General features: G+C 40.0%; 1 protein-coding gene across 1 annotated transcript; it reads right to left on the bottom strand.

Annotated features, from left to right (window-relative positions):
- Positions 1-5,108: 5,108 nt before the first annotated feature.
- C1H14orf180 (chromosome 1 C14orf180 homolog) lies at positions 5,109-56,794 on the bottom strand. The gene is made up of 7 exons (XM_007473472.2): positions 56,647-56,794; positions 55,870-55,997; positions 48,398-48,687; positions 27,693-27,815; positions 20,729-20,855; positions 9,703-9,729; positions 5,109-6,569 (listed from the first exon to the last, which is right to left on the bottom strand). Exons 4-7 carry the CDS (start codon positions 27,708-27,710, stop codon positions 6,367-6,369), a joined length of 375 nt encoding a protein of 124 aa, XP_007473534.1. The 5' UTR covers positions 27,711-27,815; positions 48,398-48,687; positions 55,870-55,997; positions 56,647-56,794; the 3' UTR covers positions 5,109-6,366.
- Between the last annotated feature and the right edge of the window lie 15,295 nt (positions 56,795-72,089).

Raw genomic sequence — 72,089 nt, forward strand, 5'->3', positions numbered from 1 at the left:
GTGGCTCCCTATCACCTCCAGGATTAATGACAAAACTCTCTTTTTGGCATTCAAAGTCCATTCAGAACCTATCCCCCTTACATTTCCAGGATTTTTATATTTTACACCCCAGTCTACTTTTTGATTCAATGACATTGTCTTCTTTTCTATTATTTGAAAAAGGCACTTCATCTCTTGGCTCTGAACATTTTCTTTGATTGTCCCCCATGCCTGGAATTCTCTCCCCATCTTCTATTAATTTCCCTAGATTCCTTCTAGTCTCACTTAAAATCTCACCTCCAATGAATCTTAATTCTACTACTCTCCCAGTATTAATAATTTACTAATTTTCTTGTATATAGCTTGTTTGTATGTAGTTGTTTGCTTGTTGTTTCCCCCATTAGATTGTGAGCTTCTTGAGGGCAGGGACTATCTTTTTATCTCCAGAGTTTAGCACAGTGTGTAGCACATAGTAGGCATTTAATAAATAATTACCAACCAATTGACTGACTAAAAGAGCTGATGGAGATCCCAATACACCTTGAATAGAATTTGATATTTCAGAATTGTTTTAATTTGCTATTTTTTGTTCCTCTGATCAATGACCACTTGAAAATTCAATCATACTTTTTTGAGCAATTATTCACGTTATCACCATTTTGTATTTTTTTTTTCATTTCTTGCTTGTTCATTGCCATCAAACTTTTGGGGAATGTACCTAACTTAAAAATTTGTATTAGTTTCTTATAGATTTTGAATGTCGGAATTGATCAGAAAATTACATAGTAAAGAATCTTCCTAATTTGATTCTTTCCCTTTTTATCCTGATCATTAATTTTTCACATACAAAAGGTTTTTGTTTTTACATAATCAAATTTAACCTTTTTTAATATTCTATATTTTTTATTTGTTGAATAGCAAAAAAATGTCCATTTCCTCACAACAGTAGTAGAAATAACACTTCATTGTCATACCAATTTTATTAAATTATTTTCATAATTAGTATTATTATATTATTAATCTAGTAACTTTACCTATTTCTTAATATTATTCCAATCTTAAAATATTCTTTCAAAATCTGTTTGAATGTTTCTCATTCTCACATGGTATATAGTATCAACTCATTAGCACTGTTTTACAAAACTTAGACTTCTCCATTCTTTCCTTATTTGAGATGTGTACATTACCTGAGGATTGTTCTTATGTCTCTCCCATACTCCCTCTTTTCTCATTTCCCCTTTATTATCTCCACCTTGTCCTGAAGTCTCTTTCTATAATTAAGTGGTTAATCAAAATAACATTGTTCTTTTTTCTTTTATGGTGATTATAGTCATAATGAGTCTATTGATTTTTAGTAGTATTCTTGATGTCATAACTTAAGACTGTTCTTTGGCTCTGCCCTTCACAAAAAATATTTAAATTCTTTCAGATTCTTAAATGATTTATTTTTTGTTTTTGAAAATTAAAATTTTTGGGGACACTAAATTTAGGATGAAGTCATGTTTCTTAATTTTGGTTTATAAAAAAAGAAAAATTTTCAGTTTTTCATATTCTATTTTCCTTTCCTTTTTTATTTTCATAGAAGAATCTAGTATAATAAAAATGGATGTTTTTGGATATAGTATTTTTTACTTCTTGGCTGCTTATTGACACTTCGTGTCATTACAATATTGAAGCCTGGCAATCATGTGCCCCTGTGAGTTGAATATGAGATTTACTCTGTTGAGATTTTCTGTGAATTCTGTTCATTTGAAACCTACTCCTCTTTTGTTACTCCTGGAAAAAAAATTTTTTTGGCCAATTTCCTTAAATGTAGTGGTCCAATTATTTTCATCAAAGTTTTTTGGAAACTAAATGACTCAATTTTTTTCTTATTCTGCTTTGACTTTCCCACTTGTGAGTTGTGTGTCTTATGAATGGTGGGCAAGTTACTTAGTGTCCCTGAAGGTCAGTTTCTGTTTCTTGTATATGTAAAATGGGGAGGTTGGAATGGATAACCTCGAAGTTCCTTCCGGCTCTAGAAGTATAATTCTATGGTTTTTATCTATCTAGAAGTTGAATTTTCCTTTCTCTGATGGGCTCACAATTCTGTTTTTCCAACAAATAATTATTTTTCATAGTTTATACTTTTGCTGATGTTGTCTATAGATAGTTCTAAACTGTTGAATTTAATCAACTTGCCCTGAATTTTTATTAAATATTTTCTTTATTTAATCTTGTGATATTTTTGCTAATTTCATTTCTCTTTTAATTTCTCTAGTATTATCTATTTTGTTTCACCATGAAAAAAATTCCAACTTCATTTCTGGTCCTTGTAATGGTATTATTTCAGTATAATTTACTCTGGTGCTTTTGTCTCTCATTTTTAAATTTTCTCTTTTACTTTTTTTTTAAAGCCCTTAACTTCTGCCATAGAATCAATACTATGTGTTGGTTCTAAGACAGAAGTGTGGTAAGTATAGGCAATGGGGGTTAAGTGACTTGCCCAGGATCACACAGCTAAGAGGTGTCTGAGGTCAAATTTGAACCTAGGACCTCCCATCTCTAGGCAGGGCTCTCAATCCACTGAGCTAACCAGCTGCCCCCTTATCTTTTACTTTTAATCCTCTTTTTTCATTTGTCAGAGTTCTTTTTTTATTTATCTCATGGAGAGTTTTCCCCCCAACACAATTTTTATTTAAGAGTTTCTGATAATTTGGCTTCTTTGAGGGGAGGGATAATTTTATTGTTTTCTTATGAGGTATACTGAAGTGGTAGGCTCCTTATGATGTCTCACTACTTCATCTTTTCAAGAATCTCTGAGAAATGACTTTTAAGTGCCCATTATTTTGTAATTGTCTGTGACCCTCTTCATCTGCTTCTTTCCCACTTCCATCTCTATTCATATGGAGAAATAGTAGGGTCACAGGATTTAGATTTGGAGAAGAAATGTCAGTGATTATCTAGTTTGACTCCTCACTTTATAATTGAGAATCAGTCATCAGTGTCTCATGATTGTTGATCCAGGCACCCCCTGAGAGAATAGGAAATAACTCAGGAGTCACCCTCCCCCATAAATTATCTTCTATTTTGCACACATTTATAGCTTCCTGCTTATATGCACTCTTTCACTTTCATCACTGAATTCCCAGGACCTACCACAATGCCATCTAATCAATGCCTGATGCTTGGTTGATATTTACATTTACATGGAAGGACTTTTCTGTGACTTTGGATTTCATTGTCAGGGAAAACAACCATTTGATATGTCCCTTTTGGTCACTGGACAAAGATCTGATGCTTAAAGGAACAAAAGTTAAATTAATGTTTGGGGATTCTATTAAAACCTGTGATTCTCAGTTCCCTCTGCCTCGTTTTCTGCCTTTCTGCATAGTCAAGATTAAGCACTGTTTCACTTTAAAATGTTTTTCATTGGTTTCCATGGCTCAAGAATTCATTACCTCATGGCCAACCTGCTGGGCCTTTCCACTTAGCTAGGTAGGTCACCAGCCAGAGCGTCTGTTGCCTTGACTACACTGGAAGCCTTCCCAGCTTGCTAGAAGCTATGAGAGCTTTCACAGCTGAAATTACCTTTAAGAACTAAGTCAGGTCTGTTAACAATCGTTTATTAAATGCTTACTGTGTGCCAGACTCTGTGCTAAGCATGGGGGATAAAAGGAAAGCCAAATCAGTCTCTGCCCTCGAGGGTGTCATATTTGAACAGAGCAGAGGTAATTACTTCCTTTGAATAACTACTAAAACAATCTTTCTAAAGCATAGCTCTGACTATATTACTCCTTTGTCAAAAAAATCTCTGCTAGCTTTCTGCTAACCATGGGATAAACCAAACACCTGTTAGATAGGCATTTGAAGCTCGAACCCATCTCTCTGGACACTCCTCCAACTCTACCTTCCCGCATTGCACATTTCAGACAAAATGGACTTCGCCTTTCCTTTGAAATGTTAGCAGACATTGTTTGGCTGGCTTCTGCTTCTCTGTGACCCTGAAGGCTACCCTTCCATGACCAAAATTCAAGCCTTCCTCATCTCTGCTTGTTGAGATATTCATCTCTTCTTGAGGTCCGGCTCAGGTTTTGCCTCTTCCTAATTCCCTAAGCTGCAAATTCTCCCCACTTCAAATTTTCTTAGAGCTCTTTCTCTGGGTCTAATCTTTGCCACCATATCTATTTACAATAAAAGAGCCCTTACCTTCTGTTTTAGAATTGATCCTAGGTGTTAGTTCCAAGGCAGAAGAATGGTTGGGGTTAGGGAAGTTGGGGTTAAGTGATTTGCCTCTGGTCATAAAGCTAGCAAGTGTCTGAGGCCAGATTTGAATCCATGATCTCTCATCTCCAGGCTTGGCTAGTTATCTAAAGAAGCACCTAGCTGCCTCTCTCCTTATTTTTTTTTCCAGATTTTCCAAGGCATTTTATTTAAATATGTTTCATTGCATAGATAAAAGGTGCAAACAAGTAGCCTACATTCCTGAATACTGCCTGAGCCATATTAAAGTGTAATTAGGAAATATTTAACAAAATAAATAAAAGTACAACAAAACATAACATCACATTTTAAATTAAGTCAATCTGTGACCTGCAAGAATTATTCTGTTCAGATTAGTGGCCCCATTTCTTTTTGAATTTGACATCATGGTCTAAGATCATAAAAATGAGCCTCTGTTGAATTGTTTCAGAATCACCTCAGTAGTTTCTCTTATACATTGCCTCTCTCCTTATAATTTGTACTTCTACCTCTCTTTCCCTCCATCAATAGAATGTAGCCTTCTTAAGGGCAGGGACCATGCTCACCCAGGACTTAGCACAGTGTGAAACATTTTATTTTGTCCAGATGTGATTCCATAGATTAAATTTCACTGTGGAAAGTCCTTCCACTTACATCTGTAACTTATAGTCTTGAGAAGTCAGAAGGCATGGAAGGCAATGTTACTTGTATGATCACATAGCTAGTATGCATTTAGAGGTACGACTTGAAACCAGGTCTTCCTGCCTCCAAGGCCATCCATCTCTTGGTCTGCTGTTATGCCCTGACTTCCTTTCACCTTGTATGTACATACGTAGTAATCCACTTAATGCATGAGATTGAGTTAAACTGGAGAAAGGTGACGGATTTGGAAAACAGAATGAAATCTATTCATGGACAAACAAGTGAAACTTTCTTTAATGATTGAGAAAATGATTTGCCCAGCATCCAATGTTCTTTGATAAAAGTTATAGTAACATGAGTCCAATGTGTGATTAATGGAACAGCAGTTTAACCTGGCAGTGTTTGGGCTTCCAAGAATCCTAGAGGAATGTGTGTGTGTGTGTGTGTGTGTGTGTGTGTGTGTGTGTACACAAGTGTACGTGTACATGCACAGATATGTGCATTTGTGTGAGTTTAAGTATACATATCTATGAATAAGAGAAACTTGGGATTCTTAATGGACCGAGCATAAGCTCAAGATGAGTCAACAGAATGACATAGCAATCAGAATGAGAATGCAATTATAGGTTGCATTAAAGGAATCTGAGTGTCCAGGATGAAGGAGGCCATAGTCTGGCTGACCTCTGCCATGGTAAACATGTCTAAAATACCGTATTAATTTCTGGATACCATACATTAGCAAGACACTGAAAAGCTGGAGAGGAAGATGACCCAAATGATGAGGACTGAAGACCATCCTATATGAGGATATGTTCACAGATGTGGGGATATTTAGCCTAGAGAAGGGAAAACTCAGCACATACTCAGGTCACTACATTCAATGACCTGAAGGGGTATTGTGGGAGAGAGGTGTGAGACCTATTCTGTTTGGCCCAGAGGGCAGAACTGGGAGCTAAGGGTGAAAGTTACTGGAGAGGCAGATTTTAGCACAATATAATGAAAAAGTCCCTACCAATTAGAATCGACTCAAAGTGGAATGATTTGTCTCTGAAAGTAGTGAGATCCTCATCACTAGAAGTGTTCAAGTGGAGGCTAGATGAGCACTTATTGGCCCTGTTGTAGAAGGGATTCCTCCAGGTAACTCCAAGTTAAACTTGAGATCACTTCCAGCTCTGAACATCTGGGTGTGTGCTTGTGTGCGTGTGCATGCATATGTATTTTAGTAGTGATTGTGAGAAGTTCTCATACCACTTATGGCTGCCCCTGGAGAACCCAGAAGAACAGGGGCTTGGAGCTTTCTCAGCAGACTCACTGTCGTTTCTCCTTGAACTTGAAAATGCTGCTCAGAAGACCCTTGGCTTTCAGGGACTTCGCTTCAGAGCCCTCCATATTCCAGACTCAGATACCATTCATTGCCTTGGAAGATATGGGGCTGTAGAAGTTGCTTTCCAGAACTGCAGCTGAAGAGATTCCTCAAAATGAGGAAGGTGGAAAATCCACATCTGCACAGGCGCCGGGGCTCTGTCACTGCCTCCCAAACCACTTCCAGAAGGTCACAGCCATGTGTCTCACGCGGAGGAGGAAGAGGAGGAGCCAGGCTCGGAATTCTTCCAGGGCTTTTGAGCCCAGCTTGGCCTGACCACAGTAGAGGCTCAGGGCTAGTCCAAGCAGGATACAAAGGCTGAGGCACAGGAACAGAGAACATCCAGGTGACCACCTGCCTGGGGCTGCAGGTACAGCAGGAGGAGACAGCAACAGAACAGGGTTAGTGTTGGCCCCTTGGCGGGACTCCCTCATCATGCTTGGGGTCCAGCAGAATGAAAACAGAATATGGAAACTTAACTCTGGAAATTCTGTGATGCTGAGGACTGTGACAGTGACTCACCCTCAAGAAAACTTATAGTCTAATTTGAAGAGGTAGACATGGACAGAAATAACCATGATACAAGGAATAATGTATAAAGCTGGAGTTGCCCGAGTCAATCACGGCATCCCCACTTAAAGAAACCAACAAAATTCCATGCCCGATAACTTTGTCAGGTGATAGCAATCCATCAATAACTCATAGGCATGAACAAGCCCGAGACATCTCTATTAAATCAATAAATCAAAGTGTAAAAAGTCCTTGATCAATTTAGAAGACCTTGAAAGCCATTAGATGAAAGGGAGTGAGTTGCAACAAGAAGTACATTGGCATTGGCTGAAAAAATTTGGTCATGCTCTGGAGGAAGCTTATAGAACAGGAAGCCAGTTCAGAAATGGGGACACAAAACTCTGTCAGCATCGACAAGGGGAGAATCTCCAGCCAAGTTCCAGAGAAGAACTGGCTTGGAGGGGAGAAGAAGAGCCCCCAGCCTTGGCCTCTTGTGAACTCTGGGAAACACGGCCACTTCAGTTCCTTGGCCTCCAGGCACATAGGCTAGCATGTTATAGGTAGAACTTGAAGGTAGGCCTTTCCTGATTCTAAAGCCATCTTTCTATCCACATTTCCTGGATGCCTTTCACCTTACATTAATGTCCTACCAGTGTCCCTGGAGCAGTAGCTACTAGTCCTGAAAGACAAACTAGACACACTACAGTGAAGTCCTAAGCTTCTTAACAAGGAGCCCAGGAGAAAAGCTATATGCCAGGATGACAGGGAACTTCATGACTGCTCCTGCTAAAGGGAGAAAAGGACTTACAAGAACCAGAAGCTGTTAGTTACTACTTTGCTAGATATGCTCTCTGAACACGGGCCCCCTTTCCCTTGAATTCTCTGTGCATTTGTGGGAGAGTGCCACAGACTCTGAGGGGATGAGGAGCAGTCTGGGGACCTGATTTGATCATCTGAATTGAGATTGGGGAAGAGCCAAAGTGTAATGAGAAACCTTTGTCCTTGCACAGGTTCTATGTATTTGAGGTGGGTCAGGATTGGTGAGAGGGTTGGGAAAACTTTTCAGAGAAAGGGCATCTGAGGTTGACTTCTGAAGGAAGGGAGGGAATTCAACAAATGTGGATGGTAAATGGAGTCTATGGAGTTCTGAACCCAGTCCTGGTGAGGAAGGGGCAAACATACCTAGGAGAAACTGCATGCCCAAGTAGTGGGAGTTCCTGGGCCCAGTCTAACAGAAAAGTGGAGCCCCTGGTTAATGCTAGCCTTTTGGATAGAGAAGATCAAATATGTAGCCCTCACTGTTTGAAGAGTGGCAAGGAACTATATAATCCCTGGCAATAGAAAGTAAGGGAGCCTGGTTCTTTTGGTTTTTAGACACTGTGGTCTCCAGAAACCCCAAGTTCATTTCCCATTTAGGGGAGTCTAAGCCTATATGTTGATGCCTTCCTAAGTCTGCAGCAAAAGTACCATTCAGCAGAATGCTCTGGGACTGTTTCCCTATTTTGTGTTATTTCCAGGCACAGCGGCTAGCACACAGTAGGTGCTCAATAAATGCTTGGTGAATTAAATTTCTTACCAAGTGAAAGCCAAACCACAGGGAGGGACTAAGTGGGAGTGAGGGGTTGGAAGAGTTCCTACAGAGGCTGCGGGGAAAGGTGAGATTCATCAGAGAGAAAAGAGAATTGTATTTGCCATTATAGGCCATGGTGAGTCTTAGTGTTTTTGTATTTTCTCTTAAGGGATAGAAATAAAAGGCTGTTTTGACTGATATGTGCATTGCTGTTTTGAATAGGAGCAAGGTGTCCTTTTACTCACATCCATGGAGAGCTCAACACAGAGATGGAGACCGAGATAGCCTCCAGGAACTCTGGGTGACACAAGCCAAAGAAAGGGATCTTTATGGAACCACCTCCAAGTCTGAACTTGGTCTTGTATCCCTAGCACCTACCTAGTAAAGCAGGTAGCAGTTTGCAGTTGTTTAATAAATGCTTGCAGAATTAAATGAAGAGGTGAATTTTGGTTTGATTTCAGGAAAACTTCCCCCAGATGAGGGCTGTCTGAAAGTGAACTGAACTTCAAGTGGAGTTTGGAGAATGCCTTATTGGGATATTGCAGAGGGGTTGCCTGTGTAGGTTTAGGTCAGAGGCAAAGGCAGCTGGAGTGGTGCATTGGGGTCAAGAATATCAGTATTTAAATCCAGCCTCTTGAAAGGTCTTGAAATCAAGAATACCAAGAATTTAAATCCAACCTCAGATACTTCCTAGCTGTGTGACCCTGGGTAAGTCACTGAACTTCTGTTTGTCTCAGTTTGCTCACCTGTAAAATCAGGGTGCTAATAACACTACCTCACAGGGTTGCTGTGAGGATTGAAGATGATAACTGTAAAGAGCTTGGCACAGTGCTATATAAATGGCCATTCTCTCCCTTCCGTTTATGTCTGAGTTCTCTAACACACCTGAGACTCCAAGATGCCAATCCTGTGAGATTTCTCTTGAGCTACAAATTGCCTTGTCCCAAGAATTATTGTGGGTAAGCCTTGTCTTCTCATTCACACTATAAATATGTGGGCACAGCCTGTGTACTGATGAGTTAAAAAAAATTCAAATATTAGCCCTGTTACTTCTTGTGTGACCTTGACTATATAATTTTCCCACCCCAGCCCTCCTCTAGAAGGCAAAAGGATTGGATGAGATGGTCTCTGAGGTTCCTTCCTTCTTGCTAGAAACACTATAATTTTGCCTGTCTTCCACAGCACCTATCGCAAGTCTGAGTGAGGATGACTTGGCAGAAGGGGTTTTCCCTTTCCCTAACTCTTGGGCTCCTGAGAGTGTGGGAGCAAAAACCAGGTAGAGAGAAGGGGCAAGATTTCCTCCCAACTTTGGTCTGTGTTCACTGTCTCTGGGGAGCAGCGAGTTTTTGTCTAGAACTTGTCCCAGGACAAAGTCAGGCAGGCAGCGAATTGCACCAGGTAGGGACTCAGCACTTACCTCCAACTGTGTCCACATAGGAGATGTCTAGGAATTCAAACAGAAAACAGGAATGTTAGCACATATCGTACAACAGGGCAATGGAGTCAAAAGAAACAGTCAACATTGAGAGAATCTGGATTGGAATCCCAACTCTGTAACTTACATGACTTTAAGGAAGGTCCCCCGTATGATCACCCCTTTCTTTTTATCGGAAATGAGGGCGTTGGGTTAGATGATTTCTTAGGACCCTTTCAGCCTATATCCTTATAATAGCTACTCTTTTTTTTTTTTAATCCTTACCTTCTGTCTTAGAATTGATACTAAGTACTGGTCCTAAGACAGAAGAATGGTAAGGGCTAGATAACTGGGGTTAAGTGACTTGTCCAAGGTCACACAGTTAGGAAGTGTCTGAGGCCAAATTTGAATCCAGGACCTCCTGTCTCCAGGTCTGATTCTATCCACATTGCCTCCTATTCTTCTTAGAGTATTTTCTTTGTTCAAAAATTTATTTTTGTAACCCAAAATTATTTTTACAAAAAAACATACTTTCTTCACATTGACCCTTTGAGGTAGGGATTGCAAATGCAGTAGGGCCCCCTAATTCATGGTTTTATGAAGTTTCAAGGGAGATCCCCAGAGTAGTGGTCTGCCCCAGAGGCAAACTCTTCTGCTTTCACTTTATTTAGATTTTATTTTTTTGGTGGGAGTTTGGGAGGTTTCAAAGCACCCTGAGTGGAGGGGTAGGAGTGGGGAGAGAGAGCACATATATGGTCAGCAGGTGTTCACTTTTATCCAAGGTTTTATCTATCCAATGTAGATCTTGGAATGTATTCCCTGTCTGCCCCCTCCCCCCAACCTCCCTGCTAAGGTTGTAAAAGTGAGAAAACTAAGGATTATAAATCTGATATGACTACCCCAAGGTCACTCAGATGATGTGTCAGAGCTGGTTGGGATTCCAGTCTCAATTGACTCCAGGACCAGAGGTCATTCTATTATACTAAAGAAAATTTTAATAGCAACAATAATAACACAATACGGTAGACATCTATTAAGCACCTGCTCTATACATAAGATAGTGCTTAAGGCTGGGGAGTTTAGGTCAGACATGGTTCTGGTCCTCAGTTTAGAGTCTATCCAGGAGATAACTCACATTTATGTGGCACTTAAAAGTTTGCTTCACAAAAGTGTTTTTCTCACAAAAACCTTGTATGGTGGCTAATGCCAGTAGTATTCTACCCATTTTAGTTTAGCAGGGCATGTGTAAATCCTTCCTGATTCCAGCAGTCACATATAGTAATGCAGTCCTTGGGTAATTTGGGGATCTCAATGCCACTGAGTACTTCTGGACATTCAGTTCTGATTTAGTGCTGAAGGACTGATGGATTTAGAGATGATTTTTGTCAGTCCTGTATGATTCTTCATGACCCCATTTGGAATTTTATTGGTAAAAATACTGAAGTGGTTTGCCATTTCCTTTTCCAGCTTATTTTACAGATGAGAAAACTGAGACCAACAGGGTGAAGTGACTTGCCCAGGGCCACACGACTCATATGTGTCCGGGGCTGGATTCAAACTGAGGTCTTCCTGACCCAAAGCCCAGGGGAGTGCCCTCTACCTGTCTCACAGAAGAATTTTATGATTGCTTTTGCCTACTCTGATCACTTCTCCTGTGAGATTACTCTCATTTGTCCCTTACCAAAAGTCACTTGCCACTGTTATTAACTTAAAAAAAAAGTATTGTACTTTTTTTAGTTAAAAAACTTTACAATCACATTTTAATTTGGTTCAAGCCTTATTCAGGGGTTGGCCAAATGCCTGGGGAGCTACAAGTTTGACCCTTTCAGTTTAGGTCTTTTGAAGGTAATGTCTTACTTGCTTGTTTGCTTTGGGCCTAATAGTGTATTTTCTCTAAAGAATTTGGGATTATGGAACACCTCAGTGGTGTTTGGAAGCTGAAATCTTTGAAAGGCATTTAGGACCATGGGAATTTAACTGCATTGACTGGTAGCAATGAGTTCAACAGCAGCACTCCAGGGTTCTGATTGAATGAGTGTGATCTTGGAAGGGTCATACCCATTCTTGCCTCTCCCACAGTGAAGCCAAGCACAGGACTCTGCATGCTCAATATATGTTTGTTCAGTAATTAAATGAAAGACCTTTGAAAAATTAAAAGACGGGAAGTAGGGAAACCAGTTGAGAGGTTATTATAGAAGTCTGAATAAGAGCTGCTGAGGGCCTGATCTGAGATTGTAGATATGGAAAGGAGAGGAATGAATGTCTGGGACACTGATTGATGTGGCAGGTGGGAGAATAAAGGCTTGCAGAGAGTAAAATATTATTACAACATTTTGTGTCTAGAAAAGAAGAGGGAAGTTAGGGTGGTGGTGATGGGTTTGATTGGAAAATGAGCTCAATTTCTCAGATTGTTCAATTAATACCCTGGTGTTGGACAATGGCAAATTAATCAACCTTTCTTTCTTTCTTTCTTTCTTTCTTTCTTTCTTTCTTTCTTTCTTTCTTTCTTTCTTTCTTTCTTTCTTTCTTTCTTTCTTTCTTTCTTTCTTTCTTTCTTTCTTTCTTTCTTTCTTTCTTTCTTTCTTCTTTCTTCTTTCTTTCTTTCTTTCTTCCTTCCTTCCTTCCTTCCTTCCTTCCTTCCTTCCTTCCGTCCTTCCTTCCTTCCTTCCTTCCTTCCTTCCTTCCTTCCTTCCTTCCTTCCTTCCTTCCTTCCTTCCTTCCTTCCTTCCTTCCTTCCTTCCTTCCTTTCTTTCTTTCTTTCTTTTCTTTCTTTCTCTTTCTTTCTTTCTTTCTTTCTTTCTTTCTTTCTTTCTTTCTTTCTTTCTTTCTTTCTTTCTTTCTTTCTTTCTTCTTTCTTTCTTTCTTTCTTTCTTTCTTTCTTTCTTTCTTTTCTTTCTTCCTTCCTTCCTTCCTTCCTTCCTTCCTTCCTTCCTATCTTCCTTTCAGTAAAAAAAAAATTATTTTGATTTGACTGAAAGAAATCCAAATATATAAACAAAGGTCTAAGAAAAGGAGCATGAAAGTCTAAAGAAAAAAAGAGATTGTAAATAACTGAATGGGTTTATAAACTCTACCTCACTAGTTGCTGATCTTATTAAAAATGGGTATGTCAAATGTGGCCTCAGACACTTCCTAGTTGTGTGACCCTGGGCAAGTCATTAAACTCTCATTGCCTAGCCCTTGCCATTCTTCTGTCTTAGAAGTGATAATAAGAAAGACATTTATAAGGGTTAAACAAATGGCCATGTTGACTTTAATTCATTCTTTTCTGTTTTCGCAATCTTTTTTGAACTTTTTTGTATGTATCAGATGAATTTGTTGTCTTTATTGCTGCCTTAAATATGTAGTTCTCAATGCATATATAATCTTTTGCTTCTGCCTTTTTCAGTTTATCACTTTATATAAATCTGATATTTCTTTAAGTTGTTCATGTTAATCATTCCTTAGTACACAATAATTTTTCATTTGCATTCATATACCATGATTTGCTCAGCCATTCCACTGGATGGATACTTCATTTGTTTCTAGTATTTTGGCTATGATAAATAGTGCTGGTAGGAATATTTATGTACTGAGAGCTCTTTTTCCTCCTCTGTCAATAATCACTCTGGGGAAGAGTTCCAGGAATGGGATCAATGGGTCAAAAGGGACATGCACTTGAATATCATTATCTTTCTGTATAATTTCTACTCTGTCCTAAAATGTTCTATGAATCTGTAATTCTAGCAGCAGTGAGAGAAACTCTGTTTTTCCTTAGCAATGCTAAGCATGGATTGTGGTCAGTCTGATCGATTTCAGTAAGAGTTCAGAGCTGTTTACATCTGCATTTCACTGAGAAATAGAGATTCTCAACATTTTTCATGCTGAAAATTTTTGTTTCACTCTTTAAGGGAGGGTCTTTTGGATACAGCAAACTTTTGAAGAATGGCTCTAATCTAAAACATTTTTATGAGTTCCTTACCATTTTTGAGTGCTGGACTTTTATCAAAAAAGATTGATGCAAAATTACTTTCCTCCCTTTGTGTTTCTTCCCGATTCTGGATGCACTACTTTTCATTGTCCAAAGGATTTTTATTTTTATATAATAAAATTTATTTATTTAAGCTCATAAAATTTCTTCTAACTCATAACTTAAAAATTTAACTATTTTCACAGTTGTGAAAATATATAACATATATTCCAAATATATATTATACAATATATACACATAAATATAAATGTATATGTATACACATATATATAGCTTAAAAAAGTGATGTATGTTCATCTCTATGTTTCACATTTAATTCATTGATCCATCTGGAATTTATTGAAGTTTATGATAGGAGATTTTGGGTCCCCTTTTTTGTTTTTTGTTTTGGTCAGACTACTAACCTATTTCCCTACCACGTTTAACTGAATAATTTGTAGCTAGCACTCATATAGGCATTGTAAGCTTTACAAAGTGCTTTATGTATATTAACTCAGTTGATTCTCAAAGCAACCTGGTAAAGTTAGTGTTAATATCATTCTCCTTTTACAGATGAGAAAACTGAGGCTGAGAGGTTAAGTGACTTGCCCAGAGTCACACTACTAGGAAGTTGTCTGAAGCAGAATTCAAATTTGAGTCTTCCTCACTCCAAGTCCAAAGCTCTATCAATTGTGCCACCTAGCTGCATAATTTAAATGAAACCGGGATAACAGAAAATTAGGTGAAACAGTTTTCAATAGGAGCAGTTAAGTGGTGCTGTACCTGGAACAAGGAAGATTCATCTTTCTGAGTTCAAATTCAGCCTAGACACTATTATCTATGACCCTGGGCATTTAACTGTTTGCCTTAGTTTCTTCATCTGTAAAAAATGAACTAGAGAAGGAAATGGCAAACCACTCCAGTATCTCTGCCAAGAACCCCCCAAATGGAGTCATAAAAAGTCAGACAAGATTGAAACAATTGAGCAACAAAATATGTGCCTCTACCTCCCTTTCTTTTTCCTTAATTGCCTTTGATATACTTAAATTGTCATTCTCTTTCATGTTATCATGCTTAATTCTTAGATATGTTGCTATTTAGATTATTTTTTAATGATTTTGATTGAATTGATTAAACATTCATTTGGAAGTATTATCACCAATACACTATTAAGTCAGCCTAAGAACACTTATCATCTTCCTAATTATGTAGTCCTCTTTTTATGTCTATAAAAGTTTATTTTATAATTGAGTTTAAGATATATGCATGTGTGTTTATTTGCTCATACTTAAAACACTTCATTGCAATTTCAAATTATATTTTTATCACATTTTTCTTGATGTTAATCAGTGAGCTATTGAAATACTGCTGATTTCCATGTGTTTGTCTTAAATCCTATTACTTTGCTTATATTTTCATGTTATTTCAATTAATATTGTTGTTTATTTTATTGGTTATCGAAATAAATTACCAAGTCATTTGCCAAATAGAGACATTTTTTATTTCTCTGTGTCAAAGACTAATCCTTACTTTACTTACTGCTATTTCCAGCATTTCTAGGATTATGTTGATTAATACTTGTGAACTTGTGTTATTCCGATTAACGTTCTAATATTTAAGTACCCTTGTTACTTCCTATAAGTCCCGCTTGATCATGATGAATAAGTTGTGGACATATCATATTTGACAGGAACTTATTTAATATTTTTCTATATATACTGATCCATAGTTTTTTCCCCCTCTGCCATATTATTCCCTGCTTTGTATATTAAAGCCACATCTGTTTCTCAAAAAAGAATTAGATAGTGACATCTTTTCTTAATTTTTTTGAAAAACTTGTGATAAAAAACTTGTTTTCTGAAAGCTAGAATTCACTCATGAATATATTAGGTTCTGGTGTTTTCATTTTTGTTTTTCCTATGTCACATTTCATTAATGGCCCATTTGGTTAATTTTTCTAATACTGATTTGCTAACTTAATTTATTTTGTATATTTGAGTATTTTACATTTTTGTAGCTATTCACTCATTGTTTTTACATTCTTTTTTTGGCCATATAATACAGCATAATATTCTGTTTCCTTTTTTATGACTTGTTATGATTTCTCCTTTATTGTTTTTTATTCTGTTCAACTTCTTTTGTCTTCTTTGTTAATATGTGTAATAGTTTAGAGTTTAGCAATTTAAATGCTTTTAAAATTATTTTTATTAAATTGGCTTTCTTATTTAAATTTTGTTAATTCACATTTGACCTTAATTAAAGATTTTCTTTAATGTCCATTTTAGGTGTATTAATTTGTGATGCTCTAATTTTTTTTAAACTGAAAAGACTTCATTAATCTTCTCTTTCTCTCTCATTAATAGGCAAATAAATTATCTTGGAATTACTTCAACTGCATTCCATAAATTTTGGTTTGCTGCATTATCATACATATATGCCCATATTTTTCTATAATCTGGTCTTTCCAGTCATTCTTAAGCAAGACATTTTTACTTGTTAATCTCTATTTGAACCTATATCTTTTGGTCATGTGTTCTGTGTAAATGAATAATAGCTATCCTTTATGTAATATTTACTATGTGTCAGGCACTGTGCTAATAAGCACTTTATACTTGTTATTTCATTTAATATTTACAACAACTCTGTGTGGTAGGTGCTATTATTAAACCCATTTTGCAGATGAGGAAACTAAGGTGAAGAGAGTTTAAGTGACTTGATCAGGGTCATGCAGCTAGAAAGTATCTGAGGATTGAGTTGAATTCAGGTCTTCTTGACTTTAGGCTCTACCTACTGAACCACTTAGCACCCAGATACTTCCTGTGACAAATACTGGAAAACTCTGACACAACTTTCAATCCAGATATTCCCCTAAACACACTCACAGCATTAAACCTAATTTCTGGATAGGTTCATTTGTCCCCATTAGTAAGTTTCTTAAGGATTGTTCAGTCGTGTCTGGCTCTTCATGACCCCATGTAGGGTTTTCTTGGCAAAGAGACTGGAGTAGCTTGCCATTTCCTTCTCCAGCTCATGTTATGGCTGAGGAGCTGAGCAAACAGGTGACAGACAGTCTTGTTTTATGAAATCCCCAATTAACCCTCGTCCCATGAGAACTTGCTTTCAATAAACCCACTGGCTCACCTTAGTTCCAGAGTGGACAATACACCACCAAGCACCTTAGATAGAATGAAATAACTATTTTCTTCTTAATTTCTTTTAATGTATGTAGGCTGTTCCCAGGTATTCTAACCTTCCTCTTTGGTTATACTCCTCAAGGTATAAATAGACCTTAGTTTGATGGAAATTCCAATTATTGGTGTCTTTATGGAGCCAGTGTTCACAGAGCTCCCAGAGCAATGACTCTGGGTGGTGACCATATGATCACAGTCTCTCTTATCCTAATTGAAGATGTCTTCTATTTTAACTACTTTGGTAGTTTTTGTATGTTCCCCCCCCTCCCCCAGGTTGACACAGGATTAAGGGACTTACCTAGGGTAACACAGCAAGTAAGTGCCTGAGGCCAGATTTGAACTCATTCATGAATGTGTGTCTTCCTGATTCCAAGTTCAGTACTCTAATTACTTGCCACCTAGCTGCTCCTTCCTTAAGGGTAGGACTCCCCCCCCCCCCCATCTCATAGTATCCTAGGGACTTTGAATTATATATGACACAATAAGCATCCCAATGCATATTGATTTGCTTATTATTGTCATTAAAATTTTCTTTTTAGTGTTTATCTCCCTTCCTTCTCCCCACCAGTTCCCTCTTCAAACACAAACACCCCAACACATTTACAAAGCACTAACTTCACTTTCTGGCTAGGTTTAATTCACTGTTTTTTGTTTTTTCTTTATAGCAGCAGCCAAATAGTAAATACTTAATGTTTGTTGCCTGACATTTCTTTGTTTTCAAAGGTGTTTAACATTACCCACTCTCCCCTCTTTCTCCCAATCTTTTAAAATCAGGATTTGTGACCTTGATAATCAAAACTTTCCTCTTCATGACTCTCTATTTACTTTTGTTATTTGTAATTTTAAGTTTAGAAATATTTTTTGTTGGCTAACCAATCTCCCCCATACCAGGCGTACATTTATGACCTTTAATTGCCAATTCAAAAGACCTTGCTGTGAGCATTTGCAAATTTGTGAAAATCCTTTGTTGTCTGGACCATCCCATGTGATGGTTCCAGGGTAGGAACCATGCCAATATTCTGGTCATTCTGAAGTACTTTTAGATACCTCATCCCCCAACAACACAACTGTAGATTTCCCATCCTCTCTAGCCACATAAGTGTTGCTATTTCTGTACAACATTTACATGTTCCCCTTTCTGAATCTGTGCTCCTATCCCATGAGACCATATCAGACTCTAACAATTCCTCTGAATTTTTGTTTCCTTTGAGCATGAACGATAATTCTTTCCCATCCTGTTCTGTTCCTCTGCCCCATGAGATAATTTCAGGTCATCACACGACTATTGTTATTTTGCTAACCCCATATAACATTTACACAGAGTCCCCTTCTAGTGATTTACTGATTCAGAATTTTACTTCATGGTCACCAGTGATTTGCATTTCAAATATGGTCTCTCCAGGAATTATAGTACCTGGAGGCTTGTTCCTGGATTGATTTGCATATGAAAGGCATCAGCCAGTCTTTTTACTTTAGAAACTTGGAAATGTTGTGGGGAATCAAACATATGTTGTTTATCTTTGAATATATTTCTTAGTTTAATTCAGTAGAAGATTCACAGAAGAAGTTCAATTTTCTCTACTTTTTATAAATCATGTTCCAGCTTTTTCTCTGTTTTCTCATGATGGGTGAATAATCCTGTGAAATTCAAATTGGGGTACCTTTGATGGTTGAGGACAATGTGTGTTGGGGTGAGTTGAAGCTGACTTTTCTCTCTAAGGAAGTCTGGTGAATTCTATCCATCTATAGTTGTCTTTAAAACTTGTTATTTCTGGGGACTTTTCTGAAGCAGTTTTATGAAAAACAGTGGTTAGACTATTTCTTTTCATTTTCAGGTAATCTAATGGCAAATTCTCTCTCTAGGCTGTCTCCCAGTTTCATTTTTGCTTCTAAAGCCATCAAGCCTTCTTCCAGTTGAGTTATCCTTTGACCTTGTTTGGTTTCACGCTCTGCTACTTCTAATTTGCCTTCCAGCAAGAGAATTTCATTTCCCATTGATCCCATTTCTTTATTTAAAATTCTCACTGCTTTTTCTATGTAGCCGTCTTTTGCTATCAGTTTGTTTCATTTTTATTGATGATAGAACTCACATTACAAATAATAGATCTTTCTTACAGATGCCAAAACAATTGTTACTTCCCTTTAAAGTGATTATTATCCAATCTTGGGTTGTTTGCTTTTTTTTTTGGTATTAGATCAAGCTTCATTTCTTGGGTTGACTGTTGAAGCTAATCTGCTATCTTTTTCTTCCTCTCTAGTGACTTTCTCTTTAGAAAAGGAAATATGATGCACTTTACACACCTCCGGATTTGAGGAGAGATCTAAATTTGAATCTGGATTCTACTCTTTGATATTTGTTGGACCATGAGCAAGTCTTTAACCTCGATGGGCTTCAGTTACCTCCTATATAAAACATTAGACTAAATCAAGGGTTTGCAGTCTGAGGTCTATGAATTTGCTTTTATAATATTTTGATAACTATATTTCAATGTAATTGGTTTCCTTTGTAATCTTATTTTATTTTATGTTTTTAAAAACGTGATTCTGAGAGAGGGTTCATAGTTATACTTCATCAGACCACTAAATGGTCATGACATAAAAAAGGTAAAGAACCTCAAAACTAGAAAATCTCTAGGGACTCTTTCAGTTCTAAGTCTTAGGTCCCTATGGACTAATACCCAATATGTGCTCATCATGGAGACAAGTAGGATTGAGCCCTGAGCTTAGGGTTAGGAAAACCAGAGTTCAAATCTCACCTGTCAGACATCTGTAAAGGAGGGAGTTGGATTAAAGTCTCTTCCAGGTCTAAATCAAATTTGTGGCTTGTCTCAAGGTTTCAGTGTTGATGTTCAAGGACAATGATGGTCTAGTGCTTTGCTAGCTGTCCTCATCTAGCTGTCTCTTTGAGGGAAGATACTGTGTTTTAGATAGGATTATAAGACCAGAGATTTAGAACAAGTAATTTCCCCTTAATGGTTTAGATTGAATTTTACCATGACAGAGGGCCACTGTTAGAGTTGGCCATCACTGGCATTGTACACGACATAAATATTATTTTGACAATTTAAATTTCTTGGTTTTATTGAGAAATATCACAGGGTAATAAAAATAAAATATGGGCAACGAGGTGATGCAGTGGATAGAGAGCACAGGACCTGGCATCAGGAAGACCTGAGTTCAAATCCATTCTCAGACACTAGCTATATTATCCTGGGCAAATGATTTGACCTTATTTCCCTCAATTTTCTTGTCTGTAAAATGAACTGAAGGAAATAACAAACCACTCCAATATCTTTGTCAAGTAAACCTCATATGAGGTCATGAAGAGTTGGACACAACTTAATGACTGAGCAACAGCAACAACAAGCTCAGTGTGAAGGATGAGATATTGGCTTAGGAGTTGAATTCTTCTAGTTCTTGCTCCAACACTGGTGCAATGTGACACTGGATAAGTCACTTCTTCTTGCTGGCCCTCAGTTTTGCCATCTGTCAAATGGTGATAATAATATTTGCCCTGATTTCGATTAGAGTTGTTGTGGAGATCAAAGGAGAATGTGCTTGAAAACGTTTTAAGCTGTATAGAGCTCTGAACATGGAAGATGGTAGTATTATTAGGTTTTTAGAAAAAAATAGGATTCCTCTTCATTTTAGAGGTGCAAGAGGGGTTAATTTGACTAATAACATTAATAAATGATCAAAGTGGAAACTAACAACATAACTAAAGCTATGCAAATGGACCATATGGCCCCATCTACAAGAAGAGAAGACAAAAGAGGGCAGTAGTGGAAAAAATATTGGATATGAAGTACAAAAATCTGGAGTCCTTCTCCTTCTCCCATTGCCTCCTGTAGGCCCATACCAGCGCCCACGTCCACTCCTGCATACATACCATGCACAGCCATCTCCTCCGGCTCTTGGAAGCGGACTCGCCTCTCGGCTCTTCTCCTGTCACCTGGTATGGGGCACTCTGGTGGTTTCCGTCTCAGGATGGAAGGTGGGCACTTACAACAACCAGTCTGTAAGAGTGATAACTTTAATCAATTAATGAATAAATTATCACTTATTAAATATCTACCATATGCCAGGAATTGTGCTTGGCATTTGAGATTCAAAAATGAAATATTCTTTATCCTCTTGGAGCTTATAATCTACTGGGGCAAGATATGTGTATGCATGCATGTATGAGTGTATATATATACATATATATACACAAAATTTATTCAAAATTAATCCAAGGTAATTTTTTGGGGGGAAGGAGGCCTTAGGATCTAGGGGTATTCAACAAAAGCTATCCTGTAGAAGGTGATACTTGAGCTGAGTTGTGAAAGAAATTAGGGATTTTTTTTTAACTCTTACCTTCCATTTTATTTTTTATTTTTATTTTTTAAAAACCCTTATCTTTCCAATTTGGAACTATGCCCAAAGGGCATTAAAAGACTGCACTTTGATCCAGCCATAGCACTGCTGGGTTTGTACCCCAAAAAGATAATAAGGAAAAAGACATGTACAAAAATATTCATAGCTGCGCTCCTTGTGGTGGCAAAAAATTGGAAAATGAGGGCATGCCCTTCAGTTGGGGAATGGCTGAACAAATTGTGGTATATGTTGGTGATGGAATACTATTGTGCTAAAAGGAATAATAAACTGGAGGAATTCCATGGAGACTGGAACGACCTCCAGGAAGTGATGCAGAGTGAGAGGAGCAGAACCAGGAAAACACTGTACACAGAGACTGATACACTGTGGTACAATCAAATGTAATAGACTTCTCTACTAGCAGCAATGCAATGATCCAGGACAATTTGAGGGATTTATGAGAAAAAATAATATCCACATTCAGAGGAAGAATTGTGGGAGTAGAAATGCAGAAGAAAAACACATAATCAATCCCATGGTTCAATGGGGATACGATTGGGGATGTTGACTTTAAATAATCACTCAATTGCAAATATTGATAATATAGAAATAGGTTTGATAAAAGATACATGTAAAATCCAGTGTAATTGCTCATTGGCTCCAGGAGGAGGAAGGGAGGAGGGGAGGGAGAGAACATGAATCATGTAACCATGGAAAAATATTCTAAATTAAATAAATAAATAAACAAAACAAAAAAACCCTTACCTTTCGTCTTGGAATCAATACTCTCTATTGGTTCCAAGGCAGAAGAATGGTAAGGGCTAGGCAATGGGGGTCAAGTGACTTGCCCAGGGTAACACAGCTAGGAAGTGTCTGAGGCCACATTTGAACCCAGGACCTCCTATCTCTAGGCCTGGCTCTCAATCCACTGAGCCACCCAGCTTCCCCCTGAAATTAGGAATTTTAAGAAATTGAGAAGTGAACAGGAAGTACATTACAGGCACCTGTTACAGCATATATAAAGGTACAGAGAGAGGGAATGGATTGCTATATTTAAGGAAAAGCAAGAAGACCAGCCTGGCTGAATGTTAAAGTCTCTGAAGAGAAGGGAGGTTGGATCTTGTCTACCCAGTACCTTGCTCTGCAGTTAGGGAAGTACAAGAGACAAAGAGCATGATGGACAGTAGAAAAAATCCTGAGCTTGAAGTCAAGGGACCAGGGTCTGAAACCCACTTGTAGGTTATTTATTCTAACACTGTGGTTTTGGTTAGTTAATAAATGTTTATTAAGCACTTACTGTGCATTAGCACCCAGGGGCAGCTAGGTGGTGCACTGGATAGAACCCCAGGCCTGGACTTGGCAATAACTGAGTTCAAATATGGTCTCAGATTTGGGTATGATCCTGAGCAAGTTGCTTAAGCCTGTTTGCCTCAGTTTCCTCATCTGTAAATTGAACCAGAGAAGGAGATGGCAAACCACTTTATTATTTCTGCCATGAACACCCTCAAAGGGGGATCACAAAGAGCTGGGCATGTGTGAAACAACTGAACAGTGACAAAAATGTGCCAGGCAATGTACTAAGCTCTGAGGATATGAAGCAAGAGAAAGTCCTTGGCCTTAAGGAGGTCACAGTCTAATGGGGGAGACAGCACACAAACAACTGTGTACAAATAAGCTTCCACCAGCAGGCTATTGCAACAGTTCCAATAACTTCCCTGGAATAAGAAACTCCTGATGAGAAAACTCCTTCCACCGGGTCTGAAGATGAAATACATCCCCTACCAGGGAGGTGATGGACTTCCCATGAAGGAGTCATACATTTGGGACATGGCCAATATGGGGATTTGTTTTTTGTACACTTACTTATGCATGTATCTGGTATGGAATAGTTCAGTGATGGTGGTAGTGGTGATGGAGACACTAAATGTTTGTTTTTAAAAAAAGTTTTTGGGGTGATCAGGTAGCACAGTGGATAGAGCCCCAGGCCTGGATTCAGGAGTCGTTGGGTTCCAATCTGGCCTTAGATATTTCCTAGCTAGGCAATTCTCTTAAGCCTAGCTGCCTACTTCTTACCATCTTGGCATGGACACAGCATTAATTCTACAATAGAACGTTAAGGGTTTTTGTTTGTTTGTTTGTTTTTAAAGGGAACTTCCTCTACCAATAGAGTTCAGTATGCCTCCTGAATTTAGAATCTTAGAGGGTTTCCAGGAGTACTGAGAGGATATATATGACACCTCTAAGATCAAACAACTAGTCTACATTCAAGAGAGGAAATAAAAACCAAGTTTTCCTCACTTTGAAGTTTAAGTCATTTTTCAGTCATGTATGATGGACTCTCTGGGGGTTTCTTGGCAAAGATACTAGAGTGGTTTGTCATCTCCTTCTCCAGCTCATTTTACAGGTGAGGAAACTGAGGCCAGCAAGCTTGTGTGACTACCTCAGAGTCACGAAGCTTGTAAGTGTTTAAGGCCAAATTTGAACTCAAGCAGAGGAGTTTTCCTGACTCTAGGCTTGGCTCTCTATCCATTGTACCACCTACCTGCACCAATTGTGAGGGTAACTCTCTTGGCAAATCACATAACTTCCCTGGACCTCTGTTTTCTCCTAATTAAAACAAGGAAGTTGGAGTGGTTACCCTCTGAATCCAACAATCCTAGGGAATCCTTTGTTCTTGAATACTCCCTAGGCCTAGCCTGGGTGGCTAAGGTACCCCATGGGTCCTTGAGGCCAACCTAAGTCGTCTTTTCCCTTTCTGGTCCAATATTGGTCCTTTCTCGACTCTGATGGGTCATAACATTGGGTAGGACTCAGACTCTTTTTCCACCTCCATCCTTTCTCCTCATGGGACACATTTAGGTCTAAACACCCATAGCCTCACCCCAAAGCAGACTTTCTCCTGCGTGTGACTGAGAATTACAGAATACAAGCTAGAGGGGGCTTCAGAGGGCAGACCAAGAAGCCTACCTTCTCTGGGTTTCCTCTAAGTGGGCATAGGATGGGAAATCTGCAGAGACCAATTTCAGTTCAACACAAGGAAAACCTTTCTACCAATCCACATTGTCAAACTGCAGAATGGGCTATAAGAGGAGGTAGGGAGTTCCTTGCCAATGGAAGTCAGGCTTCCTGATCACTTGCTGGGAATGTTGGAGAGACAAATGCCATTCAAATACAGTTTGGAGAATTGTGTTATCATGACATGAGTCTTCATTTAAAGTCAGATGCCTCAAAGTCAGAAGAATTTGGTTCAACTCTTGGCCTCCAGGCCTTGAGCAACAATGGTGAAAATACCAGTCTCAGAATCACAAATGTCAGGAAGGGTCAAGTTCTCAATTAGCCATTTAGCAGTCATATGACTTTAGGTCAGTTATTTATCATCTTCCTGAGTTCAAATCTGGCCTCAGACACTTATTAGCTGCTTGACTCTAGAAGTCACTTAACCCTGTCTGGCCTCAGTTTCCTCATTTGTCAAATGAGCTGGAGAAGGAAATGGCAAAACACTTCAGTGTCTTTGCTAAGAAAACTCCAATTGGGGTCACAAAGAGTTGGACATGACTGAAAATGATTGAAGGACAAAAAAGGTTTCAGTAATACCTTTCTTCAGTCTCTTTATTCCTTTAAGTCTCTTTGAACCTCAATTACCTCATATGAAAAATGGGGATAAAAACAGCCACATCACTGCATGGGACTGTTATAAGGAATAAATAAAATGATGTATGTAAAGTGCTGTATAAATGTGAGATATTATGATGTTAATGAGCTCTGAGGTCCCTTCCCTTTTAGGTCTGAGAGTCTAGGAAGCTCCTAGGGATTTGTTAGAGCTTCTTAGAAGAGCAAATGAGAAGATGTAGTCTTCCCCCAAGCCTCAGGCATAGATGAGAGAACTGCCTAGGGATGGTGAGGGAGGGAGGGAACTGACTCTTGATGCTGATGTGTGCTGAAATGTCCCACAAACCCTGCAATACAATCAAAAGAACAGAGAAACAATAGCATGTCGATTAGACTGGGGCCTCCAAGCAAAGGGGCCTTAGTGATAGCATTTTCATCCTCATGGTACTTGAGGCTCAGAGAAGGAAGAAACTTGACAATGGTGTGAAATTTAGACAAACTCTACCATACTTATTCTTTAGAATTTTAGCCACCAGGAATGTAGACACCTTCACTTAAGGATTTAGTGTGGGGGAGGAAGGTCTATGACCCACATGTGCTAGCAAGTCAGAAACAACTGACTGCCCCCTGGGCAGTCCAAAGCCAAGTTTAAGCCACCATTGGTACACCTTAAGGTGGAAGGAAGGCACAGGAAGTGATGCAAGGAACTGCCTTCAAATTTCGTGGTCACTTCCTGTGAGGGGGTCTTCACCTTGGAACTTGACCATGGAGGAACTGGGGCTGGAGATCTCAGACTGCTTCCCTTTGGACTGTCACATGGTGAGTGAAAAGGCTGACTTTCTGGAGGCACTAGCAGATATCTCTCTGTTTCTCTTTCTCTCATTTCCTTAATTTCTTCCCTCTATTTTGTAAATAAACTTCCATAAAAGCCATTTTGACTTGAGTAATTCATTGGGATTTAGTAATTAAATCCCTGGTGACCAACTCTCAAATATTTAGTTCAACCATTATTTTTACCCCTTACAATGGCCACACAGCTCTGGATCTATAGTTGTTCCTTTATGACAGAGAAGTTGAGGGGTCATTTTATGGAGATGAAATCTATGATCCTGAGAGAGGATGGGACTTGTCTCAGGTCATGCAAAGGACTGAAATAAGCCTGATAACTTAAAACCCAAGCCTTATGATAAAAAAAATCATGACTTTTCCAACTGTAACTCTCTTTTCCCCCCAAATGATTAAGTTGGACTATCACCAACTTAATGGAAAATAGACCATTGGAATTAGAGGTCAATCAATAAACATTTATTAAGCATCTATTATATATATACCAAGTACTGCAGTCAGTATTGGGGATACAAAGAAAGAGAAAAAAAACATTTTAGCTCTCAAGGATCTCAGAGTCTAATGGGGGAGGTAATGTACAAATAATTATGTACGAATAAGATATAGCCAGAATAAATAGGAAATTTAGGCCATTTAGTTCAATTCTTTCATTTTTCCAGAGGAGAAACTGGAAGGCCAAAGTGAGGAAGGGAACTGACCAAGTTGGGAGAGCTGAGATGTGAGCTAATTCCCTTTAATCCACTCAGACAATCCTGTTTAAATTCAGTTGACTCTATTGCTTGGGTTGTATGAAGCTGGAGGGGTCCTCCTTGCCCCTGTAATTCAATTCATGTCTTTGAAATTAGGACACCATGGTATTCTCTTCTGTTCTTTTTCCTTCCCCCTACTTCTCCATCCTTTCCCCAATATCACTGATCTTAAATGTCAGAATGACTAAATATATGGCGCTCATAGAAGGATGACAGATCTCTCTGCCAGAGCTTGTATTTCACCTTTTCGTTCCCCTCCTTCCCTCTGCCCATCTCTTACCCCTTTCTGTTCACAGCAGCCTCTGACACTGGGTCCATTATTTTAGCAATTAAGGGAAGGTTTGGCTTAACTCTCCTCAGAGGTGTCACCCTTAGTGCTGGGAGCTCAGCTCCTGCCTGATTTACAGTACTAGAGTTTAAAAGCTCCCAGGCTGTTACTTCAGCCCAATTCTCTCCATGTGCATTAAAACTAACTGCCTTGCCGCAAGGCAGAACCTATCTGGTGGAGGTGATTCACAGAATCATAAAATCATAGAATCCAAGAACCCAAAGGGGCTTCATTGGGCACCTGGTCCAAACTCCCTTCAAGGGCAGAAATCCCCTTGACAAATGTTTTGACAAGAGATCAGCCACCTTCTGAACACTTTTGGTGACATGGAAACTCATGGCCTCTAGAAGCTATTTACTCCATTACTGGGTAGCACTGATAGATAGTTCATGAAACTAGCATTTTTTTAAAACCCTTACCTTCCATCTTGGAGTCAATACTGTGTATTAGCTCCAAGGCAGAAGAGTGGTAAGGGCTAAGCAATGGGGGTCAAGTGACTTGCCCAGGGTCACACAGCTGGGAAGTATCTGAGGCCAGATTTGAACTCAGGACTCTAGGTTTGGCCCTCTACCCACTAAGCTACCCTAGCTGCCTCCACTACTCTTTCTATTTAACATATCTGACTTACTTCCATTATTCTTCTGAAAGATGCCAAACAACCTTAAAATACCTTTAATATTTAGATACTTGAAGGTCACTGTGGTATCCTTGTTAGATTTTGACCCCTCTCCGTCTTAGTTATCCTCCTTTCTTAGGGAATAAGGAACTTGATTTCTGATCTCTAGGTCTCTGTTTATACTGGCCCCTTTGTTTGGAATTCTTTCTATTTGTTTAAATCATTCCTAATTCATCTTATTGAAAGCTGAGTACTCACTTGTTCATACTATGGAGGAAATGCTTGCTCAGGTACAGACACTTGCTGAGGTCCCTTCTAGACCTAAGAGACCCTGGCCTGGACTCCTTACCTGGTCTTTTTCATGCATTGGTGTAACTGAATCTTGTGTGTTCTCATGCTGTCCGAAGCTGATGCCGTGCCTTGGGCCTGGATCTTTGCCAGACCTGCTCCTGAAAGCTCCAGGTTGTGAGTCCTCACATTTTGGAAAAGGAGAAAAGAAGGACATTAATAAAGTTACTTATTAATTTTAAAATCCTTACCTTCTTAGTATCAGTTCTCAGATAGAAGAACAGCAAGGGCTAGGCACTTGGAGGTAAGTGATTTGCTCAGGATAGAAGTGTCTGAGGCCAGATTTGAACCTAGGTCCTCCCGTCTCTAGGTCTGGCTCTCAATCCACTGAGCCACCCAGCTGCCCCTACCCAGGATTTATTTTTTTTTTCCCTTCACATCAATGTTTCTCAACTTAGAATATCTCCCTTTAGACCAAACCCAAGGAACAGTCCTTGGTGTAGGATGTCTGGAGTTTTAAGGCTCCCCAGGAGTGGGGTGAAACTGATTGATAACAAAAAAAGGGGGGAGACTAACTGAGTATGAGGGCCTTTAGACCCTCCCTCTGCCCCCTTACTTCTAATTCTCTGAAAAGTAGGTGTGGTTTCCATCTGTCCAAGATAAAGTGGGCGATAACAAGGGGATCTCATTTACTCCTTCGATTTCCTTACTCTCTGGATTCTGGGTATTTTGGCTTTCCCCAAACTTGGAACTCTCTCCTTTCTTATTTCTCCTTTGTGGCTTCCTTCAAGTCTCAGCTAAATTTAGTCCCATCTTCTACAAGAATCCTTTCTTAGCCTTCTTTATGTACAACATATCCTGTATATACCTTGTTGGTAAAAAGTTGTTTGCATATTGTCTCTCTCATTTTGACTATGAGCACCTAAACAAGCATTATGCATTCCCACCACTTAGCCCAATGGCCCACATAGAGTTGGCTACTGAATGAATATTCAGTGGGAAAATTTCTATAACAGGCTTCATAATGGGAGGCCATCCAGGCTCTTCTCAGGTATCCAAGGTGAAAGATGGAGCATTCCATTGTCCAACAGCTTTGATTACTAGGAATAATAAAAATCTATTATGTCTGCACAAAGTACTTTTCTCACAATATCCCTGTGAAGTAGGTTGTGCTATTACCATTATCCTCATTTTACAGATGTGGAAACTGATGCCAAGAATGGTTAAAGAACGTGTCCTAGTTAGGAAGTAGTGAAGCCAGGATTCAATTTGCGTTTTGTATTCCAACTCCAGCTCCTCTATACAACAATCTAACACAAATTTTTTATTCTATCTAGTCAAAATCCACAGGTTGGTAGTGTATTAGATAAGAGCACTAGGTTTGAAATCAGGAAGACTCATCTTCATGAGTTCAAAACCAACCTGAGACACTTATTAGATGTGTGACTCTGGGCAAGTCACTTAAACCTGTTTGCCTTGGTTTCCTCATCTGTCAAACGGACTAGAGAAGGAAATAGCAAACTGCCCCAGTTTCTGGGTCAAGAAAATCCCAAATGGAGTCACAAACAGTCAGCCATAACTGAAATTCCCAAACAATAAGAACAAAACCAAAATCTATCTCCCATAATTTCTAGTTCTGTCCTCTGGGGCCACATAGACAAAATTCATTTTCCTTTCCATGAAAACCATTTATCTACTTGAAAAAAGCTATGTTAGTCCTCTCCAGTCCCCCTTCCTCCACCAATATTTTTCTTATTTTAGGTTAAAACTCTCTACTTCAACAAATCATCATTTTTCCATCTTTTCTAAACATAATCAAACATTATCTAGTTTGTAAACATAATTCCTAAAATAATCCACAAGAATTGAGTCCAAAAGGGCTTGGATTCTGAGAAAGATCTCTTATTTTTAGAAACATTATTACTCTCCTATAGACCAGTCATATTGTACATATCAGCTATGTGGTTTTGATTGGAGTAATAGGACCTGGGATCAAATCCTATCTCTACAACTTGTGTGACCTTGGGCAAGTCATAAATGTTTCTGGGTCTTAATTTCCTCAGTAAATGTTTGATTGATTGAGCAGGTTTCTTACCAAAGTGTATATATAGTGTGATAGGTCAGAATTCTTCTCAATCCTAGGTGGTTGGATGGAAATCTGGTGAGGGTTTCCCAGAGTTATCCTGATTTGGTCTCCATTATTTTCCTTCTGCCTAGATGGATACCCTCCCACAAGTTGACTACAATCTGTCAAATGCCTTGGATAACATTGAGTTTAAAGTGTATGAATTGGGAATTCTAAAGCCTTGACCAGGTTAAAAAAGGGATGAAAAAAAAAAAAACAATAGGGTCAGGATGCCAAGGAAAGGTCATATGTAATCCTTAGATATAGACCTGGAGAGAAACAATTCTCACTTACTTGCTCGTAGACCCTGGTCAAGTCAAGTTTCTAGGTTTCTTTCTCCATCTGTCTAGAACATAAGTTCTTTGAAGTCATGGACTGTTTTACTTTTACTTTTCTGTCTCTAGTGCTTGGCACATAGCAGATGTTTAATAAATGCTTGTTCATTAGCTGATTTATCTGTCAGATATGTAGGACCTGTGCTAAATATCTCATAAAATTTTTGTGAGGTCAAATGAAACAATAGGAGTATATAAAGTGGACTGTCTCGAGGATCCACCCTTGCCTTTGTGCTGCTTAAGATTTCTATGAATTGGGGCAGCTGGGTAGCTCAGTGGATTAAGAGCCAGGCCTAGATATGGGAGGTTCTGGGTTCAAATCTGGCCTCAGACACTTCCCAGCTGTGTGACCCTGGGCAAGTCACTTAACTCCCATTGCCTAGCCCTTACCTCTCTTCTGTTTTGGAACCAATATCCAGTATTGATTCTAAGATAGAAGATAAGGATTAAAACAAAAGATTACTACGAATTACTTGGATAAAGAAAATAACATTAGCTAACATTTACACAATGTTTATTACATGCCAGACACTATGCTGAACAATTTATAATTATTATCTCATTTGATCCTCCCAACAACCAAGGGAACTTTGGTCTTCCTGACTACAGGACCACTAATCTATCTACTGTGCCAGCTAGGTAACCTTACTTATCAAATTTGCAAATAAAATAAAACTGAGAGGGAAAGCTAACACACTGTCTTATGGAGTCAAGATTCAGAAAGATTTTGGTAGGCTAGGATATAGGACCAAATCCATTGAACAGATGAAATTTCTAGGGATAAATGTTTAGTGTTAGGTTATTAAATAATCATCTTCACAAGTGTAAGATGGAGGTGGCCCAGTTAGACAGGAGTTAGTCTGAAAAAGATCTGAGGATCTTAGTGGAGCGCTCAGTATAAGTCAATAACATAATATGTTAGTCAAGAAATCTACTATGATCTTGATCTGTTTTGAGAGACATGGTATACAGAATGGGAGAGGTCTCCTCTGAGGGAGCTCTGTGAGATACTCTGCTCCATGTTCACTCGGTGGGAGCTTTTGGGGTGATAAAAAATCTCTGGAAGTTCAGTGGCTTGCCCAAGGTCAGGCAGGAAGTATCATATTGTTGTTATTCAGTCATTTCAGTTGTACCCAACTCTTCCTGAACCTATTTGGTGTTTTCTTGGCAAAGATACAAGTTGGTTTGCCTTTTCCTTCTCCAGTTCATTTTACAGATAAGAAAGCTGAAGTCACCAAGGTTAAGTGACTTGCTCAGGGTCACACATATAGTAAATGTCTGAGTCCAGATTTGAATTAAGGAAGATTACTTTGGGCATGGCACTCTATCCACTGTGCCACCTAGATACTCCTAAGAAGTCTCATACTTGAGACTGAAATCCAGTTATTCTAAGACCAGTATTATACAATGTTTCCTAAGAGAAAAAGAGGTGATGGGGAGAGGGGAAGAATGTGCTAGTGGAGGCTTAATAGTAGTATAGGAATCAGTGAAGGTAATGCTGGAGGGTCAGTGAGGGGACAGTTAATCAGCATTTATTTTTTTTTGCTATTTTGATATATTTTAATTTTTTTAACAATTACATATAATAAAAAAATTGCCCCACATTTTCTTAATTTATATGATCGAACATATATCCCTCTTTCCCTTCCCTTCTCTCTCCTATTGCTAGAAGGCTATTTGATTTGGGTTATACATACATTATCATGTATAACATATTGCCATATTGTTCATCTTTATGAATAATCTTATAAAACCCAAGTCCCAAAACATAATCCAAATAAACAAGTGAAAAATGGTATGCTTTCATTTGTATTCCTACTCCCACAGTTCTTTCTCTGGAGGTGGATGGCATTCTCTGTCGTAAGTCCCTCAGGATTGTCCTGGGTCATTGTATTACTGAGCATAGCTAAGTCTATCACACAATATCATGATGAACATGATATTGCTGTTACTGTGTACAGTGTCTTCCTGGTTCTGCGTATTTCACTCTGCATCAGTCCAAGAAGGTCTTTCCAGCTCTTTCAGAAATCATCCTGTTCATCATTCCTTATAGCACCATCACATATACCCTAACTTGTTCAGCCATTCCTCAGTGGATGGGGGTCCCCTCAATTTCCATTTCTTCGCCACCACAAAAACAGCAGCTATAAACATTTTTGTATAAGTAGGCCCTTTCCTCTCTTTTTGGATCTCTCTGGGATACAGCCCTAGTAGTGGCATTACTGGACCAAAGGGCCTTTAGGCATAAAGGAATCAGCATTGATATAGCACATGCTATGTTCCAGGCACTGTACTAAGCACTTTACAAATAATATCTCATTTGATTCTCGCAACAACCTTGGGAATTAGATGTTATCATTATTCCCATTTTGCCATTGAGTAAACTGAGGCCACAGAGATAAAATGGCTTGCCAAGATCACACAGCTATTAAGTCTGAGGCTGGATTAGAACTCAGATCTTTCTGACTCCAGACCCAGCCCTCTATCCACTATGCCATCTAGATGTGCAAAGTAGTAGCTCCTATGCCTATAGAACTTCAAGGATCAAGTTAACAAGCCTTTAACAAACCTCCAAGGCATTGTACAAGGTTATAGGGGAGAGAAAAGGGTAAAAATACCTTGATTTTACCCATTAATTTTTCAGGTCTAAAGTTGTCTTTCCTCTTAATCATGCTAGGGATTATTTTTGTTGTTGTTCAGATGTTTCTGTCATGTTTGATTCTTAGTGACCCCGTTTGTGGTTTTCTTGGTAAAGATCCCAGAATGGTTTGCCATTTCCTTCTCCAAATCATTTGACAGATGAGGAAACTGATACAAACAGGGCTAAGTGACTTGCCCCAGATCATACAAGTAGGAAGTGGAAGTGTTCACCTAGTGTCACATTGCTAGTAAATGGGACTAAGGCAGGATTTGAATTTGGGTGTTGACTTTAAGACCTATGTGCTCATGATATGGTAGAAAGAGCATGGGCTCTGGAGCCAAGGAGGTGGATCTGAGTTTTATGCCAGTCATTTATTCCCAGTGTGACCTTGGACAATTCACTTAACCTTGCTGGGTCTCAGTTTCCTCAAATGAAAATGAAGGGTTTGAACTTGATGGTATTAAGCTCCTTTCATCCTCTGGATTTATGATCCTGTGGAATGCGAGTTGTCAGAAGAGATGTATGGCTATATGGCAAGAGCACTGTATATTGAGCAGGAAGCCCTGGCTTTAATACTAGCTCTGTTGCTAACTGTGGAACCTCAAGCAAGTTTTAGCCCCTCTGAGCCTCAGTTTTCTCATCTGTAAAATGAGGTAGTTAGGCTAGATTGTCCCTTTCAGATTAAAGTCCTAGGAATTCTATTATTCTCTTCACCCTTGGTCTGATCTAGAGGGGAACAGAGGGCTCTGAGAAGTGAAAGATGGAAAGTGGGGCAGGCTGCTGCCCGGTGAGGACAGCTATGTAGAGAATGGTGTGTGGGGCTATAAAACAATTTTACGCCTGGGAGATAACAGGGTGGGTGACTGTTCATGTTGCCGCAGGAATAAATATTGCAGATGAGCAAAGTATGCAGTTAATGATGCCTCTGTGCAGATCAGTCCTGGCTGGTTCAATTATCCCGAAACCAAGCAATTTTCTCATATCACTGAATCTGGTTTTATTGCAAATAGGGTTATAGCTGGAGCCAGCCATCAGGACTGATGGGCAATGTGGTTTATCTCAGCTTTCCACACTTCAGACAGGCTTGCCCAGTGCGTATGCCTGAGCGCCCCCACTCACTGCTCTCCCTCCTGTAGGCAGATTAGTAACAAGAGATCTGGGTCTTTCTTGGATAACCCAAAGCAAGCATCGCAGGGTGTCAGAAAGCTGGGGGCCCCCATGTAACTGGAGGTGGCAGTGGCAAACCTGAGAACAGCAGGTGACTGATGCATAAGTGATGAAGAAGCTGCCACCTTCATTTTCCTGATGGTGAAAAAGAACAAGACTCCAAAGTCTAACTTTGTTACTATTAAAATTTTGCCTGGGGGGGGGCAGCTAAATGGCTCAGTAGATCTAGAGCCAGGTCTAGAGATGAGAGTCCTGGGTTCAAATTTGGCCTCAGACACTTCCCAGCTGTGTGACCCTGGGCAAGTTACTTAACCCTCATTGCCTAGCCCTTACCACTCTTTTGCCTTGGAACCAATACACAGTATTAATTCAAAGACAGAAGGTAAGGGTTAAAAAATTTTGCCTAATGTTCTCACTCAGTGGTCAGATTCAGGTTAGCACAGGCTTACAAACTTATATAGTTGCATATAGCCACACATGCTTTTTGTAGAACCGCAAACACACTTAAATCTAGCTTTGCATTTGTAAATTTTAAAATTCTGTAGAAATGTGAGTCCACAGGACATTTTGTTTATTTATTCATTTTATAGCAGTGTGTGTTCTATGGACAATCAGAAGAAAGTGAGCTCCTTGAGGATGGAGATGGTTTTATTTGGGTCTCTATGTTCCCAGGACTTAACATAGCACCTTTTAAAAAGGTACTTTTAATACATTCTTGCTCAATCAAATTTAGAGCTGAAGGGACCCTCAAGAGTTTAGAATCCTAGATTTAGAGCTAGAAGGGTAATTAGAGATCATCTAGTCCAAAGGCCTTCACTTTGCATATGATGAAACTAAGGCTTGGAGAGCTGAACTGATTGTCTCTAGGTCATATGGGTTAAAGGAACAGAGGCAGTATTAGAACCCAGGTCCTGTAACTCTCCATTCTATAAGCTTTCCTACTTAATAGAAAAGCCTGTGGACTGACTGAATTTCCATTGTACCACATTGCCTTCTTTTTGGTCTGCTCTATGGATAGAGCCAGGCTTGAAGTCAGGAAAGCTCATCTTCCTGAGTCCAAATTTGGCCTCAGCTACTTACTAGCTGTGGGACCTTGGACAGATCACTTAACCTTGTTTGCCTCAGTTTTATCATTTGCAAAATGAGTTGGAGAAGGAAATGGCAAATCATTTCGGTATCTTTTCTAAGAAAACCCCAAATGGGGTCATGAAAAGTTGGATTATGATTGGGCACAGGAAGAGTGATTGAAAAATGACTGAGCAACAACAAAATGGGGCCAAACTGAATTAAATCCATTCTGTTTTCCATGTGCCAGTCCTTCAAATACTTGAAGTGGGCTCTCATGGAGAGCTTAGAGCTATAGTGTCAAACTCACATAGAAACAGAGGTCACTAATCCCTACATAAGGATCCCTGTAGACCACAGATTGACAGTTTTCAAATGTAATGTTATTTGTGCTTTATTGTATTTTTATTTATCTTGTTAAATATTTTTCAATTACATTTTCATCTGATTCAGGTTATACTTAGGACTGTTGTGAGTTGCTTGTGGACATGTCTGACACCTCTAGTATAAGGGATCTTAAGAGGTCACCTAGGCTAACCCCTTTATTTGACAGATGAGAAAACTGGGACTCAGCTTAAATGGCATGTACACAGGCACATGCATAGGTTATAAATATAGAGGTGGAATTGGAACTTAGATCTTTTGACTTGAAGTTTAGTACTCTTTCCATTAAAGAAGCTAGGTTACATAGAGGATAGAGTGGGAAAGTCATTTAATCTCTCATCTGAAAAATGGGGACAATAATGATATTTATCTCTCAGTGTTGCTGTGAAGATTAAATGAGAAATACCTGGAACAGAGTAGGTGCTTAATAAATGCTTGTTTCCTTCCCTTCTGGACTACACTGAGTAGGAATTCTGGAAAGCAGAAGAAATTGACCTAATACGATGCATCTCTTTCATAAATTGTACTAAGTCCTGTTCCTTATTCATCTTTGTTGTCCTTCCAAGGGGCTGGAAACTTGATTTTTAGTCCTTATTAACTACCCCTATTATCAGAGTTTTCAAAGGGGAGATGGGAGAGATTGATATTTACCTCCAAAGAAATAAAATACAAATGGTGGAGTTTTAGGCATCAATGAAAGAGAGAGATACTGGTGTAGGGAAGGCCTTCCCAGGGCCCCTCACATCAAATAAAATAGGCAGGCACCATTCTTCTTTATATTAGAGACTGGTTCCAGCTCTAAGAGGGTAGGTGGACCCTAAATCTCCATTTGATTGACTACACTAAATAATCATAGCTCACACTATGACATAATACTTTAAGATTTACAAAGTACCTTCCTCATAACAATCTTACAAGGTAGGTAATATGTGCTCATTTTATAGATGAAGAAGCTTGGGATCAGAATCATGTTTTTCTTTTTTTTAATCTTTTTATCCCTTACCTTCCATCTTAGAACCAATACTGGATATTGGTTCCAAGGCAGAAGAGCAGGATTAAGTGACTTGCTCAGAGTTACTTAGCTAGGAAGTGTCTGAGGCCAGATTTGAACCCAGGACCTCCCACATCTAGGTCTGGATCTCAATCCATTGAACCACCTATCTTCCCCCAGAATGATTTTTTTAAAGGTCATACAGTCAGTAGGGTACAGCAGAGCTGGGACTTAAGCCTCCATTTTCTTAATGCAATTATATGTTCCTTTGATGGCATCATGCTGTCCTGTTAGGGCTGGGAAATCTGTGAGGAGGAAGGCTTTTCTCAGTTCTGGCTTGAATCTTGTTTTGGCAGAGAAAGGCAAGTCCAAGCTCAGAATGGCACCAACAAGTTGCTCTCATCTATGAAAACTGAGCTCCAGGCTGCTTGATAGAAAGCTCTTTTCTGATTCTCTCTCCCAAGGACTTAGGTATAAAGTAGTTGCTTATGGGCAGTGTTGAAGAATCAGCTCAAAAATGTCTTGAGTTACTTTTACTCTATCCTTCCTCCCCACCATCAAAAATCTTCAATGTGGAAGTTTTAGACTCAATCTTCATCCCTGGTCTTACCTTGCCCTGGCTCAAATCTCAAAGGCTACTTCTCTGTGTCCTCCTGACCGAGATCCCTCACCATGGTCCTTCACTATGATCCCTCCCGTGTTTCCCTTCTTCCCCCTGTTGAGTTGTCTTCCTGAATTAGAATGTAATTTTTTTTTTTTGTGGTCAGGGATTGTTTTGCTTGGTTGTATCCCCATAGTTTAGCCCAGAGTCAGGTATACAAAGACAAAAGTGCTCCCTGACCTCAAGGGGCTTGTATTCTCCTGAGGGGAAATAACATGGGCTTAGACAAGTAAATAGACAAAATAAATACAGCAATATTGCTAGGCAAGGTTCTAACAAATGGAGTATTGGGACTGGTCATGTATAAGGAGGCTGTGGTTTGAGCTGAGCCTGGAAGGAATTGAGGGAGTCCCAAAAGTGGAGGGGAAGGGAAATATATTTCAGCCATGGGAGATGTCTTATACAGAAATGGGACAGAGAACTTCTATAGCGATACATTAACTAGTCCAGTTGGTTGGAATATAGAGTGCATGAAGAACGGTAGTTTATAATAATCCCAGAAAAGTAGACGAGGCAGTTTGTGGAGAATTCTAAATGGGGTGGAACACTTTTTTTCTTTAGTACAAGAGGGAACCACTGAAATGGGGGTTCTCCACCCTTTTATGTCTGATGAAGCCTAATTTTCTTAAATGCACCAAGTAAAATACACAGGATTATAAAAGAAAACAATTATGTTGAAATATAGTTTTCAAAATGGTGGGAAATAAAAGGTCACAGACCTCTGGTTAATTGACTCCTTGAGTAAGGGAGAGATGTGGACAAACTAATGCTTTATGAAAATCCAATTGGCAGCTGTGTGAAGGGTGAATTTGGGAGGGTAGATTGCAGGCAGGGAGACTAATCAGGAGGCTCCTTCAATAGCCTGTGTAAGAGCTAATAATGGTTTGAATTGAGGTGCTGTGCTGGCACTATGATCAATAGAAGAATAGAGATTTGTGAATTGACAAGACCTGGTAAATGGGTTGGATGAGAGTGAGATATAGTGAGGGAGAGTAAGGAGAGGAGGATGACTCGGAGCTTACTAATGTGGATGACTAGAAGGAAGGCGGAGCCCTCAACAGGAAAAGTTAAGAAGTGGGGAGGATTTAGTGAGGAAGATAGTTCTGTTTTGGATGTTTTAAGTATTAAGATGCTTGGGGTGGGGTGGGGTACAGTTAGATGGTTCAATGGATAGAGAATTAGGCCTAGAGACAGAAGGTCCTGGGTTCAGATCTGGCCTCAGATATTTCCTAACTGACCTTGGGCAAGTCACTTAACATCCATTGCCTAGCCCATACCAATCTTCTGCCTTGGAGTCAATACACAGTATTGATTTTAAATGGAAGGTAAGGGTTATTGTAAAAAATGTCTGTGATACATAGTTGTATCAAACCTGAAGTCTAGGGAAAAGAGTAGGTTAGGACATTTAAACCTCAGAGTCATCCATACAGATACCATAGGACCAATGTTCTAGAACTGGAAAGGACCTTTCTGTCCATTTACTCCAAATCCCTCCATTTTACAGATGAAGAAACTGAGGCCTAAGATAATGTACTTATGATTACCCAGTAGGTAATGATGATTGAACTCATGAAAGTTCATCACCAAATTGATGAAATCACCAAAGAGAGCACAGCAAGAAGTCTAGTGGAAGATGAGAACCTGAGCTATCCCCATATATGAGAAGGACACAGATGATGATGACACAGCAAAGGAGCAGACAGGTATTAAGAGAACTAGGAGCATATGGGAGGGAGTATCCCTGAGGACAGTATGGTCATTAATGTCAAAAGCTGTAGAGAGGTAAAGAAAGATGGCTGAAAAGAAGCCATCAGATTAATCAATTAAGAGGTGAACTTGGAGACAGCAGTGTCAACTAAGTGATGAGGCAGGATAGATTGCAAGGTTTGAGGAGTGAGGAGGCCACTAGCATAGATGTCATTTCCCCCCTGGACTTAATCTGTCAAAAGGGCCCAAGAATCAGGACTTTGTGCAGGAACCTTGTATCAATGGGTCCCCATCAGGCCCATAAAAATGTATTTAGAGGATTCGCACTGGGCTCCAATGTGAGAGGTAAGTATGTCTGCCATAGGATTTCAGAGTAGGAAGGGACCCAAGTCATATGTAGTGGAACCTATATCTGCGCAGGAATCTCTCCCAAGAGATTCTTCACAAATTGTCTTGTGTCTTTTACTTAAAGACTTCCAGTTATAGGGAGCTCATTATTTCTCAAGGAAGGTTATTTCAGCCTGGACAGCTCCCAGTTGTTAATAGTGCATTCTGCTTTCTCTAGATTTTTTACATTTCTGCAGTTTTTTTTTTTTTGGTTTTCATTTGATTTGGTGCCTCCCACTCTGAACTCCCCCCTCAAAGAACTTCTCCTATCTCCATCCAATATAAATCCTTTTCTTTATACAAGCCCCAGCTCAGGGGCTATATCCCCTAAAACAATGTATTATGAGAGCAGTGAGGTGGCTTAGTGCATAGAGAGCCAGGCAGAGGCCCTGGGTTCAAATTTGACCACAGACACTTCCCAGCTATGTGACCCCAGGCAAGTCACTTAATCCCCATTGCCCAGCTCTTATCCCTTTTTTGCTTTGGAATTGATCCTTAGTGTTATTTAAAAAACGCTCCTGAAATTTTCCTATTTTGCTTTGGATCACATGCTGGGTGAGCAAAGCCCTGGTTCACCATGGGTCAATGACCCCATGGCTACCCTCACAAGGTTTGGCTGGCCTGTCGAAGCCGTTGCCCGGGGTGTGGCCGCTGCCGCATGTTAGCAGCTACTGGGAGCCACAAGTGAGAGCTGGGTGTCAGGTGGGTATGGGGTGCTCAGGGAGGGGTAGTATCTCTGGTATGGAGGGCTTGTCGTGCCCTCCTAGGGTAGCTCTCCAGCCTCTGACCCTCACCTGACACCCAGCTCTCACTTGTGGCTCCTAGTAGCTGCCAGCATGCGGCAGCGGCCACACCCCGGGTAACAGCTTCGACAGGCCGGCTAAACCTTGTGAGGGTAGCCATTGGGTCATCGACCCCTGGTGAACTAGGGCTTTGCTCACCCAGCATGTGAAGACTGTTTCGGCGGAACAGACGGAAGAAACCAATAAGAGTTCAACGGCTGAGAGGGTGACGCAGCGAAGCACTGTGGAGTGCTTAGGGTGTGTTGGAGCACAAAAGACAACACGGGCCATCCAATGTAGCTGAGGAAGTCTCCAGACGTTAACAATTTTTTTGTGCCACTGGACCCAGGCTTCCAACGCCGAGAGAGTGGGACTATCTCTGTGCATCGACTTTTCCACTTAAATCTCTTTCACGCACAAGTATCTTTGTGCACACTCATCTATCCTAACCCCGTCCACCCTCTTCAAGACCTGTGGCGATGGGGGAGTGACGACGCAACAGGTGGAGGTGACCACTGGCAGTTGTAGTCACGATCCTGTACGTAGGCGGCCCACGGACCAGTGGTCGCTCGGCCCTGTGGGCAGCAGGGACGTTCGGCAGCATCCTGGGCGACTGAGCAGCCCTCTCTAGGACAGCACTGCTCACCCTAATCAAGGGAGGGGACTAGAAAAGGTGTCCCAAACATTGCCTGCCCTACAAACACCCGGTCAGCACACTGCGGCTGGTGGGTCATCCCTTTAAGCGGTCGAAATCAAAGAAAACAAAATACAAAGAAACTCCTACTAGGAGCATGGAACATCAGGACATTACTTGATAGAGAGAATACCCCAAGACCTGAGAGAAGAACAGCTCTAATCGGTAAAGAACTGGCGCGATATAACATCGACATCGCAGCCCTAAGTGAAACACGCTTACCAGAAGAGGGATCACTCAGTGAACCCACCACTGGATACACCTTCTTCTGGAAAGGTAGAGCCACAAATGAAGACAGAATCCATGGTGTTGGCCTGGCTATCAAGACCAGTTTGCTCAAACAGCTGCCAGACTTGCCTGTGGGCATCAGCGAGAGGCTCATGAAGATCCGTTTGCCTCTCAGCAAAGACTGGTATGCCACAATCATCAGCGCATATGCCCCAACACTGACCAGCACAGAGGAGACCATCGAGCAGTTCTACTCTGACCTGAGTGCCATCCTGCACTCAGTGCCCACAAATGACAAGCTGATACTACTGGGAGACTTCAACGCCCGCGTTGGCCAGGACCATGCAAGATGGAAAGGAGTGCTCGGCAAACACGGCGTGGGCAAAATGAACAACAACGGCCTACTGCTACTCAGCAAATGTTCAGAGTTCAAACTCATCATCATGAACACTGTGTTCAGAATGGCGAACAAATATAAAACAACGTGGATGCACCCAAGATCAAAACAGTGGCATCTCATTGACTACATCATTGTACGCCGGCGAGACATCCAGGATGTAAAGATCACCAGAGCCATGAGAGGAGCTGAATGCTGGACAGACCACCGATTGGTTAGAGCGACTCTTCAAATGTGCATTGCGCCTCACCATCCAAAACGCGCCCAGACAGTTCACACATTTTACAACGTGAGTCGTCTTAGAGATCCATCTTATTTGCAAACATTCCAGTCCTGCCTGGACAACAGGCTGTCTGCCAAGGGACCACTCACTGGAAGCTCAACCGAGAAATGGAACCAGTTCAGAGACACAGTGAAGGAAACATCAAAGGCAGTCCTAGGCTCAAAACAATGCAACCACCAGGACTGGTTCGACAAGAACAACACTACTAATGAAGACCTATTGAGCAAGAAGAACAAAACCTTTATGGAGTAGCAAAATAACCCAAACTCTGCTCCTAAAAAGGACAGATTCAAGTCTCTCTAAGCCACGGCACAGCGTGAGATCAGGAAGATGCAAGACTGATGGTGGGAAAAAAAGGCAGAAGAAATCCAGCGGTTTGCTGATATGAAAAGCTACAAACAATTTTTCAGTGCCCTCAAGACTGTCTATGGGCCATCAAAACCCACCACCACTCCCTTGCTATCCTTTGATGGTGACACTCTCATAAAAGATAGAAAAGGCATCAGCAACAGGTGGAAAGAACACTTCAGTCAGCTTCTCAACCGACCCTCTTCAGTCGACCAAAGAGCCCTTGACCAGATCCCCCCAAACCACTCCATTGAACAACTTGACGTCCCTCCTTCAATAGAGGGAGTCCAAAAAGCCATTAAACAAATGAGTGCAAGCAAGGCACCCAGTAAAGACGGGATCCCAACCGAGGTGTACAAGGCCTTAAATGGAAAGGCGATCCAGGCATTCCACATAGTACTGACCAGCATATGGGAAGAGGAAGACATGCCTCCAGAACTCAGAGATGCCTCCATCGTAGCCCTATACAAGAACAAAGGCTCACGAGAAGCCTGTGACAACTACAGAGGCATCTCACTACTCTCCACTGCCGGAAAGATCCTCACCCGTGTTATACTCAACAGAGTCCTATCATCTGTTTCAGAGCAGAACCTGCCTGAATCACAATGTGGCTTCTGACCAGATCACAGCACCATCGACATGGTCTTCCCAGTGAGGCAAATGCAGGAAAAATGCCTTGAGCAGAACCTGAGTCTCTACATTGTCTTCATAGACCTGACAAAGGCTTTCGACACAGTGAACAGGGACGCATTGTGGGTGATCTTCAGCAAGCTCGGTTGCCCAGCAAAATTCATCAAACTGATCCAGCTCTTTCATGTCGACATGACAGGGGAAGTCCTATCTGGTGGAGAGACTTCCGATCACTTCAACATCTCCAATGGCGTGAAACAAGGCTGTGTCCTCGCTCTGGTACTATTCAACCTATACTTCACCCAAGTATTACGACATGCTGTGATGGATCCAAACCTGGGCGTCTACATCAAATACTGACTGGATGGCTCACTATTCAACCTTTGCCACCTGACTGCAAAAACAAAGACAACAGAGAGACTCATCCTGGAAGCTCTCTTTGCAGATGACTATGCTCTCATGGCCCACCAAGAAAATCATCTTCAAACCATTGTGGAAAGGTTCTCTACCGCAACAAAACTGTTTGGCCTGACTATCAGCCTCAGCAAAACAGAGGTGCTGTTCCAACCTGCACCAGGGAGGCCAACGCACCAGCCGTGCATTACAATCGACAGCATGCAGCTTTCTAACGTCAACACTTTCAAGTACCTGGGCAGCACCATCGCCAACGACGGGTCCCTAGACCACGAGATTAATGCCAGGATCCAAAAGGCCAGCCAGGCACTCGGGCAGCTGCGCTGCAAAGTCCTCCAACACAGCAGTGTAAGCACTGCGACGAAGCTCAAAGTGTACAACGCAGTGGTCCTCAGCTCGCTCCTGTACGGTTGTGAGACATGGACACTGTACCGAAAGCACATGAAACAGCTGGAGCAATTCCACCAACGCTCCCTCCGGTCAATCATGAGGATCCAATGGCAGGACAGAATCACCAACCAGGAAGTCCTCGACAGAGCCAACTCCACCAGCATCGAAGTCATGGTCCTCAAAACCCAGCTACGATGGTCTGGACACGTCATCCGCATGGACCCACAGCGAATACCAAGACAGGTATTCTATGGTGAACTGTCAGCTGGACTCAGGAAACAAGGCTGACTACAGAAGAGATTCAAGGATCAGCTAAAGTCCAACTTGAAGTGGGCTGGCATTACACCAAAGCAACTAGAACTCGCTGCCTCTGACAGAAGCAGCTGGCGAACCCACATTCACCATGCCGCCACCACCTTTGAAGATGAGTGACATCGACGTCTTGCCGCTGCGCGTGAACGCCGACACCAGGCCACAACCTCACCTCCCGTAACAACTGGCGTCCCCTGCCCCATGTGCCACAAACTCTATGCCTCAGTCTTTGGACTCCAAAGCCACATGAGGGTACATCGTAGATGAAACTGCACAAAGACAATAGTTATTCTCGATCACCGAGAGACTACCACTACTGCTTTGGATCTCTCTTCAGCCTCATTGCATTCTGTCTTGTCTCACATTTATCTCTCTATTTGTTGTATTTCCTCTGGTAGTCTATAGGCTCCTTAAGAGCAGGGACTGTGCCATGTTTCCACTTTTGTCAGGGCCTGGAAATGTCTGATATATACTTTGAGTTATGTATGATGTTTCTTTTACATTGTAGTAGTCCCTTTACCTGAACATATGTGTCTCCATGACTTCCCCATGCAGTTCTTGCTCAAATCCTTTATAGACCTCCTCCATATGCTGGGGACCTTCTTCTGAAACCTTAAAAACTTCTTGAATAATAATACAATACTCAGGTCATCCAGATATTCCTATCTCCCTCAGTCCACATATATAGTCACATATCATGTCTGACATGCCACAGGAATTTAATATTAATTAAAGGAAATTTATGTTATGAAAGAGTCTTGGACTTGGAATTAGGAGAACTGTGTGTCCCTAAATAAGTACTTTCTCCTTTCTAGACCTTAGTTTTCCCATCTTCAAAGTAGGAGTGGATGCCTTATATAACATCTAAGGTTTCTTTCAACTCCAACACTATGTTGATGTATGATCATAAATGTCTTAATGAGGGTACAGTCCTGTATCATTCCCTGAATGCTGAGCTCTTGTTGGGTAGAGCCTGTAGCTTATCTGAATTTTGTTTCTTCCCTGAGACCTAGAATATTGCTCTGCATACAAGAGGAGCACTGTAAATACTTAAGGAATGGAACTGGCTTAATCCCTGAAGGAGAAGGGTCTTTAGAGGTTATCTGGCTCAACCTTCCTTCTAGTGCTTTATCCATTTACAGCAGGGCTTCCTATGCATGAGGGCTTGTGGGTAAGTCTTAAGGGGGTGGGTCCGTGAATTTGGATAAGAAGAATTGCATTTTTATTTTTATTGATCTCTAACTGAAGTTTTTAGCATTTCCTCCAATTATTTAAAAACATGAATCTGAGGAAGACTTCATAGGTTTCATCAGATTGCCAAAGGGGTTCATGAAACAAAAATGGTAAATAACCTCTCCTTTGCAGTTTCCCCTGGAAGGGGCTGGTCTTCTGTGGAGCTTACTACATTCCAAGGCAATCTGCAAGTGCTTTATTATATTGAGTAGAAATATGCCTCCTTTCTCTTCTTGGTCCCAGTTCTGTCTTCTGGACACAGAACAAATCTCATCTGTTAGGATTAAGAATCTAGGGAAATGAGCCAGCTTAGCCTATAGGCTGAGTAGAAGACTAACTATAATGTTGTGATTTAAGTAAGGTCCCCATCCTAGCACAGAGCCCTTTGCAAAGTAAGTACTCAATATGTATTGATTTTGCTTTAAAATATTCTTCACTACTACTCTAGCCTGTTGATTATATAATGAATTAGCATCAGGACCAGAATTTGTTTTTTATTTTTTTTTTCAGGCCCCAAATTTGAAAACAGTTTTCTAACTCCCAACTACTTCATCACTGCTGTCTTCTTAGCGAATTCCTATGGTTTCTCCCAGCACTGATGTCTTGTGAATCTTTGAGGGTATGACATTTACCCAAACATCAAAAAGACAAGGCAGAATGTGCTAAGCGTTAGGAGAGGGAGGTATGAGGAGTTTAGAGGAGGGAACAACCACTTCTTGAATACAAATCTGTACTTAAGATACCAGCACAGATAATAGTAATATGTAATTCTACTCAATAAGCAGTTAGGTGGCCCAGTGGATGGAGTGTGAGGTCTGAAGTCAAGAAGACTCACCTGAGTTCAAATCTGGCCTCTAACAATAAGTAAACCACTTAACTTCTTTTTGCCTTGTTTTTTTTTTCTTTCCAATTTAAAATGGTAATAATAATAGCACTTACCTGGAAAGGTTGTCATGTGGGCCAATTGAGATATTTATAAAGTGCTTACTTAGCACAGTGCCTGGCACATAGTAGGTGCTTATGTAAATGCTATTAATATTTCCCCCCTCATTTTAAAGCTGAGGAAATTAGGGCCCAGAGAAATCAAATAACTTGTCCAAAGTTACACAGGCAGAGCTGGAAATACATGATCAGGTTCAATGTGATGGGCATTCAATATTATGATTAGGAATCTGAGCTGTACTTAGCAGGAAACAGGGAGTCACTGAATATATTTGAGCAGAATAGTGACAGCAAAGCTCATGAACAAGAAAAGTTTCTGATCTTCCCCATTTGGTAGTTGGCTCCCTATTTATTGTTCAGTCACTTTCAGAAATGCCTGATTCTTTATGACCCAATTTGGGATATTCTTTCTCCAGTCCACTTGACAGATGAGGAAACTGAGGCAAATAGGCTAAAGTGACTTGTTTAAGGTCACATGACTAGGAAGTGTCTTGGGAATGAATTTGAACTCAGGAAAATGAGTCTTCCTGTCTCCAGGCCCAACATTGTATCCCCTGTGCCACCTAGCTGCCTACCCTATCAATGGGAATGTCCAAGGAGATGAGTCCTTTCCAGAGATGCTAGAGATGCTGCAAAGGGATTTTGGCACATTAATTGAGATGTGTGTCCTAGAGGGGCAGGGCTAGAGATATTATTGGCCATGGGTTTAGGTTCAGAATGTTCTATAGCATGAAATCTATGGGCTGTTCTGTGGGTTGAAATCTTTGGAATGAGAAAGGCAGTATCCTGGGCACCAGAAAGGTCCAGGAAAGGCATACCCAGGAGGTTTGGACCAAGAACTTTGTAGAATAAGCCAAACTTGGAAACCAGAGACACATAGCTGAGCTGAGGGCCGAGCAGTATGCAGATCAGAAGGTAAGTATAAGGTTCCAAAGCAGAAGATGAGGGTACTGAATGAAAAGATATGAGATTGAAAGGTTTAGAGCTAGAATAGATCCTAGAGATCTGTTAAAGAACCCTTTCATTTTATAGATGAAGAGAATGAGGCCCAAGTAAGGGGAAATGTCTTGTGGAAGATCACACAGCTACAGAGCCAGGATATGAAGCTGAGTCTTCCAGTTCTGAGACCAGTATACTCTCTCTTACATACCACACCACCTTCAGTGTCAGATCATAAGTTTCAGTCCTGAGACTAAAAAGGGGTTGGAGTTTCACCATTAATTTCTGACATTTACTCCAGTTCATTCACTTTTAAACCCTTACCTTCTGTCTCAGAATCAATGCCAGGTATTGGCTTCAAAGTAGAAGAGCAGTAAGGGCTAAGCAATGGGGGTTAAGTGACTATTGTATTTTATTTATGAGATATTGCATTTTTCATTTATTTTGCTATATTTTTATTTACTTTATTCAACATTTCCCATTTAGATTTTAACCTGGTTCAGGAACACTAGGGATTATTGCTAGTTAGTTGTATGCTTGATAACTCTGGGCTACATGACCTCTAAAGGCACTATGATTAACTTCAAATCACCAAATGTACTAAGAACCTACTATGTGTTATGCACTGTGCTGGGTGTTGGCACTATAGAGATGACTAACGACCCTGTGTCTGATCTCAAGAAGCTAACTGAAAGGATAAAGACATGCACACAGGTCACAAAGGAGGCAAAGGAGTTAGGGAAGTCAAAGGGGGCTGGCAGTAGGGGGTTGAGGGATCCAGACAAAATGTCCTGAGATTCCTAGGGTCTTTTGATCACCTGTTCCAGAATCTCACTGTATACCAGAGCCCAGTCACCCAGTCAACTGGCATTTATTCACTGCCTACTATGTGCCAGGAATGGTACTAAGTACATGCATACATACAGTCTACATTTCTTTAAATCTAACCTAAGTTTCTTCTATGCCAAGTTCAGCTAATTTCCTTTCTCCATGCCTTCCTCAGAGATGGAGACATGCACTCAGCCTGCACAGATCTCAGACAGCTTGGGTAAGAGCCTGATGAGAAGTGACTTTGGATCACTGGATCCCTTCATTTTAGAGAGAAAGGAAACTGGGACTTTGTGAAATGAAGAACAAACTTTGTTCTCTGTGGGTAGTAAAGGACAGAGCCAGGATTCAAACCAGAGCATAGGATTATGGGTATCATAAATTTAGAGTTGAAGGAGACCTCAGGTATCAGCTTGTCTAACTCCTTTTTACAAATGAGAAAACTGGGGTTCAGGGAAGTTAGGGGACTTGCTTAGTGAATTTTCTAATAAACCAAAGTCATATGATGTCACAGTTAGACATAAAGTCTAAACTCTTCATTTTCCAGTGAAGAAATTTTGAGGTTCCAAGGATGTGTGGAAAGACTTACCCAAGCTTTCATAGGCACCAAGAAACAGTGTGAATTTTAAACCAAGTCTTTTGATGTCTAATACAGCATTCCTATGATACTTAAGTGTATCTCTCTCACTCTCTTTTCTGTCTGTTTCTCTCTCTCTCTCTCTTACTCCTCTCCTCTCTTTTTTCTCCTTCGGTCTCTTTCTCCTCCCTCCTCTCTTTCTTCTCCCTCTCCTCTCTCTCTTTTTTTCTCTTGTATAGCCTGTAAAGTGAGAACACCTTACAAAATTTTCCCCCCTCGTGTCAGCATGCCATGTTTCTCACCTACCTGTGCCTTTGGATGAGATGTCCCGGGAACATCTCCTTGCTGGGCTGGAGGACCTGCCAGCTTCTCCCAGTGAGTGCAGCGTCAGCAAAGCAATCACCTGTTGAACCCACACAAGCCCTCTCTTGGCCTGCTACTGCTGTGGCTGTGGTGATCAGACTAGGTCATTAAAACCAGATCCCTCAAGGCCACGTAGGGAACCGGATATCAAGAGGGAGCATCTGGCTTCACTGGCCAAGTTCAAAACCAACTCTAAAGTTTCCATCCAAGAGTCAAACGAGGAACTGTGATGGCTAGAAAAGAAGATAGTTGTCATTAAAAACACAGAACTGCTCAAGGGGTAGCCTGAGAGCCCACACCCCCTGGAAGAAGGCTAGAAACCTTGTTAGGTACTCAGCTAAGGGGCTGTTGATTCTAGTGACTCCAGTAACAAGATGCAAACTTTAGTCTAAAGTCTATCCTACAGGAAGATGTTTTATTACTAGAAAAGCATACAAAGTAATAAAGTGGGTCATTTTATTTACTTTGTAAATACTTATCTATGAACATATTGTTTCCTTGGATAAAATGTAAGTTCTTTGAGGACAAAGACTGTTTTTGTATCTGTAGCCCCTAGCACAGCTTAACATAGTAGGCACTTAAATGCTTGATAGTTTATTAATTTCATAGCATAGCAGTGTTGTGAGTATTTACAGTGAATAAATATAGTGCTTCAAATCCTGTCCCAGACAATTCTTGGCTGGGTGACTCTGGACAATTCATTTAGCCTCTATGAACCTTGGTTTCTTTTTCTGTAAAATTGATGGGAACTAAAAGAACATTGTACATGGAGACTGATACATGGTGGCACAATTGAATGTAATAGAGTTTTCTACTTATAGCAATGCAATGACCCAGGACAATCCAGAGGAACTTATGAGAAAGAACATGATCCACATCCAGAGAAAGAACTGTGAAAGTAGAAATGGAGAAGAAAAAACATGTGATTGATCACGTGGTTCAATAGGGATATAATTGGGGTTTGGGCATTAAAAGAGCACTCTAGTTCAAACATGAGTAATATGGAAATAGGTTTTGAATAATGATACATGTACAACCCAGTGGAATTTCTTGTCAGTGCTGGGGTGGGGGGAGAAGAAGGGTGGGAAAAATCAAGAATCGTAATCACAGAAAAATATTCTAAATAAATAAATTATTAAAAAAATTAAAATAAAAAACCAAAATTGATGGGGATACAGTCGTAAGAACAAACCAACCAAACAAAAAAACATATAAAGGCCTTTGCAAACTTTAAAGAGCCATATTATTAGGAAAATAACAGCAACAATACTATCAATTGTCATTTCAACAGCACTTTTTCTCATAACAACCCAGGAAGTTGGTGATATCAGGTCTCCTATCCTCATTTTGGAAGTTGTTGAACCAAAATTTGAGGGGGGAGGGGCAAAGTATGACCATCATGGTCAAGTATCTGAATGGGCTTCATGAGAAAAACTATTAGACTTGATCTGCTTGACCTCAGAGGTCAAAACTAGGAATAGTGTTGGTGGAGGATTGGTACTGATGGTGGTGGTGGAGAGAGATGATTTCAGAAAAAATTGGAAAGAACCACATGAACTAATGCTCAGTAAAATAGGCAGAACCAGGAGAACACTATATATAGTAACAGCAATATTGTACAAAGATCAACTGTGAAAACTTGTCTACTCTCAGCAATACAATGAATGATCTGGGACAATTCTGAAAGACTTATGGGGAATGGTATCCACCTCAAGAAAAAGAACTGTTGGAGTTGAATGGATGTGAATCAAAGCATGCTATCTTTTATATCACTGTATTTATGGTTTTATTTTGGAATTTTGGTTCTGTGAGAAGGGAATTCCCTTCTTTTGTTTTACACCATCAATCAGCAACTTGGATGTTGTTTACCATTGAGATGTGCAGGCATAAACAGGCCCTCAGAGAAAGGACGTTGAAACTGAGATAGGAAAGGCAAATTATGGAACCATGATTGGTCCCTGAGATGTGAAGTGGATTTCTCTCCTCTCTTTCTCTCATCCTCTCCCCTGGAGTTTGGAACTTGAAGGAGCCCCTGTCAGTGGTGAGCTTCAATCCATCAAATGGCATATAGGGTAGTAAGCTAATCAACTCCCTAGCTCTTTCCTACATTTCCCTCTCTTTACTATCACTACTTTGATGGAATAGCTACGAAAGCTACTAGCAGCCTCATGATTTAATTTTTAACTATTATATGAGTGCACTCTTACAATAATGACCAATAAGGAAGTGTGTTTTACATGTATAGCCCAGATCAATTTACTTACCATCTCAGAGTGGTGGGAGGAAAAGAAGAGAGGGAAGGAGAGAATTTGGATCTTATAATTTTGGAAAATGTATGTTGAAAATTATTATTACATGGAATTGGTAAAATAAAATTCCTTTGAATAAAAAAGTAACTTTCTAGTAAGCCAGAAAGCCTCTGTTGATTTATCCAGAAAATAGAGATAATATACCTGCTTCACAGAGTCATTGACAGATTTCTATTAGATTAGATACGTTGTGTTTGGTAAATTTTAAAGGTGCTATATAAATAATATTATTTTGTTCTAAGATTTCTTTTGGGGCATCAGGCCTAGAGTCAGGAAGACTCACCTTTCTGAGTTCAAATCTGACCTTAGACATGTCCTAGCTGCATGACCCTGGGCAAGTCACTTAATCCTGTTTGTCTTGTTTTTTTTTTTTCCCACTTTTAAAATGAGCTAGAGAATGAAATGGCAAAGTATTCTAGTATCCTTGCCAAGAAAATCCCAAATAGGGTCTTACATGACTGGAAAATGACTGAACAACAAAAGATCTCTTTCAGTCTTGACATTCTTTTTTTCCCTTTGAGTTATCATTTGTTTTTATTTATTCTATGCTCTGTATTCTAAGGGGCCCTTCTAACTCTGGCATTATAGTCTTACTACTCACTTGAGATATGATGGAGTCAGGAACAGTATGAGAGATATTTCAGACTTTCTCATTACCAAACTGACCTTACACATAGAGTGAAGTGTTGGGGATTAATGGATACAATACAATACAATAACAATAATTCTTCATGTATGGGGGAGTCACAGTTTGATGTTTTCATCATTCCATCTATTACCTCCATGGACTCATAATAGTAGTTCTGAGAGGAAAGCAGGCCAAGGTTTATCATTCCTAGTGTGAAGACTGGATTTAGCTATCTCTTGATTGTAACAATGAAGATACTTAGCTCTTTCTTTAATGTGAAGATAAAATTGTAATCTCCTGATTGGAACAATGAAGGTACTTAGCTCTTCCTTTAAAGTGAAACTAGAATTGTAAGCTACAATCTATTTTTAGATTTTAACTACAAAAAGGTGTTAAGTAACTACAAAAGGTGAACTTAACAAAAGAGGAGTTAAGTAACCTAAAAAGATATAATCTAACCAGAGAAGGTGAGAACTGAAGAATGGGCAGTCCTGGAGAAAATCGTCTGCTGTGATTGATAGACATGAAAATTTAGAGGCAGTGACACAAGAGAAAAAGGTCTTTAAATAGAGGGGAAAAAAGACTGAAGAGGCAGTCAGTTACCTGGGCTTGGAGAGAAGGATCAGTCACTGGGAGCTGAAGGGAAGATGGACATTCAGAGATTCAGACATTCTGACACTGACTGGGAGGAGCGACTGGAAGACCAACGCCCAGACTTTTTTTTAGACTATCACTGTTGGTGAGTGAAAAGCTGACTTAGTGACCCTCCCTTTCTGGAGGCCCATCATCTTGAAACTCTCTTCCCCTGGCTGGGACTTAGAAATTCTATTCTAACTGGTATAAGAAGAAGCCAAAGTTCTCTCTCTCTCTCTCTCTCTCTCTCTCTCTCTCTCTCTCTCTCTCTCTCTCTCTCTCTCTCTCTCTCATTTCTTAATATCTTCCTTCTATTATAAATATTATAAATAAACTACCATGAACTTCATTTACTTTAGTAATTCATTTTGGCATTTAGAGTTAAATCCCTGGCAACCACCTAATATATATATTCAGAGTCCAACCACAATTAATTTTAACACTAGTTTTGAAGGAGAAACCAAGGCCCAGATAAGGGGACATTTTCAAAGTCATATGTCTAGCAGGTGGGGTAGATGGAACCAGAATCCAGATCTTTTGACTCCCAAACACAGCACTGGCCAAAACATACTATGTTTCCCATATATTAGATAATTGAAGTAAATCATATATACATATATATGGAGGGCAGGGGGAGATTTGGGTTATCTGGATGTTTTCACCAATAATAATTGCAGTTATACTTATGATGATAGATGAAATTTTTGTAGCTTTACAAACTTTACCTTATTTCATCTTGACAATGACCCTGGCTGGTAGCTAGGGAAAGGATTATTTTCTCCATTTTACAGATGAAGATACTGAGGTTCAGAGAAATGAAATGACTAGTCCATGGTCACACAGCAAATAAGAATCAGGAACCCTGGTCTTCTGACTCTAAGCCCTATGTTCTACACAAGCTAAAGCTACTTTGGCCAGCGAGTGTCTGCATTTATTTTTAAGGATAAAGATGTGTAAAATAAAGGGATTGCACTACATGATTTTTCCAGCTCTAAATCCATGATCCAAAGATTATAGATGGGATTAACCAGCTAATTCACATGGTCAAAGACACTGTTGAATTAGATGTCAACAGTTCACATAAATAGCAAGGTAAAGAAAAATTGACTTATTACTGAATATTCTCAACCTACCAGCACTCCCCCCTCCTTTTTTCTTAAACTCTTACCTTCTGTTTTTAACTGAAGGACAAGGGCTAGGCAATTGGGGTTAAGTGATTAAACCAAGGTCAGTAGCTAGAAAGTGCTTGAGACCACATTTGAATTGAGGTCCTCCTGACTCTAGGCCCAGTGTTTTATCCACTGGGCTACCTAGCTGCCCTCTCAGCTACTTCTGGGAAGGAGCTTTTGTCTCCTTTTTTTTAATCCCCTGCTTATATCTCTTTTTTACCCTTCCTCTTTCATCTTTTACTCCTCTTTCATCTCCTATTACCTAGTAAAAAAATGTGATTGGTTTCTTTTTTTTTTTAACACCATATTTATTTATTTGTTCATTTATTACATTAGAGTTTCAAGATATCTCCTCTCTTCCCTACCCTCTCTGCACTAGAGAAGGCATCATTTTGACCCCACCCCCCAAATCTACATCTAAAATGATGTTTTGTTTATTTCTACTTATCAGTTCTTTCTTTGGAGATGGACATACACAAGTTATTCTTCAAACAATATTCCTGTTGTTATAATGTTTCTAGATAATAAATATTCCTGTTTCTATAATGTTTTATTGGTTCTGTTTGTTTTGCTCTTCACAATTTCATGTAGGACTTCCCATGTTTTTTTAAAAAACATGGAAAACATTTCTTCCAGTGCAGTAGTATTCCATCACAATCATATGCCATAACTTATTTAGGCATTCATTCCCCAATTTCTCATATCCCTTCAATGTCCAGTTCATTATATTGCCACCACAATGTAATTGACTTCAACAAAGGCTCCATGCTTCTAAATGATTATGACCTCAATGAACATAATATAGAATAAAAACATTATAAAATGTATTAAATTATTGACCAAAGTCTTAATAATCCCGGTCCTTAATCTAAAATCAGGTGAATTTAACTTTTTCTGTTTCAGTTATTTTTTAAAAGCAATACTAAAACTGTAATCTATTTCTTGCACTTTACAGATGGGGAAAACTGAGTCTCACAGTAGTTAAATTTTTTGTCTATGATCAATAAGGCATCAGGATTGGAATTTGAATCAAGGTGTCTAAGACGAAATTAAGTGTGCTCCAAGTTACCATTTTCCTACTCTATTGAGGTTGGTCTAAAATAGAAATCTTTGCTCCCTCTGGAGAAGTGGGTCTTTCAAGAGAAGTTTGCTCCAGAATATTGATTAGCTAGAAAATACAGATCTAGTTTCCATTTCACTAAATGAGTCATTAAGTTTCAACCTAGTTTTCTTGACCATCCCAGGGGACTGCTTTGGCAGCCAAAGTCCTCTCAGAAAATGAAATGGATGTCTAAAAATACAGACTTTAATTATCAGCTTTTTTTGAATAGAGGAAAACTTCTTGATGACTTTAATCTTTGACTCCCCTCAGGGAGTCTAGAGTAAGAGTAATTATCTTATTAGGTGTAGGGACTGAAAACCCCAGTGAACAGAAGAAAGAAGAAGCCAGAAGGAAACTCCAGTGTCAAAATTCTGTCTTTGACTGCTGCCTGTTATCACCTGAAAGATGATTCATAGGGACCATTGAAAAGCAGTGAAGCATTAATCACTGGGAGAAAGATCCTTCACACCTCCATGGCATGCTGGAAACTGAACCTGAACCATGTCTAAAGCTGGAATTCTAACCTCTCAGGACTGAAGGAAGGAGGAATTGGTGCACCTGGTACCTAGGCACAACTCAGGCCCTAATTTATGGTGTGACACTAAAATCACTCCACTCATTCTTAGATCCCTACTGGCCTAGGTAAAACAAGGGAGGTCTGAACCTTAGGAGGATAAGAAAAAAGAGAAGGAAGCACAGCAGCTCTATGATGGAAATTAGATACCTAATCTAAATTATGCAGAGCAGAAATAACAGGAAAGTGGGAATTTAGGCTTTCCCATAATTGCCAAGTTAGAAGAGGATATCTATCTCAACCTCTGACTAAGCTTGTCCCCACCATTCCTGAGAAGTGTTGATATTTATTCTTCAATTAAAGGCCTGGTAAGGGCCAGAGAGCTTACCACTCTTCTGGGTAGTAAGACCCTTCCACTTTCAAACAGTTAGGATTGCCAGGAAGTTTTTTCCTTAGAGTTGAGTTGGAATCTACTCTGTGATGTCTTTCCTCCTTTCTTTCCCCCTTCCCCTCTCTCTGGCCCCTTTCTACTTATTCCATATAGGGCCACACAGAAAAAGAGAAATCCCAGGACTGTCCTTTCCACACTTGAAGAGAAGCTTATGCCCTTTCATTTTCTCTTTTATAAAACAAGAGGGTTAAATCAGATAATCCCCAAAGGGTTTTTCCAGGCTTGTTACTTTTGGTCAACTTTCCAAGTGCATGCTATTTTGAGCCTTATTATTCCTGTTTCATAGACGAAGAACCTAAGGCCATCTCCCCTCCCCCAAACTCACACATTCTATGGCTAAACTGAAGTTAGAATTCAGATCTCATGACTCCCAGGCCGAGTCATCTTTCTACAGCCTTTACTTGGTTAATTTAACCTGAGGCAGAGAGGTGTCTCAGTTTTTCCATCTATAAAATAAGAGGGTGGGGTGGGATCCCGTGGGTCCCTCCCAGTTAAGATCCTATGATTGCTAAGATCTAAAATGGATGTTTTGTAAACGGTGCCGCATTTCTTTCCAAAATCCTAAGGAAGCCATTTACTGAACCCGCCCTGTTCTCTTTGCGGTCTTACCTGAGTCTCTCCAGCTGCAGCTGCAGCCCGAAGAAAGGGAAAGTCAGCGTGGGGGATGGGGACGGCGAGAAGGCGGTGGGAGGGGATCGCGGCTGAGCCCCAAGCTCGCCCGAGTTGGGGCACAGCGGCTTGAGAGAGAGAGAGAGAGAGGTGAAGCTCGGGGTACAGCGGCCCCGTCCTCTCTGCCGAGGAGCGGAGATCCTCCCTGGGGCCGGCTCTCCCAGGCCAAGGCCTGTCTCCTCCCGGGCGGATCCCTTAGCCTATTTTGGAGGGGTGGGGAAGGAGGGGGGTTCCAACTCTTCCAAGCTGGGGACCAGCCCTCCACTTTTCTCCTCCCCCTCTGCTGCCCCCTCCCCTCCAACCACGCCAGGTTCGGGGAAAACCGCCAGGAGGTAGAGGAGCCTCCGAGCTCCAGCCCCGTTTGGGAGTATTCTGCAAATACAACCCATCACTCCTCCCTGTCCCCCTCCCTCCCCTCTCCGCCTCCCCTCTTTACCCTCCCCGCCTCCAGTTCACCCTCCTTCCCCACTCCCATCTTCTTTTCGGAAAAGGTTCCCGGGATTGGAATTTCAGAGCTGGGAGGGGGAGGGGAGGAAGAGAGGAGTATTAGAATTCTGGAGGGAAGGAGGAAAGGTAGGGAAGACTGAGAAAGCTGAGAGAGGGAGAAAACTGGGAGAATATAAAGCCAGGAGGAAGAAAGGGAGGGGGGAGCGGGGAGGGATGGGGGGACAAGGGGAATGAAGATCGGAAGAGAGAGAAAGGGCCTATTTCATCTACCTCCTCGGTTATGGGTGTCTGCATACTACAGGAGCAGACTCTGACGAATGCCCCCAGAATGGGAGCAGGACAGGCTGGGCTCTGAGGGGAGATATCTCTTTGGCTCACCCAGTGGCCTTGGTATTTCTTAGAAGTCTTCAGGGACCATCTCCTAGAGAACCAATGTGCAAGCCAACTTCAGTCTCCTCCCCTTCCTACATCCCTTCAGGGTTGGCTGCTGATATTTAAACTCTCACCAGAAATTAGTTTATCAGATCCAGAATCAATGAATATCAGAACCAGAATATTCCTAGAAAGACTACCTAATCCAATCCCCGAATTACACCAAACTGAGGTCCAGAAAGGGAAAGGTCTCATATTTGTGTGACCCTACAAGTCCATCAGTGGCAGGTATAACAGGACCTGAGTTGGAAGTCCAAAACATACTTGAGATGGAATCCCCCTTAATGATAAGCCACCCTTTAGGCTCTACTGGCAGTTTGAACATTTCTAATGTGGGGAAAATGTCCACTGCAGGTACAGTCTATTTATTGGATTTTAGACAAATGATTTTAAAGAAATTTCCTGAAATTTCAGCCTAAATATTCTTTGCAACTTCCATCCCTAGAACTTTCTTTTGGGGTCAAACAGAAGGGTCTAATCCTTCTTACACACACACACACACACACACACACACACCCCAAGTTTAGCCCAGAAATCTAGGCAAGAGCCCAGGCATTCTTTCTCTCAAGTGTGGACTCTTTCCAGTGCTCCAGATAGCCTGACTTGGCCCATTATGCCTTTAAAAACAAACAAAAAAACACCTGGGCACATAGTAGGTGCTACTTGAAAATTTGATGATTGACTTTTCCTCTTCAGAGAAATGTTAATGAAAGCAAACTATAAGGGCCACTGATAAGAAATACACAATCATTACCAGGAATGACAATGGTATAGTGGGAAGAGCCTTGGATTCACAGAAGACCTGGGTTTTAATTCTCTTGCTGTCAGTGTTAGTTTGAGCTAGTGACTTGTCTCTGGAACTCAATTTCCTCTTTTGTAAAAGGTGCCAGAGTGGATGGAGTGTGGGGTTTGAAGACAGGAAAGAGGAGTGTCTTCCTGAGTTCAGATCTGGTCTCAGAAGCTTAGAAGCTTATACAAGTCACTTAACCATGTTTGCTTCAATTTCCATATCTGTCAAAAGAGGTAGAGAAAAAAATGGTGAACCACTCCAATATCTTTGCTATGAAGACCCCAAATACCGATAATAATGCATATACTATGTCCTTCTTTGGGTAGTTGTGAAGGAAGCCAAGTGGGAAATATCAGTACCATACAGTCAAGAGAACCCTTAGCACCTTGTCTGAGGTTGTCACCAGACACTTGCTACAGAAGAAGTAGTCTAGTTAAGTGGTCAGGCCTAGACTGGACACTGACAACAATGTGGCCTTACAGCCTTAAGTTCTTCTAATCTACCATGTTCTAAATCTCCTTCACAGAGAAGCAGTAACAATCACAGAATGTCAGAGCTGATAGAGGCCTTTGAGATCATCCCTTCTAATTCCCTTTTTTACAGAGTGGGTGACTGAGACCCAAGGATGGAGAAATGACTAGATGGGCAGAAGCCATGGAGGGAAGTTGAACAGAGGCAGATTTGGCTTCCAGGCAAGGAAAAACTTAACAATGAATGTTTTGATGGGAATAGTCTCCTTTAGGTGGGTAGTGAGTTCCCTAATCTTGGAGGTTGAGTCTACCTGTCAAGGGTGTTGAAGAGGACATCCCTGCGCACATATGGGTTGGACTCAGGTTCCTTTCCACTTGGAGATCCTGTGACTTGCTCAAGGTGACCTAGAAAGTGCCAGAAAGTCATCTGACTATAAATGTAATATTCTTTCATCTTTGTCTCTGTCTCTGTCTCTGTCTGTCTGTCTCTCTCTCCCTCTCTCTCTTTCACCCTTACCTTCTGTCTTATTATTGATTCCAAGGCAGAAGAGTAGTAAGGCACAAGGTAATTGGGGTTAAGTGACTTTCTCAGAATCAAACAGCTAGGAAGTATCTTGAGTTAAGTTTTGAACTCAGGTCTTCCTGACTTCGGGCCTAGAGTTTTATTCACTGCATTACCTAGTTGCCCCTCTTCCATTTCTTTTTATAAATTCCTTTCACTATGTACTGGGGGTAGCTAGGTGGCAAAGTGGATAGAATGTAGGGTCTGAAGACAGGTAGATGCATCTTCCTGAGTTCAAATCCAGCCTCAGACAATTACTACCAGGGAGACTTAGGCAAGTCACTTCACTTTTTCCCTCAGTTTCCTCATCTGTAAAAAGAACTAGAGGAGAAGGAAATGGCAAATGATTCCAGGGTCTCTCAAGAAAAGCCCAAATAAAGTCATCAAGAGTCAGTCATGACTGGAAAATGACTGAACATTATATACTGTTTAAAGCCCTGGGCTTTCATCCTTGCTGTGCCATCAACTCCTTTTGTGAACTTAGGCAATCCTCTCCCATTCTCTTAGCCTTAGTTTCTCCATCTACAAAATGAGAGAATTTACTTCAAATGTCCTTCTTGGCTCTAATGACTTTACTCTTTTTCAGCACAGTTCTTCAAAATATATTGGTTCAAGAAGAGTAGGGGGGCCTAGTGGGGCAGAGTGACTCAAATGAAAGCTGGCAGGAGACATTTCAACAGGGAGTAACCTTATCAGTTAATGTCTGTGGAGCATATAGTAACCCAATAAGGAGACCTAGAAGAGTCAAACCCAAATGACAAGCATCTAATAAAGCCCAACTAATGGTTTTCTGACAAGATTCCCCAAGTGGCTAATTGCATTGTCAGAGGTACAACAGTCAGTCACAAAGCTGTCCATGATCAATCACAGAATCCTCAGAGTTCCATGCTAGAAGAGACCTCATAGGCCACCCATCCCTAAACAGGAATTCCTCCTACAATATTCCCAGTAAGTGATTATCCAGCATTGAACTGAGTCTGAATTTCTCTGAGCTCAGAAGATGGAGAGCAAGTCCAAGAGATGGGAGGTCCTGGGTTCAAATCTGGCCTCAGACATTTCCTAGCTGTGTATGTGACCCTGGGCAAGTTGTTTAGCCCTCATTGCCCAGCCCTTACTGATTTTCTGCCTTGAAATCAATACACAGTACTGATTATAAGGTAAAAGGTAAGGGTTTTTTAAAAATAAAAAGCAAAAAAAAATGGAATGAACCAGGAAGGAAAAATATGGGCTTCTGTTTGGGTGAATTCATTCAAAGGTCCCTGGCTCTAAGTGTTCTGTGAAGGAAGGAACAGACCAGGGGTGCTTATATGAAGGGAAGTATCTCATTCCCTGACAAGTTGTTATTGTTGTCATTTCAGTTGTGTTCAACTCTTCATGATCTCATTTGAGGTTTTTCTTGGCAAAGATACTGGAATGGTTTGCCATTTCCTTCTCTAGCTCAAGTTATAGATGAGGAAACTACAATAAACAAAGTTAAGTGACTTGCTCAGGATCACACAGCTAGTATTTGAGACTGAATATAAATTTAAGAAGAGTGTTTCTGACTCCAGGCCTGACACTCTTTCTACTGCACCACCTGACTTCTAGCATTCACTGACAAATAGGGTTGTTTGAAAGAATGTCCTTACTGACAAATTATCATAATATTTATATCTGAGAGTCAACATCCAGGCTTTAGAACAGAATGTAGCATGGCAAGGCTAGAAAAGTCTTTAGAGTATAAGACAGCAAAGAATACTAGAACTGGACTGAACCTTAGAACTGAAAAATTCAGAACTGGAAAGGGTATTATAAACATAGAATATTAGAGCTGAGAATGTCCTTATTGAACATCTAGGCTAGGATTTCATAACCTGAAGTCTGATAACTATATTGATAACTATAATATAATTAGGGCAGCTAGGTTCTGGGCCCTGAGTTCAAATCTGAAATCAGAAATTCTAGTTGTATAACCCTGGGTAAGTTACTTAACCCTGTTTAGTCTCATTTTCCTCATCTGTTAAATGAACTGGAGAAGGAAATGGCCATGCTAGTATCTGTTGCCAAGAAAACCCCAAATGTGGTCACAAAGAGGTGGACATGACTGAAATAACTGTATAACATTTCTTTAAAATTGGTTATCTTTGTAATTTTTTGTACTTTATTTACACATTTAAAAATATTATTCTAAGAAGGGTTCATAAGCTCCATCAGATTGCCACTGAAGTCAGTGACAAAAAAGATTAAGAACTCTTGCTCTAGTCCAATACCCTCATTTTACAGGTAATTTATCTTCAGCTACTTTAGTCTTCAGGAGAGTAGAGTCACCTCCACATTATAGTGAAACATCAGAGGAGGATTTTGCTGCCTTTTTTACTCCCCTCTTCCCCCTCAGTATTTCAATTTGTACAATGATATAATTAGATGAGATAATCTCTAAACTTCTCTGCAATTTTGTTTTTGTAACCTAACTCCTAAGTAAGCCTGGACATTTTGTATATTGCTAGTATGTGAAATATGAATCCCAATTGTTGCCTTCATGAATAAGGGATAGAATTGGTTTCAGAGTTGTTTGGACAAGAAACAAGGGTAGTTCTGAGACCTTTCAAAAGAGACTTACAGAGAGAGGCTGGACTCACCTACCCCTCCTTTGCCCCACCTACTGTACCAGATTCTGTGACTGGGAATAGGCTAATTTCAGGATCCTGAGATGCAGGTTACACAAACAAAAGAGTACCTCAGACCCACTCTTCAAATCTCAGACCTGGAAAACCATAGTGCTGGGCCCTTTCAGGCATGCACTTCTGCTCTGAAGACCTTGCCAATTCTGATTCCTATAAGCCAGCAGCAGAGGAGACAGAATCAGAAGCTTTCAGAATTTCCAGGCCACAGGCAAAAACAAGGCTGGGAAAATGAGTAAACAGCAGAAGAAACATTTAACCCTTGAAAATTTCTATGGGAACAAAGAACACAGCACAGAACCAGCAGGGGATGGTGAGATCTAAGCATCCACATCCAAAATTAAAAAAAACAAACAAACAAAACAAATGGGAATTGGTCTCAGGCTCTGGAAGAACTCAAAAAGGAATTTAAAAAAATCAAATAAGACAAGCCAAAGAAAAATGGGAAAAAGAAAATAACAGCTTATAAAGTGAAATTGGTCAAATGGAATAAGAGGAATAAAAATCCAATAAACAAAAATAGTTTTTAAAAAAATAGAACTGACTTACTGGAAAAAAGAGGCAAAAAATTCCAATGAAGAAAAGAGTGTCATGAAAACTAGAATGTACTAAATGGAAAAGGAGGATCAAAAGGTCATGGAAGAAATTCAGTTCTTAAAAATTAGAACTGGGCAAATAGAAGCTAATGACTTCACAAGACATCAAGAAACAATAAAACAAAATCAGTGGAATGAAAAAATAGAAGAAAATGTGAACTATCTCAGTGAAAAAACATCTGACCTGGAAAATATATCCAGGAGAGACAATTTAAGAATTGTTGGACTACCTGAAGGTCATGACCAAAAAAAGCCTAAACATCATATTACAAGAAATTATCTGAAACTGTCCTAATATTCTTGAATAAGAGGACAAAATAGAAATCAAAAGAATCTACAGATCACCTCTTGTACTCCAAATCACAACTCCCAGGAATGTTATAGCCAAGTTCAAGGGCTCCCAGGCCAAGGAATAAATACTGCAAGCAGCCAGAAAGAAACAATTCAAATATCATGGAGCCCCAGTCAGGATTACACAGGATCTGGCAGTTTCTACATTAAAGGATCAGAAGGCTTGGGATATGATATTTTGGAAGGCAAGGGAACTGGGTTTTTAACTAAGAATTGCCTACCCATCAAAAATGACTATATTCTTTTGGGGGAAAATATGGTAATTTAGTAAAAGAGAAGATTTCCAAACATTCCCGAGGAAAAACCTGGACTTAAACAGAAAATTTGATGACCAAACACAAGACTTGGATACAACTGAAAAACAACTTGAAGACATTCTGAGAGATAGAAGAATATTCTACGAAAGCATTCTAGATGTGGGGTCAACCTGGGCAAAGGTACAAGAAAGGATAGAGATGTAATGTCACGCACAGAGAATAGCTAAAAGAGAACCATTTTATAGGGAGCCTTAAATGTCTGGCTGAGGATTTTATATTTTATCCTAGAAGCAGTAAGATGTCACTAAAGATTTCTGAGCAAAAGAGTGACATGACGAGATCTATGTCTGAGGAATATCAGTCTGGCAGCTGTGAGTCGGATGGGTAATAGGTAAGAGAAAATGGAAACAGGGAGACCAATTAGGAAGTTATTATTCTTGTCCAAGTGAAAGGTGAGGAGAGTGAATAAGAATGGAGGCCAAGTGGGTAGGGACAAGGTGATCAATCCAAGGGATACTGTGGAAGTTCAATATCTTAAGATTTCATAATAGAGTAGATTTGAGGAATATGGGAGAGGAAGGAGTCAAAGATGATTCCAAGGGTGTAGGCCCAGGTGATTGGAACAAACAAATAGGACAGCATTTAGGAGGAATAAGTTTTTGGGGAAAAATACATACACACACACATACACATATAAATAAAACTTAGGACATATTGAGTTTGAGACACCAATGGAATATCTGAAGGAGATTGATTTGTAACATAAGATTAGAATTTAGGAGAGGTTAGAGTTGTATATATAGATTTAGTAGTCATTGATGGTCCATTTCTAAGATCTTTTGTAAATATGACAGGCATTCTATATTCTATCGTCCAAGGTCACTTCCTAGCTAAAGATCCTTCTGGTTCTTAACATTCCATGCTCTAAGGCCCTTCCAGCTCTAAGATTCCATGCCCCCAAACTCTTCCTATCTCTGTCCTGAAGCCCTTTCCAGCTCTAACATCCCATGCACTGAAGACCCTAGCAGTTCCCTAAAGCCCACCTCTTACATTCCATGCCATAAAGCACCTTCCAGCTCCGACATTCTATTCCCCTTCCAGTTCTAACATTCTATGCCTTAAGGCCCCTTTCAACTCTAAAATTTCATACTCTAAAATCCTTTCTAGCTCTAACATTCTATTTTCTAAAGTCTCTTCCAGTTCTGACACACTATGCTCTATGTTCTTAGGGATCTTTCAATACTTACTGGATTTTGGGATTTCAGAGGTCTGAAATGCCTTTTTAGTAAAATAAACTCTGGGTTTGGAATCAGGAGGCTTAGATCTGATTCCCAGTGTTGTAGCAAACTTTATATGATACCTTGGGTAAGTCCCTTTACTTCTTGAGACCTTGATTTCCCCTTTTACAGGAGAGGGAATGAACTAAATGATTTTGAAGGCCCTCAGGCTCTGTCATTCTGCAATTTTTTGTTCTCCATGGGATGAGGGGCTGCCCTTGCCAGTGAGAGAGGGCATGGGCAGGGGATTCCTAAGGTAGGGCTTTGGCTCTGGAGTCCTATAATTATCTCTCTACCAGTGTGTCTGGATCCAAAATAAACTCCTAGAACAGTGTCACATTCTGGCCACCCTCCTTTAGCACATGATTCTATAAACAAACTAGAGACCAGGGCAGGAGGCCAGGAATGGTGATAGCCCAAGCCTGCCTGTCAGAAATGTGCTCAGGGCTATCAGCCAGACTAGTCTTTTCTCTCTCCAGACTCTTTTAACTTGTTCTAGATCTTGGAACACATTGCTCCAACCCATTCTTGCCCTTTTCTCCTAAGAGTTCAGGATGCTCTCCTTGACTTTTTCAGCCTATATTGGTTTCTTCCTTCTTTCAGGAGGTAGAAAAAAATGAGTCAAAAGAGCACTGAACTTGGAATCAGAGAACTTCATTTCAAATCCCAACTCTGCTATTAATAAACTCTGTGCCCTCAGGAGAGTCTTATTCCTATGCGACCCTGGGCAAGACACTTAACTCTGTTTGCCTCAGTTTCCTCATCTATAAAATAAATTCAGGAAGCAAACGGTAAATAATTCTAGTCTATTTGCCAAGGAAATCCCAAACGGGGTAAAAAAGAACTGCATACAACTGAAAATGACTGAATGAAAATAGCACCTACCTCCCAGGGTTGTTGTGAGGATCAAATGAGTATGTATAAAGCACTTTACAAAACTTAAAGCACTATATAAATAATAGCTATTTATTATTATTGTTGTTATTGATTATTCCTTCATTGAACACTATTTTCTGCCTCTGTAAAAGAGAGTTAACAATACTTGCACTACCTGCTTCAAAGGATTGTTGAAAGCAAAAACTTCTGTAAATCTGAAATCCCTCTAAAAATGGAAGGTGATATTAAGTTTTGCATTCTAATTCTGGTTCCTATAATCCCTAGATAGATCCCTTGAGAAATATGGACAAAATGCTAAGTAAAATTCAAGGGAGAAAGTCATTGATGATTATAAATTGAGATCATCAGTGATGACATTTGAGTTCGACTTGAAGGAATGGGTAGGCATAAAGAATGACACAGACAAGAGGATCCCTAAGCCATGTTTGGGGAACAGAGAGAAGCCATACCTTACAGGCAGTCACATTCTCTCCCCATTGCTAGGGCCAAAGATCCTCCCAATTCTTCCTGTCCTGTTTTTCTTCTGTTTCCCAGAGCAACAGCACAAACCTAGGCACAGAAGGAACCCGTTTGGAATCACTAACTTGAACATTTGAGCAACAAAGAGCCTGCCTGCTTTCTCCCACCCACAGCTGTCCATCTTCCATCTCTGGGTAGTTGCCCAGCTTGTCTTCCTTGCCTGGAATACATAGCTTCCTCACTTCTGGCTCATACAGTTCTAAGTTTTCTTTCTTTAAAATAAAAAAAAAAATTGTTGTCATGAATTTGATAAACATCAATAAACATTAATATACAAAAAGAGAAAAACAAGATTTATATGTGGCCCCATGAATCTCTATCACATGCCACTTGCTTATAAAAAGAGTATATAAATCTAACTCAGCAATTCTAATACATCTCTGTGTCTGTTTTCCCTTCTGAAAATCATTTTGCATATATATCTCTATTATATATGCTTTTTGCATATAAATATATACTTCTGTACAGAAATATATATAACTTTCTGTACATAATATATATATACATACTTTTAATATATAAATAGACATTTTCTATATATAAATATGAATGCATGACTACATATTTACATATATACTATGCAAATAATTTTCTACTCTTTTAAAAATCATAGGTATAGACCAGAAGAAGCATGATCCAAGGGTACTAGATCTGATTTCCATATTCCCAGATTTGTAAGGGTTTTCAGAGGGCATCTATGCCAGCCTCCTTAAGCAGGAATTCCCTCTACATAATCCTGATAAGTAGTTGATCAGTCTCCACAGGAAATCTCCAGTGATGAGTACTTCTTTTTATTTATTTTTAATAGGCAATGGGGGTCAAGTGACTTGCCCAGGATCACACGGCTAGGAAGAATCTGAGATCAGATTTAAACCCAGGACCTCTTGATTCCATCACTGATGCTCTTTCCAATGTGTCGCCTAGCTATCCTTCTATTTTACTTTCTTAAATCTAGTATGGAAAGTTATCTTGAATCAGTGATCCATTTGAAGGAAAACATCAGTGAACCCATAGCCTTTCAGATTGCATGCTTGTTGTCAAGCACTCAAGTCACCCTCACCTGTTTGCACTCAGGAATTATAATATGCCCCACCTGTATGCAAATTGTCATGTATTTGGGGAGGAACTGAGCTGCATGGTCCCAGCCTCTTTTGCTGATGTGAACTTATCAGATTTGTCTTTATCTCATTACAAAAGTGGTATTATTAAAAAGCTTGCCCACCTTGAAAACCTTGTTGATCTCTAGCAATTTATCTATTTATTCATCCATCCACATGTTGTCAGCCTGACATTTCTTCCAATTTTTTTTTGTTTTCAATTACATGTAGAAACAATTTTGACAATTATTTTTTTTTCTAGGCCAATATATTTATTTTTACATCTGAGGAAATTGAGGTCCAGAGAGATTAAGTGATATTATTTATTCCACATCAAATTAGTTTTTGAGTAAGAATTTTTTTGTTTTTTAATTTAATTTTAAAATATTTTCCATGTTTCCATGATTCATTTTCTTTCCTTCCCCTCTTCCTTGCCTCCTCCCAGAGCTGACAAGCAATTCCACTGGGTTATACAAATGTTATCACTTGATACCTATTTCCATATTATTCATTTTTGCTATAGAGTGATTTTTCAAAGCCTAAATCTCAAATCACATACCCATATATACATGTGCTAAGTGATTGGCAATTGTTTATTGACATTTTAGAATTCAGGTTTTCTCTCTCCCTGTCTCCCACATTGACATATTTTTAATAGATTCCTTTCAATTTTCTTTATCCTGAGTTTTCCTAATTAATTAGAGTAAAAGCTCAGAAGGAAATATTTTTCTTTCAACTGAAGACTAAAACAACAAAACAATAAATTAAGCCATGATTTATACTATTTGCTGATACCAGAGGTATGAATGCTCACATTGAAAATTTAGGCTAAGTGACTTGATTTGAGCTGGCTTCAGCATATCCTTGACTGATAGCCATCTTCTTCCTCCTTATTCTAGTCTGCCATTTTGGCCTGCTGCTTCAGAAAGACCCCCATCTTGGCTCTGATTATTACTAGCTATGTGATACTGGGCAAATCACTTCATGTCTCTGATCCTCATAGGGTTATATAAAATTTGAAAGTGTGTATAAAAAGCAAAAACAGCAACAACAAAAGCAAAAGTCTAGGGAAGGCCTTTGGAACAAAAATAATCAGTTGTCAGGATTATTGTTCTTAGAATTCTTGAGTATATCCATCAATCAATAAGCATTACCTTGTGTCAGACAATGTACTGTGTCTGGAATACAAGCCAAAGATAAAACAATGGCTGCCCTCAAGGAAGTTTATATTTCATTGAGGATGACAACATATATACCCTCAAGTATGTAAAAAAAATTAGATTTATGTATACACACACAAAATAAATGAAAGGCAATTTGGGAAAAGGAAGGTACTAGCTCCCTTAGGGACTTCAGGACAGACCTCCTCCAAGAGGTGGCATTTATGATTGCATGCTTAGTTTTTAGATGATGACAACCCTTCATTTTATGAGTCAGGAAACTGAAGCAAAAGGAAGGTCAGTTATTTGGTGGCAGGGCCATGATGACAGTTCAGGCGCCACATCCAATGCCAGACCAATGCCTGTTTCGAAATGCCCCATTCTAGATGGCCCTTTGTGTTGCCACAGATGCTTTGCAGTGTAGAGAGCAGACTAGGAGAGTTCAGTGGCCTGGTGCCACATTGCCAAAGGAGAATTCTGAGGAGGCTGTCTATTAACTGACATTGGCAGGTGCTTTCAAAACAGTTGGGAGGGCAGGAGTGAATCATCCAGAACTCTATGGGTAGAATACTTGCTGGGAAATTCAATTTAACTCAACCAAACACGACTAGCAACTATAATGAACAGAGATGCCTAGAGAAGGCACACTTACATAATAGTATGTGACATTTATAGAAGCTTTAGGGCTCAGAGAATAATTTACATACATTTTCTCAGTGGATTCTTTAAGGGGCAAAACAAACCTTTAAATTAAGCACTACAGGCATTATATCCCCATTTTACAGCTGAGGAAGCTGAGTCTGAGGGTGATTAAATTAACTTTCTCCTGATCACAAAACTAGAAAGTGATGGCAATAATCAGACTGAAATCTCTCCTTATTCCAAGGTCAGTACTCTTTTCACTACATCATGATGTCCTTGCCCTCAAGGAGTTTTCAGTTTTGTAGGTGGAAAGACACCGAGGCAGCTAATCCTGCCTCAATGCTTCAAGAAGCCTGGTTTTGATCAGGCTGCTTTCTCCATCTAGATGATCATAATGCTTGTTAAATACATCAGAGAGGTGTAACTAATGGGCCATGTAGACTCTGGGAGGAGAGGTCATTGTGGGGTTTGAAGGACTCAAGGAGGACTTTGTGGAGAATGTGGCAATTGAATTAGATTTAAAAGGATGAATAGGAATTCAGCAGATGAAAGCAGAGAGAGAAGACATTTCAGCAACTGGGAACTTCTTGAAACATTCTTGGAGGCAATGAAATAAATACAGAACATATTCAGGATTCAGAGTAATTCACTAGGAAATAGATGGGGAGTAATTCATTACTCTTGTCTCTGTAAAGGAGGACCCAATAGAGATGCACTGAGCATAGGGCAAAACAGAACTTTGCTCCTACATGCCAACATGGGACAGATGGGCAATTGTTTCCTCTTCATGATTATCATCTTTTGCCCATATTTTTATCTTACCCCTCCTTAGGCTCATGGACTTAGAGCTTAGAGGGAGTATAGAGGTTATTTAGTTCAACCTCATTTGTAAAATGAGGACATTAAGTCCTAAAAAGGTGACTTGCTTAAGGTCATAAAGGTGGTAAAGGCAGATCTGAGACTCAAATCTAAGTCCTTTGATTTCAAATCTAGCCATGTTACCGCTGTAACATGCTATCTCCGCTGCACTCTGCAGTCTAATTCTCTTCTGTGCCTCTTTGCTCCTTACCCCAAATTAATTTGCTTCAGGTCCAGTTCTGGCCCTGCCATGGGTGTTTCTTTCTAGAGTGGGGCCCACTTGGGTATGGAGTCCATTGGCAGGTGAGTTATTTTGTGTGCTCAGAATTTGCATTGGTAGACACCGTTTGGCTGGAAGCAGGACTTCCTTTTGTTATGGTTCATTTCTATTTCTGATTAACCACTGAGCCTGGATGTGATGAGCCAGGGGCCTCTTATTTGCATTTCAATTACACATTTCTAGGACATCTCTGGCTTTACTGCTTTTTAAGTGACTAAACGTCAGAAAAAGAGTCATTTAAAAAGTTTTCCACAACCTGCCCCCCCCCCCACTTGTCAATTCAGTTCAACAAAATTTTATTTAGCTTCAAGTAACTTCCATTATGAAGAATAAGATGTGGACAAGGGAGAGCGTTACAAGACAAAGGAGAGCCAAGAAAAGATCAGTCAGAACACGAGAGTATGGAAAGATCACCTTCTGACTGGGGCTGTGATAGGGAAATGGGCAAGAGGATCAGGGAGGTTTTCATGGAGAAGGTGGCATTGAGCTAGACCTTGACTCTTCCAGAGTGCAAGAAAATGATAGCATCAACTTCTTGAGGAGGAAATGCAAGTGAAGACATGGTGGAATAATGGGGAATATACACACATGTATGTTCATGTATACACCCCAGGCATGGGGAACAGCTAGTAAAAATGTTAGAAAATTAGAAAGATAGGAAGGGACCAGGTTCTACCCAAAGTATAATTTTATATTTTCTCCTGAAGCGGAATAGGGAGCCAATGGAAATGGAGGTGATATGGCCAGACCTGCATTTTAGGAAGATCAATTTGATATATAAGTAAAGGATGGATTGGAGAGAGGAGAAATTTGAAGTAGAGACAAACCATGATCCAGGAGGGAGGTGATGAGGACCTGCCTGAGAGTGGTGGCAGTATAAGAGGAGAAGTAATATACAGGAGAATTGTGAAGGTTGGAATGACAGGACTTGACAATTGATAGGATATAGGGTGATGAGATAGAGTAAAGGGTTGAGAATGATATCTATGTTGGGATCCTGAATGACTGGGAAGATGGTAAGTGCCCTCAAGAGTTATAGAGAAGTTAGGAAGAGGAGAGAGTTGGGGGAAAAGGTAAGATTTTCAATTTTAGATTTTTCAAGTTCAAGATTTTTATGGGTCAGGGACATCTAGGTGGTTCAGTGTATAGAGAGCCAGGCCTGGGGGAGGGGAAGCAGCCCTAGGTTCAAATCTGGTCTCAGACACTTCCCAGCTGTGTGATCCTCGGCAAGTCATTTAATCCCCATTGCCTAGCCTTTACCACTCTTCTGCCTCCGAACCAATACACAGTATTGATTCAAAGACAGAAGGTGAATTTGTGTGTGTGTGTGTGTGTGTGTGTGTGTGTGTGTTTAAGATTTCTATCATATGTTTGAGATGTCTAATAGGCAATTGGAGATATAAGGCTGGAAGTTGGGAGAGAGGTTAAGATTGGATAAGTAGATTTGAGAATCATCAGTACAGAATTTATAATGAGGAGTAAGGAATATTTCAATGTGGCCAGATTTACCAGTGAGTTAGGAGTAGACATGAAAGTGCAGTCAATGCTGAAAAGGATAGTTAGGGAAGTCATGTCATCAGAAAGCAGTCAGGTCTTGGTGAGTACAAGAAGATGGAAGGAACAAGAAAGGAAAAAGATTTAAGAAAACTAGTTCATTACCTATGGAGCCATTCCAGAGAGCACAACAGAATAATCCAATAACTTTAGACTAGGGGACCAGAGGCATGTACGTGTGTGAATGCATGCATGTGCATGTGTGTGTACGTATACGTGTGTGTGGAAGGGACGTTAGAGTAAAGGAGCAGTCAGTAGGGGATAGAACATGAACTTTGAATAATGGCTACAGGGGATTTGGAATAATTGGGATGAAGTGAATATGATGGAGTGGAAGTTTGTTAATAATTTAAAAAAGAAATTAGTTAAATTTTTTTCAGTTGTATGTAGGTTTTTAAAATTTTATTTTAATTTTAAGAAATCCTTACCTTCCATCTTAGTAAGCTACTGGGGCTAACTGATTTGCCTACGAACACATAGTGAGAAAATGAATCCAGACTTCTCATTTCTAGACCTGGCTTACTATCCATTAAGCCACCTAGGTGCCCCTTATGTTAATCATAGAGGAATGAGTTTAGATAGGTTATCAGCATCCACAAAAGTCACAGCTAGTTTTGTACGTCTGGAAATAGAGGGAGGGGGTTGAGGATGCTCAAGTAAGAGCTAAGAAAGTCCTGTGGAGTTGTAAGTAGCCAGAGAGAATGCTTGAGTTACATGTATGAAAAATAACTCGCCTTTGTGATTGATGCCCCAAATTCATGTATTTTCTAAAATCCTAATTTCTGAATCCTGATAGTATCCAGAAAATTCTGACTTAACAACTGATGTGAAGAACACAGGAGGTTTTGTTCATTAATTAGACATAGAGAGTTGCCACTCTCAAGCCTTTCATGTAGTCATTTTAGTGATAATTTTTCATAGTTATTTGTTTTCTTGTAAGTAATCATAATTGAAATTTATATAGTTTGTAAAGCACTTTATCTACAATATTTGAGTCACACTACCACATAATGTTGATATTTTCAGCAGGATTTGAGCCTTATGCTGACTGAATTCAAATCTACAACTCTATCACTATGATGGATACTCTCTCTCTCTCTCTCTCTCTCTCTCTCTCTCTCTCTCTCTCTCTCTCTCTCTCTCTCTCTCTCTCTCTCTCTTTTCCCTCATCTCCACCTTAAAAAATAAGTTTTTATTGATATTTTATATTTCAAGTCATTTAAGTTATCTATTGTCTTTTATAATGGCTTCTCTTCCTTTTTTTTTGATTAATTTCTTACCTATAGCTATGTGAGAGGTATATGCTCTATT

This window comes from Monodelphis domestica, chromosome 1, assembly GCF_027887165.1.
Source record: "Monodelphis domestica isolate mMonDom1 chromosome 1, mMonDom1.pri, whole genome shotgun sequence".
NCBI lineage: Eukaryota > Metazoa > Chordata > Mammalia > Didelphimorphia > Didelphidae > Monodelphis > Monodelphis domestica.

Coding starts and splice junctions, on each gene's coding strand:
- C1H14orf180 (XM_007473472.2), bottom strand. Junction 9,730..20,728: donor GGAGGAGATGGCTGTGCATG/GTATGTATGCAG, acceptor TTGAATTCCTAG/ACATCTCCTATGTGGACACA. Junction 6,570..9,702: donor CTATGTGGACACAGTTGGAG/GTAAGTGCTGAG, acceptor CTGTACCTGCAG/CCCCAGGCAGGTGGTCACCT.